The following is a 72089-nucleotide window of genomic DNA, read 5'->3' on the forward strand; positions in this document are numbered from 1 at the left end:
AATCGAGAGGTGATAGGCTCCGAGCTGTACACCAGCCGGAGAAAACCGACCACTTCGAGGCATAAAGCCGCCGAGTTGACGGCGCCCTGGCCTGAGTGATGGTATTTATCACTCCCTCTGCGAGGTCAACGGATAACCGTTGAGCGCCCACACGTGAAGGGACCACAGCTCCGGGTGTGGGTGCCAAATCGAGCCCCTGGCCTGCGAGAGGAGATCTCTCCTCAATGGCACTGGCCATGGAGCTATGTCTGCTAGCTGCATCAGGACTGGGAACCATGCTTGGTTCTTCCAGAACGGTGCTACAAGCAGCACTGAGCATTTCGTTTCCTTGACCCGCTCTAACACCTGTGGCAGGAGGGAGACGGGGGGAAAGGCATAAAGCGGGCAGCGCGGCCACATGTGGGACAGCGCGCTGTCGTTCTTGGAAAAGAACACGGGGCAATGAGCGTTTTCGCGGGACGCGAATAGGTCCACCTCCGCTCTGCCGAATCTTTCCCACAACAGCCGGACTGTTTGCGGGTGTAGAGACCATTCGCCCAGGGGAATGTTGTTCCTGGACAGCCTGTCTGGGCCCACATTCTGGAGCCCAGGCACATGCACTGCTCTCAGCGAGCGCAAATTGTGCTGAGCCCATATTAGGAGGCGTTTCGCCAGCCTGTACAGGGATGTGGATCTCAGACCGCCCTGGCGATTTATATAGGACACCATGGCCGTGTTGTCCGAACGGACTACGACGTGTTGGTCCTTGATTCGGGGACAAAAACGCGTCAGCGCATTGTGCACTGCCAGCATCTCCAGGCAGTTGATGTGTTGGAGCTTTTCTCGTTTCGACCACAGGCCGAAGAAGCAGCGCTCCCCATCCCGAGGTGGATGCGTCTGTCGACACCATCCTCACTCCCGAGGAAGTCCCCAGGCTTACACCTGATCGGTACCAGTCGCCCGCCAACCAAGGTATTAGGGCTGTCACACAGCTCTGATTGACCTTGAGACGTAACCGGCCGGACACCCACGCTCCGCACGGTACTCGCGCTTTCAACCAGAACTGCAGAGGGCGCATGCGGAGCAAGCCCAGCTGAAGAACCGGTGATGCTGAGGCCATGAGACCTAGCATCCTTTGAAACGTCCTGAGCGGGGTAGTCGCGCCGCAGCGTAAAGATCTCGCTGCGCGCTGAATGTGCAGCACGCGCTGTGGCGACAGCCGCGCTGTCATAGACTGTGAGTCCAGAATGGTACCCAGAAACGAAATCGTTTGACTGGGGTTCAGTGAACTCTTCGTCCAATTGACTGTGATACCAAGATTCTCGAGGTGATCGAGTAAAATGGTTCTGTGCTCCACGAGCTGTGATCGTGATTGAGCTAGGATCAGCCAGTCGTCCAAATAGTTCAGCACTCGCATGCCTCTGAGTCTGAGAGGAGCGAGCGCTGCGTCCATGCATTTCGTAAATGTACGAGGTGCCAGGGACAAGCCGAACGGCAGGACTGTATACTGGTATGTCTGACCCTCGAAGGCGAATCTCAAGTATCGCCTGTGATGTGACGCTATTTGTATTTGAAAATACGTGTCCTTCAGATCTATCGACATGAACCAGTCTCCTCGGTGAACATGCGCGAGGATTTTCCTGGTCGTGAGCATTTTGAAACTGCGTTTCACTAATGCTTTGTTCAGCCGTCTTAGATCCAGTATGGGTCTGATACCACCGTCCTTTTTGGGAACTAGAAAGTATCTGCTGTATAGCCCCCCTTCGCTTTGAGCTAGGGGTACATGCTCTATCGCCCCTTTGCTTATCAGTTTTGATATTTCGGCGCGAAGTAGGTGTGCTACTTCTAAATTCACCGAAGTTTCGACGCGCGCTGTGAAGCGGGGAGGGCGTCGACAAAACTGTAGCGAGAAGCCTCTCTTTATAATGCCTAGCACCCAGTCCGAAACCCCTGGAAGCGCTGCCCATGCTTCTGCATGGCTGGCTAAGGGCTGGATGCGAAGCGCGCTCTGTTCTTCGGGGTGCGATAACATAGGCGTTATGCCTGTGGCATTCGAGGCGGGGGGCGCGCTTATTACAGCGGGCAGAACGCTCGTCCTCGACCTTACTACAGTGCTTAACTGAGTGAGGGAGGGCTGAGCGAGTCTCGCGGGACTCATGTCTGCGAGTAAATGTGGGCGGGAAGCGGGCACATTCACTGCTTTGGACGCGCTGTCTGCCTGAGCAGAGCGAGCGTGCACAGGTCTCGTTTTTACAGAGAGCCTGTGGTCTGTGAGACATAGTGTATGTGGGCACTGGGAAGTGGGCACTTTCACTATATTTGAAGCGCAATCGATCTGAGTCGATTTTATGTGCGCGAGCCCTAAGTGTAGGGCTGTGCTTATGTGTAGGGATGGGCACTGAGGAGTGGGCATCGACACTACATTTATAGCACCATCGGCCGTGGCCGGGACACCAGAAAATACACTCTTTTCGGGATATATCTGGGTAGCCGTGAAAACGGCTTTTGTGTGCAGGCAAGCGGGCAACTGTGCGGGCTTGCGTCTTGCAGAAAACGCTGGAACAGTCGCAAGTCTTGGGACTGAAACAGCGGCGCGCTTGGGTGAGAGACCGGCCGCAACGGGACTCACACACCTGCACTTTCCTAGGAGTGCTAGGACTTCTTCGGGGCTTCCGGCTTTACCACAATCCTAGAGCGAGAGCGGGACCTAGAGCTGTGCTGCTGTCGCTGCTGTCGCTGCTGTGAAGATGTGGCAGAAGGCGGGGGCTGAGGCTGAGAACTCCGCGGAGTCTGTTTTTCACGACTCGCTGCAGAAACGGAGCGCTTCGGGAGGAAGTGCTTGAAGGCTTGAGACGCTTTCTGGGCTTCGGTAAATCTCTCCACGAACTCGGAGAGAGAAGAACCGAAAAGGCCAGCGGAAGACAGCGGGGCGTCGAGAAACGCGTTGCGCTCGGAATCAGCCATCTCCGTGAGCGTAAGCCATAGGTGTCTCTCAGCAACAGTGGCGGAAGCCATACATCTTCCCATGGCTTGTGCAGCAGACTTGGTAGCGCGGAGTGTTAGATCCGAAGCGCTCCTCAAATCCGCGATGCAGATAGCTTCAGGTCCCATCTCATCCAACTTACGGAGGAGATCACCCTGGAATATCTGCAGCGTAGCCATGTAGTGCTGACGCAGCCTGCCCAGCGGCGGAGAAAATTCGCGCGAGCAGCGTCGACGTCATGCGGCAGGCTTTAGAAGGCAACACCGGTTTAGTCCGCCGTCCAGCAGAGGGCGGGCAAAGGTGGGTCGCTATCGCCTGTTCCACCGGCGGAAGTGAAAGGTAGCCTCGTTCTTTTGCATTATCCAAGGAGGAAAATGCTGGCGACACAGACGAGCGCGTTCGCGCAGAGTAGGGCGCATTCCAAACCTTCGCCACTTCTTCATGAAGCTCAGGAAGAAAGGGGGCGGGCTTAGATTCCGGAGAAGTGCGCTCACCAGGGAGGAAGCTACCATCCAGCCGGGTACGAGAGGGGAGTTCCGGTGCAGACCACTCGAGGCCGAGGCTCGCCGCGGCCAGCGCGAGTACTCACATGAGCTCCTTCTCGATGTTGGCTCTCGTAGTGGGCTTGCGGGCAGGAGGCGCGAGGTCCTCAGAGCTCGCCCAGTCCTCGCTGCCTGAAGCTAGCAGAGAGCAGGAATCCTTCTCCCCCGACGCGGCCTCGGAAACGACTTCCTCTGATGAAGCGGCGGCAGACTGCGGGCGCTGAGCATCAGGAAGTGAAACAGGAGAAGCCGGTGAAGCAGGCGGGCGAACCGGCGAGCTTGGTCGGGCTGGAGCGGGTTCCGGGACCCGCTGCGAGCGGCGCTTCTTGCGGCGCGGCAGCGCGGCGGGGAATGCAGACTCTGAGAAGGATGCCAGGCGAGTCCGCAGAGTCACCATCGGCAAAAGCTCGCAGTGAGGGCAGCCGCCGTCAGCGAGCGCGAGCGCTGCATGGTCCTCTCCCAAACAGGAAACACAGATGACGTGGCGGTCTCCCTGGGAGAGTGGGGCTCGGCACGAGCCACACGAAGGCATCTTTAAAAAGACGCAGCTCTTTTAGGGGGTGAGTGTCGCGGGGCGAACACACACACACAAGAACAGAGTAATGAGAGGATATAGCGTCGGAAAGCGCAGCAGGTACGGCTGTAGAAGGCGGCGTTGCCAGCAGCTTCGAGTGGCTCGTCCCGCTGAAGTGCTTGCCTCAAACGACGCTTGCTTCCTCGTGATCCAGCGATGTGAGAGCTTCGCTGAAGAGATGAAAAATCAAGTGAATCAGCCTTCTCGAGCTCCTTATATAGAGGTTAGCCACACCCGTCTCGGCGGGAAATGGCTAGGAGGGCGCGAAGCGTCCTCATTGGCCTGACGTCACCTCAGGCCTCGCTCGATAGGCTTATGCAGTTGCTGCAGAGCAGCCAATGAGCGAGCAAGCCGTCTCGCCATAGCTAAGCACTGCCGCAACGCGCTTTACATGTATGAAAATTAAGGATAATTTTTTGCTTCAGTATTTCGTGAAAAGAGACTTTTCCCGTAGCGTTTTTACAAAAACGCAGTACGAGAGGACTCTCGTAAGAGAACTCCAGACTCTTAAACTGAACTGGTGTATTTGATATAGATTTAATAACCCACCTAAGAAACGAAGGGTTAAATTAGTGCTTGATGGTTCGTTCAGGTTATGTCTTATAAGTGCATATAGAAACTTGGGATTTCATCATCTCACTCTTAAAACTCATTCTTTCCTCACTCTCTTTCTTTCTGCAACTTGAATGAATGTGTGTGCGTGTTTGTGTTAGATATTAGTTGTATGTGTTAGAATAATCAATAAAGTCTTGTTTGTATTTTAAAGATAAGAATTACTTGTGTGCTTACGAATTTAATGTCTTAAACTTCTGATCTAAGTTACCTTGCTAACTATAGTGTTTCTCTATAGTTCGGATATTTATATCCGTTGCAGTGTTGATAGTTACAGCCAGTTCAAATGAACCGCGAATGAGTCATTTGCTCGGTTGTAATAAGTGACTATTTCGAATTCCCTATAAATTAATTAATAATTCCTTTGAGCTAAATTGACGAATCACTACAAATACAAAAATCTTACAGTGGAAACCACGCCCCTGAGGTGGGGAGGCCTGCAAGCGAATTGCAGCGAGTAACCTCATTTGATTATGTTCAAAACCCAACTTGACACCCCAGAGATGGATTCCCAAGCCCCGTCACAGGTGTCTAAGGAATGAAGTGGTTCAAGCGACAGGCCGCTGTGCAGAAAACTGGCACTCGAGATAACTGGAAGGGGTAATTTGCTCTCTTATTGAGTATGTTTGTTTTTTATTTTGTCCGCTATAACAGCGGTCAGTTGCATGGGAGCGTGAACTTGAAAGGGCCCCAATGCTTGCAAAAAACACATTGCTTCAGACACCCCGAACTGAACGAGGTTTGGAAGGCAAACTCGAGGCTGTCTGGGGAGTGGTCTGGCCACGACGAGACTTAGTTTACTCCTCTTCTTTCCTGAAGGATCAGGAAGGCTTCTGAGGCGAAGGATCCAGCTTTATCTTAGACTGGGGACCTTGGCACTTAAGAAAGGGGTAGCGCTTGTCTGCATCCTTGATCTCCATTAGGTTGAGCCATAAGTGACGTTCCAACACCACAAAGCTGGCCATAGCTCTGCCAAGAGCCTGGGCTGTAGTTTTAGTGGCTCGCAGGGCCAAGTCAGTCTAGCTATGCAGTTCCTTAAACACGGCAGGGTCGTTCCGGACTCGTCCTGCATATGGGCTCCGCGGGGGTAAACCACTCCAGTCCGAGCTCCTCGACTTCTTTTGAGAGGAGGCGGATTAACTCGGCGCCCATTCCAGCTCTAGCGTCACTCGATTCTCTAGACGGCAGGGGGGTGGGGTTATCCAGTGAACCCGACCAGTTGCCACTTTCCTCTCTGCTCTAAGATGTGTGTTTAAGTGTGTGAGAACATGGTGTGGTGTGAGAGTGTCGTCGCTTGTCGGACACAGCAACAATAACTAAAGGGAACGGAAGGGAATGGTTTGGGACTGTTCGCAAACCGGTCTTTGTGAACAGTTAATTTGATGGGAATATACGTTGCACTTGACCCATCACTACAAGACGACTCGACAGATTCGGCGGCATTCATTCGCAGAAAAATCATTACATAGCCTACATGAAGATTCCTTTAAATGTTAAGGGGAAGATTAAAAAAGAGAAACTGGGTCTGTGAATTCTCACAGAATCACAATTGAATTCATATCTTGCTACTCAGTCAGAATCTCATTAACCTGGAGTCCCAGTCTCTGTCACAATAATCATATAGGCTATGTGATGTTGACATCCATTTAAAATGTAGGCAATGGCATATAAAGAACCTTTTTCCATATCCACTTAGGTTTCTCAGCTTGCACTCCAGTAACATTAGTGTGGTCCAGGTAGCTTTGCATAAAAAAAAAAAAAAAGGTTATCATTCACAAGGCTACTTTTACTTTTATACTTTAAGTAAATTTCCAAGCCTGTACTTTGTTACTTTTACTTGAGTAAATAAGTTAAATCAGTACTTCTACTTTTACCAGAGTATTTTATAACACATGTATCTGTACTTGAGTACGGGAAGTGAGTACTTTTGCCATCTTTGCATTTTAATAACAACAAAACATAATTTACATACAGGAGTAATAGACAGTATATAAACTGGACACTGCAACCCCATAGGTTTCAAAGGAGAAGTAAAAGTGAAGTCAATTAGAAGCACTCACTTCCTGATGGCTGAGCGTACTGCGCAGACTCAAACTGAGCTTGACGACGTAGATGTGACGTGAGCAACCCGTCTGTCTTCTAGTAGCTGTGCCAAGAGAAATCTGAATCATTCCCTTCTGAAACTTGCAGAGGCGGAGAGTGTGAGTAGGAGGTGTCCATGAGCTTGGAGCAGGAGAAACTTTTGCTAAGTATTCTGATTAATTACTTTGTCATTTTGCCTCCACGTCCCCCTGATTACCCACGAGCTTCTCCTCCTGTCCATACGGTAATCTCTCTACTGTGCGACAGAGTCGCGTGGCTATGACGCAATCGTTAGCCTATTTTTACAAAAACTGCTTCTACGGGGCCATAACGTAAGATACAAGGTAATGGAGCCTTTTATACATTTTCGTGTTTCTTTAGAAATAAATAATGGACAAATGGAGTCTTTAAACGCCTCAGATGTAAAGTTATTTGCTGTCACAGCTTTTCTTTGTAAGTAAATAATGAGTTCTCTCCAAAATATTTGGGTCTCATCAGTGAACAACATATCAATGCTTCATTTCCTCCAACGATAAAGTCTTTAAATCTCTAGTGTGATTGGTCTCTGTGGTCTCGTCTGAGGAGCAACACCTCCATCTAGTGGCTCACCCTGAACTCACATGTTATCAGGAGTTATTTACTCACCATTCTTCCCCGTTCTGACGCTCAGTTTGAACTTCAGCAGATCGTCTTGATCATGGCTGTGTCCGAAATCACCCCGTATACCCTTAAATATGGCACTATTTGAGGGAACAGTGCGGTGTACATTTTAGGAAATCCTCAGCAACTTTTACAGATGTTCAGTTGAAAGTGTGATTGACAGTTCGATCACGGTGTGGTTTGGAAGCTGCACTGATCAGGATAGGAAAGCTCTCCAGCGTGTGATAAAAGCAACTAGTTAATTTCACTAGGCACAGTTCATTTGTGGAGTAGCCTTCCCATCACTTCAGGATATTTACAGCTCCAGCATCATCAGGACGGCCCACAACATCATCAGGGTCAATAAACATCCACAACACAACCTCTTCACACTCCTGCCGTCTGAGAGACGATACAGAAGTGTGAAATCAAGGACAAAAAGACTTAGTTTTTATCCACAAGCCATTAGATTCCTGAACAATACATGGGACACTAACAACTTCACTCCCCGTTACCCTCATTGACTGTTAGTAGGCTTATTGCTCTATTTTGCAACGAAAGCCACAGCAGAACTGCAGCACACAGCGGTGATTCGTGAACGAATCTGTGGCTTTGAACGAATCGTGAGATTCAATGACCCGTTCATAAAAATAGCAGCTTGCTTCCTTTCTGAATGAATGAATGAATGAATGAATGACTCCATGACTCACTCATAAAGACAGTGACTTACTACTGGCTTTAATTTAATATTTTAAAAGTACCGGTATCACTTCGTTTTTCCCATCATTGCATATTTATTGAACATTGTTTAAGTAAAAAAAAATATTTAAAAAATATTGTCCCTTAATGGAAAGAGTGTGACTGCAGTCTAAGTGGAAGAGAGGGGGTACCAGAGGGTAGGGCACTCTAAAAACCACTGAACTAATGAAAATGGGTATGTAGAATTGCACAAGTGCTACTGCTAAAGAGTGCAATGTCAATACAGCCTGTTACCTTAATTTACATTTCTCATAAGCTTAACTGAATTGGCCTAGAGATAAACAAATTTAGGACATTTTTTGTCTAAAGACTACATATAAATAGCTACCAAAATGAATGTCGGTAACTGCAGTTTGACTAAAAGTTGACAAAAAATGCAATGACTTTTCGTCAACTAAAACTATGAAAGACAAAATGACTAAAATGTGACTAAGACCAATAAGTATTTTCGTCTCAAGATGAAAACTAAGACTAAATCAAAAATGGCTGCCAAAATTAACACTGTAAGATACACACTATGAATTCACTCACTGGACACTTAGTAGCAGGTTTGACCCTCTTTTGCCTTCATAACTGCCTTAATTCTTCCTGGCACATCGTACTGGGACGTTATCTATAAGCTCCTGCTGTTGATGAGAAGAACCAGGGGCTTGTTATCCGTCACCAGCTTAAACTCATCCAAGCCACACAGTATTTTTCAAACTTCTCACATGCCCACACGCTGGCCACACACTCCTCGATCTGCGCATATCGACTTTCTGCATCAGTGAGCCGTATGCTAGTATGCTAGCAGTGGTCCTAGCGACATCGTAATATACGAGGACTAGTGCCTTCATGAGCAGCTCTCTGATGTTTTCAAAAGCTGTCTGCTGTAAGTGTGTGTGTGTGTGTGTGTGTGTGTGTGTGTCCACATCCACATACTGTTCTGCCTGAGGAGTTCATACAGTGGCTGGTTTACTGTCGAGAGGTTGGGGATGAACCTGGGGTGGTGGTGGCGCAATGGATAAGACACATGCCTTTGGTGTGAGAGACCCGGGTTCGAATCCACTGTGAGACACCAATGTGTCCCTGAGCAAGACACTTAACCCCTAGTTGCTCCAGAGGCGTGCGACCTCTGACATATATAGCAATTGTAAGTCGCTTTGGATAAAAGCGTCAGCTAAATGAATAAATGTAAATGTAACCTCCTCAAATAATTCACCATGCCAAGCACCCTGTTCAGTTCCTGCAGATGTTGTGGTGTTGGCAGCTGTCGGATGGCATCCACCTTATCTGGATCTATCTGCACTCCTGTCTCATTAATAAGGGGACACAGAACCGAATTATGTCTGTACGTGCATGTCTCCGTGTTCAGTTTTAACCCTGTAGACTCCACTCTCTACAGCACTTGTTCCGGACGAGGGTCATGTTGTTCCCGGGAAGACCCATAGACAAGTATGTCATTCATAAAGACCTTCAGTCCTCCAGCACTTGAAGCGTCTCCTGCATTTTCCTCTGGAAGATCTCTAGAGCGCTCGAGATCCTGAAGGGAAGCCTCCTGAAATCTCCCTAATGGTGGTGAGTCTGCAGCGCTCTGGGTGGAGAGGGATCTGAGGAGGAGAACACCTTTGCTCCACTAAGCTTAGCAATAATCTCATCAGCAGTGGGTAGCACAACATGTTCTCGTTTTACTGCCTCGTTCAGTCTTTTAAGATCCATGCACACGTGTCCTTTGCCGATCCTCTTCAGAACGGGTGCCATTGGCACACACCATTCGGTTGGTTGTGTCACACGCTCTCTACACTCTAAAAACTCCTGGGTTATTTCTTCAACCCATTTTCTGGGTTATTTGTGTTGGGTTAAAATTATGGGTTATTTTTTCAGAGAGTAACCATTTTCTGGGTTATATAGCTAATATTTTGACCCAATTCATGGGTTGTTTGGGTTTCTGGGTTATTTTTCAAAGAGTAACCCATGTTCTGGGTTATAGGGTTGGCTTTCTCTCTCTCTCTCTCTCGCCCGCAGTCGTTCTGGAATTTTCTCACAACAGTCGTTTGAAATACCCGTCGCTTTCGCGCTCGATCCGTTTTGGCCTGTGCTTCATCGGTGCAACTTCATCTATATTCAAGGTAAGAGAGTATTTTCAGTGTTTATGTAATGTAAACTTTCCTGTGTCCATGTCCCTGTTGCTAGTTTATCACCATTTGCTAAAAAAATACGTTGAGAGTAACGTTAGCCGTGGTAATTCTGTGGTTGGCATGTGGCCGTGGCTATCACGACAACGTCTAGGACAACTCGAGGTAACGTTATCACATTTTGAACACGGTCCTGAGCCGTTGCTGGGTGTCGCGCATAGATATAACTGTTATACACTATATATGTATCTATGGGTGTCGCGGACAGACGCCGGATGGCGCCGCCGGTGTGTGTACACTCATAGAGAATGTGTTCGAATTTTAAAGTCCGGTGTGTGAGCCCTTTGAGAGACTGCACGTCCGGTGAGCGATACCTCGAGTTGTCCTAGAGACGCGACGCGGCGCTTCTCGTCCGGTGTGCAAACCCCATAGCCGCGGCTACAGAGCGACGAGGCAACACAATAGTTGAGTTATGTTTTCCAGCTGCGCCGTGCTTATCATATTAGCTATATAGTGCTCTACTGGCTGAAGTAGTGAGAGTTAAAGAAGCGGGTCAAGTCTTCAAATTGTTGCTAACCTCTATATTGCTATGTTTTCTCCAGGTCATCTTGAATGGACAGTTTTGTCGCTGATAAGCTAACTGAGTGGCAGCTGTCTGAGCTGACAGAGAATTTTAGAGGTGAGCATTTTACTCTTGTTGCCCTTATATCATCTCTCTATATCTAATTTTTTTTTTAATAAGACTTACATGTGTCAGTGCAAGATTTTGTTGTGCCTTGTCTTTAAGCTGTTATGCATAAGAATGGGCAAGATATTCACCTTTGCATTAATGTCATTACACTTTTTAATGAAAGAAAAGATGTCATTCACACAAAATGGGTAACGTTAATGCTGCAAAAGAACCACGTTAGTTAACTAGCAATTTGGGCCACAAAAAAAAAAAGCCACTGCATTCCCTTAAAAGTGATTATTTGTTAGCTTGATAATGAAAGAGTGTCTGGTGAGTGGTTCACAATTGTCTCAACTTATTAACAATACTCATGTTGTCTTGTTTTCTGTCTTTCAGATGAAGACATAGATGAGGAGGCATTTCTTCTCTTTGATGAGGACACTATCAAAAATCTTGTCCCAAAGTTGGCCCCAGGCTTAAATTCCTGAGGCTCTTCTGAGAATTGTTGTTTATTTTTCTATTTTTTATTTCTAATATTGTTAGTACAGTGTGACCTAAAATAAATAGGAACATAAACATGTCCAAGTGTGTGTTTTTTCATATAGATTTTAATTTAATGCAATAAAAATGTAAAAGTGCTTGAAGTGTGTAATATAATGTAAAACAAAGTTTTATTTTCTGAAATAAGGCATACTGGGATAGTGAGGTTAAGTTAGGTTATTTTTGACCCAACTCCTGGGTTAAAAAAGGATCAACTAATTTTTGGGTTATTTCTACCCAGATGTTGGGTTTTTTAAACCCAACATTTGGGTCAGGTATTTAACCCAGAATTTGGGTCAAAAAGCATAACCCAATTTTCTGAGTTGAAATAACCCATAAATTAGTTGGTCCCTTTTTAACCCAGGAGTTTTTAGAGTGTACGACACCATTGTTCTCGATCCTCTGCAACTCTTCTTTCACCCTTTAAAGCATTGGTATGGCAACACACAGCATATGGCTGCGGCAAGTCTTTTAACCCTTCTGTGCTGTTCGTTTGTGGTTTACACTCGGGCTATTTTACAAAGATGGGCAAAAATCTTACACTAAACCATGTAAAATTATCCATGTAATCCCCATGAATGAAATTTAGAAATGTGGGCCTTTTATAAAGTGAATTTTACATAAAAAGTTTCTATTTTTATTTTATAAAAACCTATTTAAAAATATATATATTTTAATTTATGTATATAAATTTCCTCCCAAAACTGCTCAAATGTGAAGTAAAAACATGAATAAAATTACATGTGTTAAATTTTTTTTATATACATTTTCATCCGTCTCTTGAGACCCCAAACAGCACAATATATCCAATGTGACATTAGCTGTCTCTAGTGTCTTTACTGGGACCAGTGTGCTGAAAGTCTCTTCTGCCACAATGTTTACGTCAGTCCCAGTCTCTATTTTGAATCTTACAGGGGTCGCCCCAATCAGGAGCGGCACCATCCACTGCTCTTCTAGTTCATTTACATTACAAACTGGGCCCAAAAAGTAAGAAGGTTGGTCAAAACATTCTGTGACTTCTCTTACTGACCTGTTTTAGCAACATACTCTGGTCCAGTTTCCAGATTTTTTGGCATTTGCCTATTACTCTCTCCAGGGACTTACCATCTCTCCCATCATTCCACCAACCAACCGGATCGAACTGCGGGAACACCAGGGCTCGCTCTATCGGCGGATCCAGAAGATCCACCTTATCGTTCCCAAGGCCCCGGTCCAGCAGACGGTCCAGCACTTCCATCAGAGGACAGCACAGAGACATCATGGGCGGCTGAAGACCCTTCTGCTTCTCATTTCTTATTTGTGCATCCTTGTTTCCTTCCCTCGCTTTTTTCCTTGTGTCTTGTGTATCCTCGCTCATTACTCCTCAGGAAGCTTTCTCACTCCTCGTTCCTTGCCTCCTCATGGTGTAATTAAAGAATTCAGATGTCCTTCAAGATGGCTGAGTACGATCAGTTTCCGGGTCACAAGCTGGAGGACGGAGGAGCGAGGGAACGAGGAAGCATCAATTACAGTATTGAGAAGCACCCTGGGGGTCGTTGCTCACACTATGACCGTATGGTGATCTCCAGCACACTGGACGGTGGGGTTTCCTTTGTGGACTTACCTTTCCAGCACAGTTTGGATTATCACCTCCGTGGGATTTGCATATACACCAGTGGACACGTCTCACATTATCAACACGCTAGGATTCTTATGGACTGTTTTATGGTATAGTGCAAACGGACTCCACGCTTTTAACAGTCTAATTCATTCTAGTTTTATTGTGTTGTTTTAAGTTCCAAGTGGAAATTGTAAATACACTTTTTATCACACATTTATTAGCTATATAACTGTTGTACGTCTTTTTAAACACTCCAAACTCTCACACAGTTTAATCTGATCTCATTTTAATTCAGATAACATCTACCAATAAGGCCTATCGTTAAAGCATTGCCATAATCTAGCCTTGAGGTCATGAATGCATGAATTAACTTTTCAGCATTTGACAGTGATATCATATGTTATAATTGAGAATTTAAGATTAAAAAAGCAGTATTACAAATGCCAGAAATGTGGCTTTCAAAAGAAAGGCTGCTATCAAATATCACTTCTACTCTATGGTAGAAAATCTAAACATTTCAGTTTTTTTCAGAAGAAATGACCAAGAAAAACTCACATGTGTTTAATTTTGCTCAGATTCGCCAAAATATCAAAGTCTGCAATCAAAAGCAAAACATCTGATTAATGAACTCTGCATTTCTCATCAAATTTTCCCATGACCAACACTTTCTGGTAACCAAATGATATTTCTCTAAATGAACGATTACATTTACAGGTTACTGTATGTTTGCATTAATGTTTACTCATGAATTTTGTTGTAACAACACAGACAAACATTATACATGTGATTAACTGGCTTTTGAGTCTAAATTAACCCTGCAGTGGTTTTTCTCTTTATTTTATCAGTACAAACATCTGTGTGTGTGGTTTGATCTGTCGGTGGATAAGCAGCTTCTGCTGGATGTTTGTCGTCTCTGTGTGTGTCAGTAGTTTGTGGCTGAAGCGTTTCTTCATTTTCTCTCCTGCTAATAAGAAGCTCACAATCTTCCACTCCACACAAAACATCTTTACACTGAAATTAAAGTGAATCCATCAACAGTCAAATAAGAGTCACAGGTCAGAGGTCAAATATGATTGACAGCTCACAGCACTAAATAACACACCAGTAGATACAGATATCTAATCCAATATTTCACTCTTCTGCTATTAGTTTTCATTCAGGGCCAGAATTCATTTGAAAATGTAAGATCAGCAAAAGCTTGTTGATTTCCGTGATGTTAAAGGAGACGGATGTGTGAGCGGAAACTGACTGAGGTTGGGGGAGGATTCACGCACAACCAGATACATTTCTCAGTTAAGTTATCTTTCAGATCAATCTGAGTGTTTCAGACATTAAGAGTTACTATCGTGGGCTTTTCAGTGAACCGGTGAAGGAAATGTTTCTCAAATTAGTTTTGCTCTGTTTGTGTTTGTGGCGTCTGGATGGTGAGTTTTAAATGTGTTTTTCTGCTTTCAGTTGTTTCTGTTCTGGTAAATAAATTTGATAAATGTGATAAATTACTTGTTAAATTAGTCAGAAAGTAGATTAAAGTTACTATTTTTTAATGCATTTATTGATTATATTGTAAGCCCACGCTCGATCTGCCCAAAGTCCGGTGTCTGACCAGAGTGGAAGGTCTCTGTTACTGTCTTTTCTCGAGGCAAAGTATTTTTGATTAAATGCAATACATTTGAATATGTATTTTCTCGTTATTTCATCTGACTCCATAAATGAAAAGGTTTTAATGATATCTGCGGATCATTAAATGTGAGCGAATGTTCTCTATTCTTTTTAACTCTTTAATGAAAATAATGTCAAAGTCAGTTAGAATAATCAAATGTAACAATTTATTATGTCAGGTAAATGTATCATGCCAATTTCATAATCAATTCAAAGATAATCGATTCAAAACATCAAAAGCTCTGGATTAAAGAGAAAAGATGCGAACCCGACATTAAAATACATGATGCTGAATTCTTTGAGGTCCTTCAACATCATTGGCTCATCTGAGTAACAGAAGGCCCCGATCTTCTCGTTGCATTCCATTATATAGACAGAACCTCTTTCACATGGAAACATGGACATTTGCATTCCATGCTGGGGGGGCGTAGGAGACCATTTGTCTAGGGACCACCTTCCTTTGTGTGCCAGTTATCCCTAAACTCTTAAAAACCTTATTATCTTTTGTTTTACTTATTTGGAAATGAGACATTTGTACCAGTCGCACTGTGACATTTCAAATGATACCAAACATGAAAAATACTTGGTGATAATCATTCACATTAAACTATGTATTTTCTTGGGTGAATTCAGGTGCTCTGAGCATGAGAGGGGGGGGGGGGGGGGGGGAGGGAAGAGGGAATGAAATGTAGATTAGGATTTTTCGGGGGTGAGACTTTCATCTCAATAGTGCACAAGGGGGAGTTCAAATGTTAATTTCCAGAGAGGTCCTTTGTCCGGCATCCGGCTATCCGGCATTTTCTAATTTCTCAATTCTTACAGTTTTATCTATTTCTCATTTTCATTCATCATCTTTTGAGTTTGAACTGCTGCAGAATATTAATCACTTCACATTTACATGATTAAAAGTATTTTAGTGAAGCTTCATCAAACGAATATCAAGTGATTTTAAAGCTTTAATCTCTGAAAAACTCTGTTCTTCAGGAGAGATTGATGAGTCAGTGATTGAGGGAGATTCAGTCACTCTAAACTCTGATCTTACTGAAATGAAGGATGATGATGTGATTCTGTGGAGGTTTGGAGATGAAAACACTGTAATAGCTGAAATCAATGTAACGGCCGACAGAATCACTGTATATGATGATGTTCTTGATGGGAGATTCAGAGACAGACTGAAGCTGGACAAACAAACTGGATCTCTGACCATCACAGACACCACAACTGAACATGATGGAGATTATAAACTACTGATCAACAGTGAGATCAGAGAGAGATTCAGTCTCACTGTCTTTGGTGAGTTAAATATCAGTTTCACTTGTTTTATATTTTAATCAGCACAAAGATACAATTATTAATCCCAACTCCATTTTGCTTATATTGTTTAATGATGATATTCATTTCAAATTTTAATTTCAAACTTTTTACTTTTATAATCCATCAAGTGACCGTCTTTATCTGTGATGAACCCTGTTTCTGTCTGTGTGTGTGTGTTTGTGTTTGTGTTTGTGTGTGTGTGTGTGTGTGTGTGTGTGTGGTGATTCAGGCCTGAAGTCAGTGTCAGTGAAGGAGGGAGATTCAGTCTCTCTAAACTCTGGTCTTACTGAAATGAAGGATGATGCTGTGATTCAGTGGATGTTTGGAGATGAAATCACTTTAATAGCTGAAATCAATAAACGGGCCGACAGAATCACTGTATATGATGATGTTCTTGATGGGAGATTCAGAGACAGACTGAAGCTGGACAATCAAACTGGATCTCTGACCATCACAAACACCACAACTGAACATGATGGAGATTATCAACTACTGATGATTACAGGAGGAAGATTCTCATCAAAATCATTCAGAGTTTCTGTCTATGGTGATATCAGTGTCTACAGTGAGTAAACCTTCTGAGTCCCACAAATGGGATTTATAACATTTAGACCTGAACAAAATAATTGTTATTTTGTTTCAAATAACTTGTTGTATTATTTTAATTTAATACTGTGAAGCTGCTTTGATACAATCTGTATTGTGAAAAGCGCTATACAAATATACTTGACTTGACTTGACTTATTGTTCAGTGATGTCACATAACTGTCAGATTCAAACTCTTCAGACAATTTGAACTGCGGCACAAACAAACATGGCGGCGCCATCTCACATTTTAAATCAAGATCATGACGGTTCGCCATGGAAACAATAATGGGGAAACGTTGATAAACTCACCCAGTCAGAATCACACGTGAAAGGGTTAAATAGACTATTGGTTTCACCTGTTTTTAATGACAAAATTAAATTAAACTCCATTTTTTCTTTTCGTTGCTTTATGATATTGTTTATTTCAGTCACTCTAAACTCTGATCTTAGTAATAGTAGTTTATAGTAATCATCAGGATTTTTAAATGTATGCAATGTTTGATAGAGAGCAAACGCAGTGTTGACAGAGCCGGGCTAATATGATCACACTTCCTGGTTCTAGTAAGAGCTCGAGCTGCTGGAGTTTGCTTGGTAACGCTTTAGATTACAGCCCGCAAAGAACTGCGTATTTAAAACTAATTTACAGTGTAACTTTCTGTAATTATAGTGTACCTACAACATGTAAAGTTTTAGGAATAAAGGGGTAATAACCAGAAGAATTAACAAATTATTTATACTGTCGGTATTTTAGAACTAAAACTATTGCAACTTTTGCTTAAATACTGGAGAAATATACTCTTGTTCATGTAGTTACAGGGTAAGTGTGACTTCTGGACATTTAAGTGGTGCTTGTTACTCTTTTCCTCCATTAAGTTAATACTAACACTTTCTTTTCTTTTTTCTCTTCTATCAGATCAAGTTTGAATTCAAAACTCAGTTATTATAGATTGATTGATTAAATAAAATAATATAAATATGATGCTCAGATACTCAACAGCATTAGTTTTAGTGTGACATTAAACATTAAAGTAAAAGTGTCTATTTTTAGTTATCGTTCCATATATGAATCTATTTCTCTTTTTATTCTTCATCATTTGTCTTTGAACTGCTGCAGAATATTAATCACTTCGAATTTACATGATTAAAAGTATTTTAGTGAAGCTTCATCAAACCATTATCAAGTGATTTTAAAACTTTAATCTGTGAAAAACTCTGTTCTTCAGGAGTGATTGGTAAGCCAGTGTTTGTGTTTGAGGGAGATTCAGTCTCTCTAAACTCTGGTCTTACTGAAATGAAGGATGATGATGTGATTCAGTGGAGGTTTGGATATGAAAACACTTTAATAGCTGAAATCAATGTAACGGCCGACAGAATCACTGTATATGATGATGTTCTTGATGGGAGATTCAGAGACAGACTGAAGCTGGACAATCAAACTGGATCTCTGAACATCACAGACACCACAACTGAACATGATGGAGATTATATTCTACAGATCAACAATGTGATCAGAGAGAGATTCAGTCTCACTGTCTTTGGTGAGTTAAATATCAGTTTCACTTGTTTTATATTTTAATCAGCACAAAGATACAATTATTAATCCCAACTCCATTTTGCTTATATTGTTTAATGATGATATTCATTTCAAATTTTAATTTCAAACTATTTACTTTTATAATCAAGTGACCGTCTTTATCTGTGATGATCCCTGTTCCTGTCTGTGTGTGTGTTTGTGTTTGTGTTTGTGTGTGTGTGTGTGGTGATTCAGGCCTGAAGTCAGTGTCAGTGAAGGAGGGAGATTCAGTCTCTCTAAACTCTGATCTTACTGAAATGAAGGATTATGATGTGATTCAGTGGAGGTTTAAAAACACTGTAATAGCTGAAATCAATGTAACGGCCGACAGAATCACTGTATATGATGATGTTCTTGATGGGAGATTCAGAGACAGACTGAAGCTGGACAATCAAACTGGATCTCTGACCATCACAAACACCACAACTGAACATAAAGGAGATTATGAACTACAGATCAACAGTGAGATCAAGAGTTTCTTTCTCGCTGTCACTGGTGAGTTCAAATGTATTCATACATGATTTTTCTTTTTAATTTTGTATTTTTTTATTATTTTTTTTTTAATGTAAATGTTAAACCATTCAATTTAGTAAACCATTTTAAAGTGATTTAACTATTAATCTTTGCAAACCCTGTTTCTGTTTGTTCTCTGTGTGTTTGACAGCTAAAGTGAAGTCAGTGTCAGTGATGAAGGGAGATTCAGTCTCTCTAAACTCTGATCTTACTGAAATGAAGGATGATGATGTGATTCTGTGGAGGTTTGGAGATGAAAACACTTTAATAGCAGTAATCAATAAACGGGCCGACAGAATCACTGTATATGATGATGTTCTTGATGGGAGATTCAGAAACAGACTGAAGCTGGACAATCAAACTGGATCTCTGACCATCACAAACACCAGAACTGAACATGCTGGAGATTATGAACTACTGATGTTTACAGGAAGATTCTCATCAAAAGCATTCAGAGTTTCTGTCTATGGTGAGTAGAGATAATTTTTCTTCTCCTTCAAATATTCTTATTTACTATTTACATGTTGAATTGTTGAATCTTTTACAGTTTGAGATGACAGACTGTATAAAAACTGGAACCGAATATAAGATTGTTGATTAGATTTGATCATATTTCTGTGTATTCAGAAATATTAGTTGATGTCAGCGCTGATATTAGTGTTTATTGACTGATCTGATCTCAGTTTGATGTGTTTATTCCTCAGACTCTGTCCACTGGTGTGGTCCTACTGAAGCTGTGATCCGATTGGTCCTCTCTGCTCTGGTGGGCGTGGCTACTGTCATTATTGTGGTTTATGAGATCAGATCCAGAAGAGCTGAACAAGATCAAGCACATATTCACACATCAGGTACATGATTGATGATGGCATTTCTCACAAACTGATACTGCATGTATAATTATCTGTGAGATTTATTCATTTATGGCGTTTTATGTTCATCTTTTTCAGGAAGTATCGAAATCTAAAGCAGAACGCTGAACTTTAAAGGTTCTTCAAGTGTGTTTTTGTTCTTCTAGTGTTTTTTTCATAATAAATACTGATGATTATTTGAGTTTGTGCTCTCTTTCAGTGTCAGATTTTAACAGTGTCACTTTATTGTTTATATTTAACTTGATGGTTTAAAATATTATTAAATCTTAAATCTTATTAGCCTTTATTGTTTATATTTCTCTCAGGTACAAAAATAATAATGAATAGAGACACAGTTCTCTCTTTACTACTGCTGTATATTTGTCATATGTATTTTCTTGCCTTTATCAATAAAGTTTCTCACTCTGAGGTTCAAGAGTCTCTCATGATTTATTCAGAGGAATACAAACTTTTTTTGTATATTTTAAATATTTCAGCAGTGTACCATATACAGCTTTATTTCTACTTTTTTCACAGGTGCTTCTTATAGCCTATCTGTAAAAACATTTTTTTTTATATATTATATTATCAATTAGTTTTTTTTTTGCAATTTATTCTGGTATAAACCACATATACAGCTAAAATATAATTTTTTTAAACTGTTCTTAAATTGTATTAACTCTGTTACATGTTCTAGTTGCAGACATACTGCAAAAATATACAATACATGTAAAGTTCGTGTTACAGATCACATGCAGCATCACATATATTTTACTTGTTTATTATTACGTCAATAGGTATCCCACGATTTGGCATTTTTTCTTTCCATTTGACATTATGAATATAGTAACGGGCAATCATAGTAATTAAATCTAATTTTTATCTCCATCAAATGAAAAACATTTTAGTATAACATCAACTTCTTCAAAGTTAACAGGAATCATTGCTTTTCTTTGTAAGTAATTACCAAATTCTCTCCAAAATATTTGGGTCTTGGGACACTCCTAAAATAGATGATTAATAGTCTCAGGGGAAATTTGACAAAAAACACAAATATCTTCCATGTTCACTTTAAAACGCTGTACCACACGTGACTTTATTATGACTACATAAGAGTCCATGAAAGTAATGCTTGTACTTCCTCCGTGGTCCAATCACGTGCTTTGCAAAAGCCCCGCCCACAGCGCTGACTCTTCACTCGTGGTCTCCTCTGATTGGCTGCGCGTCCGGCCAATGAGTCTCAGCCATCTGTGCAGGAACACAACCGAGCCATATTTCACTGAGCATTAGCTCGAGCAGCATTCATTATTATATCAGGATCTTAATCTTAATATAGATCCTTTAACAGCGCAGAGATGCGGGTCGCTGCAGCAGTGTGCTTTATATCTGCACTGACTTTCACTGTACATATAGATGTGTATTTTAAAGAACAATTTCTGGATGGAGGTAAATCTCTCTTCCTTGATCGTGCATGACATCAGACACAGTCACTATTTCACAGAGATATGTGTTTCTTAAATATCAGTTCCCTTTCGATTCGGTTCACTTCGGCATTGTGTTTGCTAACGCTTAGCAGATTGCGAGTATCCGCCATGTTGAATGGATTCTTCTGATAACGACGTTGCAACTTTGTGACATGGATGAAGTTACTTTATGTCGCTCAGTAAACCTAAAATGATCATATAAATAGTACTGTTTACTCAAAAATGTTGAGCCACACAAAAATATAAATAAATTCCTTGTTCATAATGTTATTGTTTTAAGTTGCATTAACTATGTAACCAGTGGTGTATGTGGTAAAAAAAAGAGGTGGGTAAACTATAAATTCTGGTGGACCACAACTTGGTCACCCGGTAAGGTGGGCCACTGCCTACCGGTATGTGTATCCTGATGACATCGCTGTAGGCTATCATTTGATGGTACTTCCAAGGGTATCACTGGTTGTTCCCTCATCATAGGTCACACAATCACTATTCAATTCATACATTAATCTAAGTTCTTGTTAAAGAGACTCAAAAAGGAATAATATGGTTGAAATCTATAAAGTTTACTAAATGACAAAACAGAGAGAACAAAAATATTTAAGAGAGATCGAGAGGGAGGCTTATATCCAGGGCTTCCAATGCTATGCACTTGTGCATAATGATTAGGGATTTGGGATTATTTTCATAGTTGATTCATCTGTTGAATATTTCCTCGATTAATTGATTAGTTGTTTGGTCTATCAGAAAAATGTGGATCAGTGTTTCCCTGTAGAGGGAAAAGTCTTTAACCTGGTGCAGGCTTGATTCCCTCTGAATCTCTTGTAGGCCTACAGTTGGGTTTTGACATGCTCCCTACATTAAGCTGCCTGTAATGAATTTTTAAATGATCACTTTTTTTGCATCATTTTAATGATTTCCTGTTGTGGCTGTGATCAAGTTTCATTCTCGTGCAGCTTGTTTAGTAACTTCACGAGCGTGTGTTTTCGCCAGCAGCCATATCACCCTGTAGCCCAAGACTGGTTGCCCACTGAAGCTAAGCAGGGCTGAGCCTGGTTAGTACCTGGATGGGTGACCTCCTGGGAAAAACCAGGGGTGCATTTCCCGAAAGCATCGTTAGCCAACTATGGTCGCAAGTTCCGTCGTTATCAGCATAGTTCAACGATTTGGTGTTTCCCGAAACCATCGTTCCAACGAACGTTCGCAAACAGCATCGCAAACTTGTGTGGTTGGAACGACAGCTCTCGAGCTGTGGTTAGAAGCATAGTTTCTAGTTTACATGAGATGTAGACTGAATAAATCCTTATCTTTAGCAAAATAAGCAAGCTGACATTCAGTACAACCCGTGTTATTTATTTAGAATACATACAAATGTAATTTACGTCTTTTAGTTTGTCAAGAGATTTAAAGCACCGTTTTTGAAGACTGCGCATGTGCGAACGTGCTCTACTATGTAAGAACGAGCCAAATATTGAGTCTGGTAATAAAGCAAAATAACTGAGAAAAATTAGAAATGGTCTTCAGATGCCATGTCTGTAGTTTATATGACAAAATCTAGCGTTAATTCGATCTCAAACAGATTAATTAAAATAAGTTATTAGTCCACCACGTGCGAGACGTCATAAACCAACGTGGTTGAACGATACTTTGCGACATACTGTTTCGGGAAACAGTCGTGACTAGCTCGTTCTGCTCTGTCATTAATTGCCCAAATGCTCGAATCATGTACCGATCGGCGATCACGCACTGGAAAAGCAAAGTCCGCTCAAATAACGTGAAATTTAGAGGTGGATAAACGCAATGTAGAGGTGGATAAACGCACTTAATTTTGGGAGGTGTGTAAACGGCGTTTACGTGCGTTTAGCCTCCACTACATCCCTGTATGTAACATACTTTAATAGCATTGTTCTCAATCTTTATAAGTTAGTAGTACTGTTCGGGTTTACAGTGTATTTAATCTTGGCAGTAAAACACAGCCAACATTGTCAAGTTGGTATAAAGTCAACATTCGAATTGAAGGTACCTTTTTAATGTAATTTCCATATAATTTATTCGGTTTATTCACAGATCACGCAGATACGGGAAGTAGAGGGAAGAAACTTACGAACGCTACCCAAAATGATTCTGCAGTAATTGAAAGTATGTGCTGGTTTCCTGCTCCTTTTTTGAAAAGTAAATATGCTGTGAAATCAAACCTTTTACCAATATTCTCCGAATTATATCATGTCAACTTTCCGTAAGGTATCTTGGAGGTGCAAAAGTTGACAGTTGATGTCAGTCGTGGTGAGGGTGGTGGAGGTTGAAGTGCGGAAGTGCACCGAGTAGGGGGCGCCATGACTTGGTGAGTTTGTCATGAACTTCTGAGAAGAATGGCGCTGCTCTCGGTCTGCTAGCTCCCCGGTAGGAACCATTGTAGTGGCAAACAATTTTACATCACTGAATAAGAGACAAACAGGTATCAATTGTCTTGATTCAGGATGGATGGCGTGCTCAATTCCTTTTGAGTTTGATTTGGGTGCTCTTCGGTCCAAGGTAGAACATCTAAGGTGCAGTGTGGAGAAAAAATCTCTGGTAGCCGAGGCACTCCTTAGTTAAAATGTCTTTATTAAAGAAATGACATGTCCTAAACGGACAACTTTAAAATGCCCACGCGTAGCGAAATGGGGCCTTCTTCAGGGCATAATGAAGCAGATAGAAAACAGGTCTTATAATGACAGAGACACACAAATAGAAGCTAACACACAGGTGCTAACAATCAATGTTGAAGATCTGCAGGTAATTGCTAGGACACGCCTCTCACATGGCTCTCAGCACCAAAGCTACAAGTCACAATAATTAACAAAAACACAGGCACCAAATAGCATGCATATATATTCATGCATATATTGCTAAGGCACACCTCTCACATGGTTCTCAGCACTAAAGCTGTTGGTCACAATAATAAACAAAAAACAAGCAACAGATAGCATGCATAGTATACACTCATGCACATATTGCTAGAACACGCCCCTCACATGATTCTCAGCATTAAAACTGTTAGTCACAATGTAAGCAGGAAACACAAGCAACAGATAGCATACATATATTCATGTATACACATTCATGCATACATATACAATACACAAAAAAAAAAAAAAAAAAAAAAAGGTAAGTAGGCACAGAAAAGAACAATGTTACAAAATCACAAAAAAGGTCTAATCTATCTCCTCATTTAATCCTGGATAGTCCATCGCTTTAAAGCTCCATATCCAAAAGGTTTCACGTTGCAATAACTGTTTTAAAATGTCACCTCCACGTATTGATTTTTTAATAATTTCAATGCCCTGAATTCTCAAAGATGATGGGTCACTATGGTGTATTTCTTTATAGTGTTTGGCCATAGGGTAATCATCGTTGTTGACTCGGATTGCGTATTTGTGTTCATAAAACCGCTCTTTTAGTTTTCTTTTAGTTCTGCCCACATAGAAACACCCACATGGGCATTGTAGCCGGTAGACCACATATTCAGAGTTACAGTTAATAAAACCATTAGTCTTAAATTCTCTCTGTGTTCTCAAATCACAAAAAGTTTTACTTTGGATGACACCCTCACAATGACTGCAAGATCCACATCTATAGGTCCCCCACAACCCTTTTTCTAGCCATGTTTTTTGTTTAGGACCTGGAAGATAACTTCTTACAAGTTTGTCCCTTATGGATGGTGCCTTCTTGAACACTGTCATAGGCGGCTCTGGAAAAACGTCTTTCAGAATAGGATCACTTTGAATTAACCCCCAGTTGGACTTAATTATTTGTTTCATTTCAGAGGCACTGCTACTATATTGGGTAACAAAGACAGGTCTAGAATTGTTTTTGACCATGTCTTTTCTCCTCTTTTTCTTCTTTAGTAGGTCAGAGCGTGTTGTGGAACGTGCTTTTATTATTGCTTTTTCTATTATCATTGGTGAGTAGCCCCTAGCCCTGAACCTTAATGACATATCTTGAGCCTGCATTTCGAAATCAGAATCATTGTTACAAATGCGTCTGAGACGCTGAAATTGTCCAAAAGGAATGTTATCTTTCAGGCTCCTTGGATGGAAGCTGTCAGCCCTCAATAAAGTGTTTCTATCTGTGCTTTTCCTATATATTGTTGTGTATAAGAGATTATTGTCATCTATGGAGATAGTCAAGTCCAAAAAATTTATAGATGTTTTTGAATGTTCAATTGAAAGTTTTATATTTGGGTTAGTTGTATTGATGTACTCATGAAACTGCAAAAGTTCTTCCTCATTTCCAGACCAAACAAAAAGGATATCATCAATAAAGCGTCCCCAAAATACCATCTTGTCACAGAATTTGTTATTGGATCGATTATATATGTATTGCTCTTCCCAGTGACCTAAAAATAAATTAGCATAATTAGGAGCAAAACATGCACCCATCGCTGTGCCCTTGAGCTGTCTAAAGAAATTGTCTTGGAAGAGGAACACATTATTGTTTAAAATCCATTCTGTGAGAGAAAGTAAAAAATGGTTAGGTGGTGACGTCTCCGACCTATGTATCAAATAGTATTGTAAGGCTAATAGGCCTTCCTGATGATTAATATTGGTATATAGGGAGGCTACATCTAGAGTCACCAAATAACAATCTTTAACATTTGTGATATTCATAAGTTTACATAGCACATCAGTAGTGTCTTCAATGAAAGAAGGGAGATTCCGCACTAGAGGTTTTATAAAAAAGTCCACAAATTGGGAGCAGGGCTCAGTCAAAGATCCATTGCCTGAGATAATGGGTCTACCCTCAGGTTGTTCTAAATTCTTATGGATCTTAGGCAACATGTAGAAACATGGCATTTGGGGATTCTCATTCATTAGAAAAACAAATTCATTGTCTGAGATCCATTTTTGGTCTCTACCATAGGATAAAATGTCCCTCAATTCGTTTTTCATTTTTACAATTGGATTTCTTTGCAATTGCTCATAATAAATATTATTTCCTAATTGTCTTTGAGCTTCAACAATATATGAACATTTATCCATTACTACAACTGCACCTCCTTTGTCAGCAGGCTTTATTATTATCTGCTCATTCTTTGTTAGGGAATTCAGTGCATCTCTTTCGCGTTTTGAAAGGTTGTGTTTTGTTCTGTTCTGTCTTCTGTCAAACATATTGTCTATGTCATGAGAAACCTTTTTAGTAAAAGCAATCAAGGTGGGATTAGAGCTCATAGGCATAAAATTTGACTTAGGCTTAAAATGTCTCTTGGCATCATGAGTGGTATCAAAGTTCAATTCAGGTGTGCTATTCAAGAGTTTATTCGACTGATGGTACCATACCTTCAAATGAAGGTTTCTATAGAACCTAAAACTTCTTCAAAAACCACGTTGGAATCTTCGGAACCAAAAGAAGAATGCACGGTAATTAACATCTCAAAAAATATATTAACACAAGACTCTGTGAATGTGCTATCAAAAGGATTGACTTTTTCCCCTACAAGTGAAGCTAATGCATTTAAAACTAAGGTGGACCTTTTTAGGTTCTATAGAAACCTTCATTTGAAGGTATGGTACCATCAGTCGAATAAACTCTTGAATAGCACACAATGAAATTATTAAAAAATCAATACGTGGAGGTGACATTTTAAAACAGATATTGCAACGTGAAACCTTTTGGATATGGAGCTTTAAAGCGATGGACTATCCAGGATTAAATGAGGAGATAGATTATAGACCTTTTTTGTGATTTTGTAACATTGTTCTTTTCTGTGCCTACTTACCTTTTTTTTTTTTTTTTTTTTTTTTTTTTGTGTATTGTATATGTATGCATGAATGTGTATACATGAATATATACGTATGCTATCTGTTGCTTGTGTTTCCTGCTTACATTGTGACTAACAGTTTTAATGCTGAGAATCATGTGAGGGGCGTGTTCTAGCAATATGTGCATGAGTGTATACTATGCATGCTATCTGTTGCTTGTTTTTTGTTTATTATTGTGACCAACAGCTTTAGTGCTGAGAACCATGTGAGAGGTGTGCCTTAGCAATATATGCATGAATATATATGCATGCTATTTGGTGCCTGTGTTTTTGTTAATTATTGTGACTTGTAGCTTTGGTGCTGAGAGCCATGTGAGAGGCGTGTCCTAGCAATTACCTGCAGATCTTCAACATTGATTGTTAGCACCTGTGTGTTAGCTTCTATTTGTGTGTCTCTGTCATTATAAGACCTGTTTTCTATCTGCTTCATTATGCCCTGAAGAAGGCCCCATGCCGCTACGCGTGGGCATTTTAAAGTTGTCCGTTTAGGACATGTCATTTCTTTAATAAAGACATTTTAACTAAGGAGTGCCTCGGCTACCAGAGATTTTTTCTCCACACTGCACCTTAGGTATCAATTGTCTTTAACAATTATTTATTCCCTTGCAAGGAAAGGTCAACAGTCATACAGTCATTACAAAGTGCCTGCAGAGTGTGACAACGAGTGGGGGGTATCCTTCATTCTTTAGAGTTGTTCCTCCCCCAAGGTTGTTTTCCCGAGGCTACATCAAGATACATCTTAGCCATAACTAACATATTGTTTAGATTTGTCTATTATACTTAATCATATTACACCCTTGAATGGAGACTCTCTGTCTCGTCATACATTCAGTCACATTAACTTTTGTCCGGTCATATACAAGGACATACACATACATATATTAATAAGAATATGTATCAACACTACATTCATCTGATTATCATCATATTTCTAAGATTCTATGAAAATAAGAAAATGCAAACATATAGAACATATTAAATTTCTTCCACACCATTCATCCAGGCGGCTGCGTGCGGGCTTAGCGGGGGTAGACCACTCCAGTCCGAGCTCCTCGACTGCTTTTGAGAGGACCCGGATTAACTCAGCACCCATTCCAGCTCTAGCGACGCTCGAATCTTTAGGGGGTGGGGTTATCCAGCAAGTCCGACCAGTCCTCTGCGTCTGAAGCTGCCGATGACATGCTGTCATCAAGGAGATCCTCTTCAGATTCCTTGAACGAGACCAGGCCGCTTGTGCCAGAAGAAGGGTGCTTGGCTGCGCTGTAGAAGAGCACTGAGAATCCTATTTTTGTGGGGACTGTCGGTACACGATCCGTTTCACGTAGAGGTCGACCGATATGGTTTTTTTCAGGCCGATGCCGATGCCGATCTTTTGAAATCCGGGTCGGCCGATGGCCGATAAATGCTGCCGATTTATTTTGGCCGATATTTGGCCGATTTATGTGCTTGTTTTTAACCTCTATTTGAAAGATAAAATGTAACACAAATAATTACTTAAGATATACAAGATTTCTCAACAAAAACATTTATTGAACACTTTACCAATCTGCAATTGTACAAAAGACAAAAAGAACTTGAGATATGTTTGGTAATTGTACCTGAATGGATTGAAAATTAATTTGCTACATTTCAGATTAATATATTTGTTTTCCTTAACATTTTAATTAACAGTAACTTGTCTTTGCAGTTTGAATGATGTCCTGATAAACAAAATGACGGAGTATGTTTTTATGTTTCCACTGTTCGATCGCGCCCGCGCCTCACACACACACACACACGCGCGCGCGCGTTTGCACACAAATATAAGTAAACACTTTGCGACTTTAAACACACGCGACTTTTCGATCTCGATCGCGCCTCTCTCTCTCTCTCTCTCTCTCTCTCTCACACACACACACACACACACACACACACACACACACACACACACACACACAACGCATTGCAATCTTTACATCGCAGCCGGAGCTAAAGCGGAGCTACAGATTAGGCGTCCCTAAAGAACCCGCGTATCTAACAGTAGTTCCACATTACTTTGCACGCGAGTTTTATTTATTTTTATAGCGTGTATTCTCCGTGGAAATTTATACACCGAACCGTGACGCCTGTTCCGTTTCGGTTCAATACGAAAACATGTACCGTTCCACCCCTAGTCTACAGTGAAATACAGTCACACATTACACTACTGTTTGGCCAGCATTTTAACCGTGTTTAATCCAGCTACTAGCTAACAGAATGTTAAAGTTAACTGCTGACTAGTGTCAAGTGCAGCGAAGCGATGTTTCTGTTATTCTAACGTCCGTTTTCAGAGCATCCAAGAGAAGCACAGGCATAACAGTAGCACTGATATGAAGCACAGAAATGCGCGTTGATATTCGGTCCGGTAAATAACGGTCGTTAAGGCACCAGTGCCGTATTAGCACTGGGTTTGTCTGTAGCTACCCAACCCTAGCAAAGCAAAGCCAGTCCTTCACTAGCATATAGTTGGTCTCTTTTTTTATTACTTATTTCTCTGCATTGAGTGACAACCCTCTCAAATATAAGACACACAAACAGAACAAATAAAAGTCTCAGATTCACTGTCTGTAAATTCTTGCTTACTTATTGTGACATGATCGCAACCCTTCTGCTGTGCTAATGCAACCTCAACTACGCTATCAATTTCAAAGTAGCCGAACGTCATGTCGCCTATTCATGTTTTTTCTCTAAGTTGGCAGTAACATATCAAAAGTTTTTAATTAAATATAAATGAGTTTTCTCCAAGGAACTTAGCTCCTTCCTTAAGCACTGGATGAGGTCTGCTCACTCTGCTGGAGAATGACTCTAGGCGCAGCGTGCGTCGAACGCGTGTTCCACAACAACAACACTAGGCTGCCCACAGATGCGCCTGCCTAATAATCGGCTTGATACACTTGGATATTGGCCGATGCCGATTATGTTAAAAATGCAAAAAATCGGCCGATCAATCGGCCGACCGATGAATCGGTCGACCTCTAGTTTCACGCATGCGCATAATTACGTACGTTAAATAACAAACGGGTTCTTATGGACGTATTTTGTTATTCTGTGCCGTGATGAAGACAGAAATATTATGTTGTCGGTGCCTGTAACAGTTTTATACACTGCTGTCATGTTATCTGAGCTGTTTCTGGATGAAGGCAGACTGCTGACAGTGAGTCGTGTTGACAGAGTTCAGTGAAAACTTCCTAATGTCAAGTTTAAAATTAATACATGTGACAAAAACACACGCACACTTCAGTGCGATTCAAGTGTTTATATGGCCGCATACTGCAATTAAAAACGGCGTACGCCACCTGTTTTAATACGATTATAGTTGATGCGATTATGAGCTTAATCACATTATTAAGTATTGTGTTTACATGAGGTAAAGTATAATCGCAATATTGCTAAAATCCCATTATACGCATACGTAGAACGGATCGTGCAGGTGGAACGGATCGTGTACCGACAGGGACAATGAGGCACACGGGAACTGTGCCGGCGTGACCTCACTCGTGCCCGATCGCTCAGTCCTCTGGCTCTGCTGCTTCTTCCTCTGAGGATCCTGGGAGGAAGAGAACAGGAGAGTGTGAGGGGTGGAGAGAGGCTCATACTCTCGCAGTGAGAACAGCTCGTCTCAGTGAGCGCGGCTTCTGTGTGGGATTTCCCCAGACAGGCGATGCACTCACTGTGCTCATCAAATGGGTGCAAGTGTGCCCACACTCATGGCGCAGCATTTGCAACAACACCGCATGAAATTTGCTCAGAATTTGCTCTTTCAGAAACACCGGATATCCACAGGGGAGATTGCTGAATCAGCTCGAGTGCAGAGTGTCGATCAGTCAGCTTGATAGCAGGTCGTCGGCACGCTGAGTCAGCTTGATCCACTGTGAGGCTTTTTGATGGCGAAGATGCTTCTTCTGTCTCAGAGTCCAGCGAAAAGATGATGTTCATCACTGAAGGAGAATTAATCTGAGATCCTGTGGCAGAATGCCCACATTATATAGAGGCGTAGCCCCGCCCATGTTGGCGGGCTCTAGCGGGCTTTATGCTGTGCTGCTCAGCCATTGGTTGCTCCAACTCCGTGGCACGACCATTGCCACATGCAGTTGCACTGTGTGATTCTATAATGCAGTGTGAATTCCCCCAAACATCAGGATATGAGGATAAAATCTGGATGACTTTTCATATCTTTTTACACTTATGTCGTAAGACCATGTTAAGCAATACCACACGAGAAAGAGTGCTGTTTTTCCTGAACATTAGCATGATTGTAAATGTGATACTGATTTTATGTAACAGTTTAACAAACTAAGAGTTAACATTGAGTTACATTTTAGACACAATATTGTCTGTTTTTGCTGTTTCACAAAGAATATAGTTATATCATATAGGCTACAAACAAATCCACAGAAGAGCAGTCACACGTCTCTGAGAAACACACACACAGCAGTGTTTTGTTTGAATCTGCATTTTATAACGAATTGGGTGAGTCAAGGATGATTCAAAGACCCATTATTTGAAAATGTATTTATTATTTGATGATTCAAAGACCCTCAGAATTTGAAAAGCTTCAGGAGTCAGCTGTCCATGACATATTTGATACATTGAGCAAAATTGTTAACAAAACATGTAAACATGATCAAATATGATTGACAGCTCACAACACTAAATAACACACCAATAGATACAGATATCTAATCCAATAGTTTACTCTTAAGGCTGTTGTATACTTCTGTGTTGGACCTACGCCGGAGCCTCTACGCTGTAGGCAACGCGTTGGTTTTCATTTATACTTCTGCGTCGTTGTCCGCGTTGACGCGCAATTACACTTGCAGAGGGAGCATGTGAAACCCGAGGGAGGGGCTCTAACAAACCAATCACAGCGCTTGCGTCCGCGTAGAGTTGGCGCGTTGTTACATTTTTGGAGAGGTGCACGTCAGGGTACGCCGAAGTAGGGCTGGGCGATTTAAATCGTGAGATTGTTATGCGCATCTCGTCAGTAAAGCCGGTTCCTTGATTTAGTAGTAAATCGCCATCACCTGCTTTCAGATGGAGCGGCATTTACTACACAGCAAAAACTCCAGTGTTAAATGAACTCTCCTGGGAGTGTATATGAGTCCACACTCAAGAGTGTTGAAGTTAATGAGATAATTAAGTGATTAATTTAGTGATGATTGATCATTATTGAAGACACCTGATGTTAACAAGCAGAATCACTGAAGGGGAAAATCTCAAATTGTAAGCCACCGTTATGGTGATGGGTGTTTGCTTTAGTTGGGCTCTTGACCCTTACTGTATATTATTAACTTTAGACTTTGTTTGTCTGCTGTTATTGATTTATAACAGTCAAATGAACAAAGAAAAAGTGTGATCTGATAGTGTTGGTTGTGGTGACCCAGGAGTGTTAATTTAACACTGGAGTTTTTGCTGTGTACAAAGAGCCGTAGTTAACTGACAAGCTGAGCCATATCGCATTAATTATTGCTGGCGATACGTCCGCGATTTTAATGCGATATGGCTCAGCTTGTCAGTGAACTACAGCTCTCTGTAGTAAATGCCGCTCCATCTGAAAGCAGGTGATGGCGATTTACTACTAATCAAGGAACCGGCTTTACTGACGAGATGCGCATAACAATATCACAGTTTAAATCGCCCAGCCCTACGCTGAAGGGTACGCGCGCTACACACAGCCTACGACGTAGCTACGGCGTGAGTTCGACGCAGAAGTATAAATAGGGCTTTAGTTTTCATACAGCCTCATAAATGTAAGATCAGCAAAAGCTTGTTGATAGTGATGGCCAAATGAAGCGTTTCGAAGCATTATTGCTTTCTGATACAATTGTGTCGAAAATGGTTCATTACTCGAAGCTTCATTCAGATAGAAATTGCAGCACCATCTCCTGGTGAAGTAAATGTAATGCAACAAAGCTGACAAGCATAAAATGCACTAGGCTTATATGTAGGGCTGTAGTACTCGAGTCCGGTCTTGGACTCGAGTCCGGACTCGAGACCGTTTTTCTATGGTCTCGGACTTGTCTCGGACTCGCTGTAATTCGGACTCGGACTTGTCTCGGTCTCGGCCACTGGTCTTGCCAAATATGGCTTTAGGTCTCGACCGAGTCCAGGTGTCTTTATAATGTTCCCAGTAAGCACACATACGTCGCCGCGATATTAAAACAAAATATTATTGGAGGGAAAGTGAAACACTGGCCAGCGGCCACCTAATAACTAGCGATGGGCATTTCGGCTCTTTTTCGTGAGCCGGCTCGTTTGACTCAGCTCACTGAAAAGAGCCGGCTGTTTTGACTCGCAAACGGCTCTTTAAAAAATAAATGTTTAAATAAACTCGCCTAAAGTCCACCGCTAGTGCAACGTGAATATTCACATTTTTAATTGTCCATAACAAACCGAAAACTTGCCTGCTTGCCTTGCACATCTAGATGATCTAATTAATGGGCAAAGTTTTCCGACTTTTTTCTTACCTTCTTTTTCTTACCAACCGCCACCCACCCGAATTTAATTAAAATATAATTTTTCGTCTCGTCGTTCGTCCGATCCGCGGTTTATCCGCATCTCTAGTGTGTGTGTGTGTGTGTGTGTGTGTGTGTGTTGGCTCGACCCTCCCTCATGCAGTTTAACTGGTTGACATTGCGTGTATTGACAGGCTGATCATACAGTCGAAACGAATGTGTGTGCTCCTTTAGGCTTATAGGCTATAATCTTTTTTTTTTTTTTTTTTTTTTTGTTCTTTGAATTAGTCAATTATTTTAAATACAATTAAAATCATTCATTTTTTAATTATTACATAATGATTTAATTTCTATAGGCTTTAATTTTTAGCAGACTTTTTTTTTCCTGTCCTGGACTCGGTCTTGACTCGGACTCGAACCTTTTTGGACTCGGTCTTGACTCGGACTCGAACCTTTTTGGACTCGGTCTTGACTTGGACTCGACTAGTCCCGGTCTTGGACTTGTCTTGGACTCGACAAAGGTGGTCTTGACTACAGCCCTACTTATATGTTAACGCCCCGTTTATTACGTGTTTACCGAGGCGATCAAAGCTGAAACAGTGTTAGTGCTGTGAAACTCATTTATGTGGGTGAATTTTACAGATACTGATGAATTTCATGTGTTCACCTTGATAATAAAACATTAAGCATGATGTGTGTGTGTAATTATTTCTTTAGACAAGGACAGAAAATCAGAACAGCTTAAAAAAAGTTGGAAACCATCAAATAAATTCTAATGGTTTCTATTAAAATACCAATAGGAAGCATTGGCTTTTACCATTTAAACCACTACAGAATTCTTTTTTGTAGTGTGTTTGGGACATATTCCATTAGGATTTAATGCCCCCACCAATAGAACCCAACACATATCAGTAGAGACCCACAGAGACCTCTATAATTCCCATTACAACCAATAAAAATTCCCATGAAACCCATTAAATCCAATAGAATTTCGGAAATGGTTTCTAGCTTTTTTTTAGCAGGGCAGTATCATGTGAAAGCTTTATCTTGTTTAGCTGTGGGAAGCAGAACTCTATAACTTGTTAACTGGTGGGATGTTGAAAAGGATATGCTTGTGTAACTGGTTGTACTTGTATAGTTTTTGAAGTTTCTGTCTTTGATGCATGTTTTTATGTAACAATGTTCATTTTTTCTCTAATTAATAATACAAAATAAATAAATAAATAAAAATGTGGCAGAGGGTGTGCTTTGGGTACATGCAGAAGGCTTAGACAAAGTGTTAATTTAATGGTATGGTTTTTATTAAGAAATATTATTTACCGACTACTACAACCCACGGTGTTGCCATGGTTTGGCTTCACTTTTATAAGAAATACAGCCGCCAGGTTTCAAACCTGTCAACACTGGATTGGGCTGTCAAAGCAGTCAGGTGATGAAGAACATTTTTCTCAAATTAATTTAGCTGTTTGTGGCATCTGTTTGGTGAATTTTAAATGTATTGTTATGGCTTCAGTTGTTTCCATTTTTCTACAGAATTATACCAGTTTGGATGAACGCATGTTAAACCTTCAAATGTAGGAGAAGTATTTCCACACTAGAAATACAGCCCTCATCTCCAGGCAATCCTCAAGTTTTACACCGAACCAACACATGATTGCCTCAGATCTGAGAGATGAAGACCTTCATGATCTAGACGGCTATTTAAAACCGCAGCCCAACCCGTGACAGTGGTGTCTGTCGAGGTAGTCTTGCAACGGCAATACAAGCGTGGGACTCGAGGTGATACCAGAGTCTTCCCCAGAGAAAGGGTACGAAGCATCTGTGCGTAACCCTTATATCTCACAGATAGTTGCTCAGAGGGAAGTCTCTGCTCCTGAGTATCCAGAAATTACTGAAATATGTCCAATATGTCCTGGCCTAAACTGGGTCAGACTGAGGGCGACTCCATACCAGGAATGTTTTCCCCCAAAGCAAACTTGAAAGTGTGTGTCTACGGACTCATCCCCCATATTACTGTAGACTTGTAGGAGGGGAACTTACGTAAAGGCCCCTGCTCCCAAAAAAGACTCTTGCCAGATGAACACTTCATAAAATGAGGTGGACTGATGCCGAACTAAGTCCTGTAACCTCATTCAATTCTGTTGTACAGCAGCTCTAAAAAGACAATAGTGCTGTTGTTCAGCTGAAGTCAGTTCAGTGTTGATTCAGTTCAGTTAATTTCATCATTTGTGAAATGAGTTAATTTCAGCTATGAAGCAAAACAGTGATGTCATCATCCAGCTCAGTTCAGTTCTCATCCGATAGTGTCAATGCATTCAAGTCAATAATATTGCTGAATATTAAGTGTCCTAAACTAAGTATTCAGAGGTGACAGTGGAGAGGAACCCAAACTCCATCATGTGACAGAAACAGAGAAGAAACCCTTGGGAGAAACCAGACTCAGTCGAGGACCAGTTCTCCTCTGAACATGATATTTCATCCAGCTCCTTCTGCTTGAAGATCGGGATACATCATGCCGGCATAAGGAGGGAGGAGATGAAGCTGTTATAGGAGTCTGTGCAGAGATCTGGTCTAGATCTGGTGTTTGCTGAGGATCTGTGCCGATGACGGTCTAGTCGAAGAGGTCTTCACAGGCGTTCTGTCTCTAGGCCTCGTCTAGTTGTCATGATCTCTGCTGACATTCAGGGCTGTTGTGTTCATCTCTATGTGCAGATCCTCCATCTGATCTGGATACGGACCAGATCCGGATGACTACAGTAACCTCGGGATAAGAATGAGATCAACAGACTAATATTAGCGTAGATGCCGTTCCTCTTACGATGTTACAAGTACATTGGATGTTATGGAAAGTCTTCCTGCTCCGGTTGAGCTGATTTATGCAGCCTAACAATCCTTTAATGGACTTGAATTATAGGAATGTGATAATGTGTATGCCAGGTTAAAGAGATGTGTTTTACTCTAGATTTAAACTGACAGAGTGTGTCTGCTTCACAAAGCTAGGAAGACTATTCCAGAGTTTGGGTACTAAATAGGAAAAGGATCTGGCGCCTCCAGCATATTTTGATATTCCAGTTATTATCAACTGGCCAGAACTGTGAGACTGCAGTGGATGTGAATGACTATAAAGTGACAAAAAAGCTCAAGTACTGAGGAGCGAAACCATTCAGGGCCTTTACAGTAACAACACAAGCAAACATTATACATGTGATTTAGTGGCTTTTTGAGTCAAATTAACTCTGCAATAGTATTTCCTTCCACTCCACACAAAACATCTTTACACTGAAATAAAGTGAATCCATCAACAGTAAGACTCAATAAGAGTCACGGGTCTGAGGTCCAATATGATTGACAGCTCACAGCACTAAATAACACACCAGTAGATACAGATATCTAATCCAATATTTCACTCTTCTGCTATAAGTTTTCATTCAGGGCCAGAATTCATTTGAAAATGTAAGATCAGCAAAAGCTTGTTTTTTTTTTCGTGATGTTAAAGGAGACGGATGTGTGAGCGGAAACTGACTGAGTTTGGGGGAGGATTCACGCACAACCAGATACATTTCTCAGTTAAGTTATCTTTCAGATCAATCTGAGTGTTTCAGACATTAAGAGTTACTATTGTGGGCTTTTCAGTGAACCGGTGAAGGAAATGTTTCTCAAATTACTTTTGCTCTGTTTGTGGCGTGTTTTTATGGTTTCAGTTGTTTCTGTTCTGGTAAATAAATTTGATAAATGTCATAAATTACTTGTTAAATTAGTCAGAAAGTAGATTAAAGTTACTCTTTTTAATGCATTTATTAATTATATTGTAAGCTTACGCTCGATCTGCCCAAAGTCCGGCATCCGACCAGCACGGAAGGTCTCTATGTGTTACTGTCTTTTCTCGAGGCAAAGTATTTTTTTGATTAAATGCAATACATTTCAATATGTATTCTCTCGTTATTTCATCTGACTCCATAAATGAAAAGCTTTTAATGATATCTGTGCATCATTAAATGTGAGCGAATGTTTGACTATTCTTTTTAACTCTTTAATGAAAATTATGCCAAAGTCAGTTAGAATAATCAAATGTAACAATTTATTATGACAGGTAAATGTACAGTATCATGCCAATTTCATAATCAATTCAAAGATAATCAATACAAAACATCAAAAGCTCTGGATTAAAGAGAAAAGATGCGAACCCGACATTAAAATACATGATGCTGAATACAAGGTCCTTCAACATCATGGGCTCATCTGAGTAACAGAAGGCCCCGATCTTCTCGTTGCATTCCATTATATAGACAGAACCTCTTTCACATGGAAACATGGACATTTGCATTCAGAGGTTACACCTTCTGGGGGGTAGGAGACCATTTGTTTAGAGACCACCTTCGTTTGTGTGCCAGGTATCCCTAAACTCTTAAAAACCTTATTATCTTTTGTTTTTTACTTATTTAGAAATGAGACATTTGTACCAGTCGCACTGTGACATTTCAAATGATACCAAACATGAAAAATACTCGGTGATAATCATTCACATTAAACTATACATTTTCTTGGGTGAATTCAGGTGATCATCTGAGCATGAGAGAGGGGGGGTGAGGGAAGAGGGAATGAAATGTAGATTAGGATTTTTCGGGGGTGAGACTTTCGTCTCAATAGTGCACAAGGGGGAGTTCAAATGTTAATTTCCAGAGAGGTCCTTTGTCCTCTCAGGGTCTGGTCACTCTAAGACTGTTCGGCATTTTCTAATTTCTCAATTCTTACAGTTTTCCCTCCTTGACTCCGTGGGTCAAATTCAAATGAGTCCCTATGAAGTCACTGATAAACGTTTGTTGTAATCCTTGAGATGTAACCCAAAAATTGTCTTTGCAATGTTAGCATCTGTAGAAGCTTGCAGAGGACTGTGTTCACCTGCAGAACACCTGGTCTCACCAGATGTATGTTGCTTGAGTCCAGCAGGTGGATGAAAGCGTTCAGGTTTTCTTCCTGTGATCTTGTGATGTGAGCAAAGTTCGTAGAGTCAATCTGGACCTTTGTGACTTGTTCAGTTGACGTGTCATTCCTTCATGGAGAAACTTCTGCTTCTCTGGCACCTTCCCCATGATGATAATCTGACCCTTCTTGACCAGTCCTGTCACCTCCAGCGGTGCGGTTGTCTGGGCAGACCTCAGTGGATGAAGGGGTTCTCCTTTGTTCACACTGCTTTGTGTGAGACACCTGAAAAGCATCTTAAATGTCCACTTCACGATTGAGCACTTATAAACTTAAAGGGGGGGTGAAACACTCAGTTTCAGTCAATCGCATGTTAAAGGGGTCATATAATGTCATTTTTGTACAAGATAATATGATTCTTTAGGGTCTAAATTAAATGTTTGTAATATACTTTAATAAAAAATTCTCATTAGTATTGTAAGAAAACACTCATTTTACCTGGTCAAAAACAGCTCTGTTTTCAGCACGCTGTTTCAGTGCATGTGTCTTTAAATGATAATGAGCTTTGCTCACCCCGCCCCTCTGTTCTGTGCGCACACCGTTTAAAATAATAATACAAAAACCATAACGCGTTGTTCATTATAAACGTGGGATTATGAATTATATTGAGAACGTCGTACATAGAAAACATGCCATAATGTACCCTGAGTGTAAAAATAGCCACATTCATCGTGAAGCGTGCAAGCTATTTGCAAAGATTAATATAAAGATTAATATAAAGGTCAATAAAATGTTACACTCACTTGTTCTTCTGGAGGTTCAGCAGGAACACGAATAGTTGGTACTGATCCTTTTTTCTGGAGCAGCTTCTTAGCAAAAACAGCTTTATACTGACCCTCGTTTGTAAAGCAGTCTCGAGTCTGGTGAAATGATTCGCGCAAACATGACAGCATTGACGTTGATCGTGGGGAATATTCCCTTCGAAAACAAACTCAGCCACTGCGTCTTCAGCTGTACGGATTTAGAAACATCATCAATATGACTGCTGTGTTCGTTATTACACCCAAGAACAGAACACCACAATCGTTAGACGCCATTCTGCTCAGCACTCCAGCTATCAACAATGAACGCGCCGGTCGGCTATGATTGACAGCTCGTTCACGAGGGCGGGTCTGTGTTTGAAACGCTGCTGTCAATCAGCCATCGTGGGAGGGGCGTCGATATTGTGACGTCACAATATCGAACAGCTTGATTTGAGACAGGAGGAAACATATAAGAAGATTAAAAAAAAAACACTGAATGGATTTTTATCATTTTATGATGGTTGTGTACAGGCACTGCCAACACACATTTCAGTACAATCAACTTGTAAAAGTGCATGTACCATTATATGACCCCTTTAATCTTGAGTACCTATAGAGTAGTATTGCATCCTTCATATCCCCAAAAAGTCTTTAGTTTTATTATATTTATAAAAGAAAGATAGGCTGTATCGAGTCTTTCCAGAAAAAACCGAGCGGCTGGAGGCGTGCCGTGTTGGCGGTGCTTACGCGCCGATAGCTAACAACACACAGACATTTGAAGCAGTTTTACTCACCGCCTGCGGTTCCAACGCACGACCGTGAACCTTTATCGTTGGGACTGCTCCATCCTTAAGCATTAGACGATCTGCAAATCCGGCGTCGAACTGGGCCTTGTTTATAAAAGCTATGCAATGCAGCGCTGCCGATGATTTCCTGTTAAAGCGCGTTGATGTGCGCGGTCTCACTCTCCTCTGGTCGACGTGTGCGCAGGCGCGCTTTTCAGAGAGAAATGCTCATATAAGGAGTTCCACTCTTGTCTACGTCATTAGATCCACGATCAGAAAAAAACAGCCGAAACTTGTACCAACCCGGAAGTAAGATTTTCGGCACAGAAATTCTCCGTTATTCGTCCAAAATATTTTTTTTTTACTTTGGCCATGTTTAGCATGAGTATCCATCTCTTTAACACTGTAAACAACTCTGAATACATGAAACACCATCATGGTGTAACTTTGTTTGTTCAGCAATCTTCCAATGCAAGCCACCTAAGCAGATCTAAGAAGTGACTTGGAACATGTTTAGGCAACAAGAATGGAGATTGTTCATTTCTTGCAACAGTTTTGTGTGTGTGTGTGTGTGTGTGTGTGTGCGTGTGTGTGTGTGTGTGTGTGTGTGTGTGTGTGTGTGTGTGTGTGTGTGTGTGTGTGTGTGTGTGTGTGTGTGTGAGAGTGAGAGTGTGTGTTTTGTGCTGGCTAAGTCACAGTTGATGACAGGGTTAAATTGTAAATTTTGTAATTGATTGAAGCGCTCACACTTCAGATCTATCCATTTTTATGATGTTTCTGTTATTAGTGGTAAGTGGTATTATTATTATTATTATTAGTGGTATGTTGAGAAATCAGGGGCCCTCTGTTTTTCCAACCACCCTAATAACAATCAGAAAGTTTAAACATTTTGAAATTTAATAGCAGGTCTGTCTCTGCTTTATCATTTTCATCATTGACTTGTGACTTTAGCCATTCATATGTACAGTATTACAGTGTTTTCCCATGAGTTGGCAGTGTGTTGTGAATAGTGTATGCTATGTCTGTCTCTTTTAGACTGTCATCATGGGATCAGCTTTACCATTCTATGTGTGTGAAGCTATCTGGATCTGTTAGTGTGACGATGGACAATAGATCTTTAGTGAAGTGACACTTTTGGATTCTACATCATCTTTATCTTATGATGTGTAGTGTTCAGCCTGGATAGACTTGATCTATTCCAGGTGATGATGCTGTGAGGGTGTAGTGATGGAGGTGTGTGTTTAGTGTTCATATCTAGGAGATGGGTGGAATATAATCTATAACAATTGTGTTGCAAATTTAGTTCCAGTTCTATACTCGGAGGCCATATTTTTGCAGTGATGTGCTATTGTGAGATGTGAACGGCCTTTTGAAGTGTCTTTTCACCCATCTCCTGAGTCTCAGGTTATGTTCTAACAATTCCGCTGTCCTGGCTTTGATCCAGGTGGGGTCCAGCCTGTCCTGGCATCCGTCCTCCGAGGAATTTGCAGAAGTAAACCTGAGACAGAAGCAAATGCAGAGAGAACCACAGTTAATTCTCATATTTTCAACAACTTCAAATTCAGGCATGTGGAATTCTTTTACTTGCTCCATTATCATGTCCATTGCAATCTTAATTCCAGTTGTCACATGAAACCGAGTTTCAATGAACAAGTCAGAATTATTGCTGTTGTTTCAGTGCAGTGTGTGACACCTGAAGCTGCTCTTGCATTTCAGCCTTCACAGTCTGCTGTGTCTTATGAGCATTAGAGATTAATCAGTTTTTTTCACTTGTAGTGTCATGAGTTCCAATGGGTCAATGCTCTTGGCTTTACTTCGAGTTGCTCTCATTACAGCCAGATCTGTGGGCAGAAATTAGTTCACCTGTTTCGGTGTTGCCTGCTTAGCATTTGCTGTTTTATGGTGTCGTTCACAAATTTAGTTAGTGCAGATCTTTTGTGACCTGCAAAAGGCTCAAGGATGATATGGTTTGCTATTACCTGTGCAGGGCTCGCAAAATCGCTCGCCCGACGTCCCGGGGCTATTGTGTTTTCAAGTCGGGGCTATTGTGTTACCCAGATTTAGGTTTGTCAAGCAGCATTTTGCTCTTCTAAACGGAAAGTTACCCGTCTTTGCAAACCAAGTACACTTGAATCCGTGTCGAATATTAGTTGTCACTAATCTGACGCAAAAATTGCGGTAACATACTGTATGAATCTGTTTCTACTTGGGAAAAATAATTGCAGAGTAATTCAGAATGAATTCAAACGTAACAATTTATCATTTTTGTTCAAAGTTCAGAGTTATTGTGTTCTCTGACGCGTCTCTGGAACGTTGAATATGAAAAGGTTTTTGTTTCAGGATTGATGAGATGCACGTTCGCAGTTTCTCTTTTTAGATTTCAAATGTCTTGTACAGTAAATCACATTGTAGCCACATGGCAATCCTATGCTCCTGTTATGGTTTTACTGCAGCTATTTTAAAAATAGTAGTGTTTTCCACCAAGGAGACAAACAAATTAAACATAAACACACAAGATATGTAATCCAGTTTACACAAGATACATGGCCTAGAATGCATGGCATCTACAACCTTTTACCTAAGTGTTTCATACAACACTTACAGTAAAGCAATCATGCATTTTAAAGAATAAACTTAACTAGCCTATGTGGATTGTAGTAGCACAAACAACTATAAAGTGTGTTCTATGAGCACAATGTGTTAAGCACAACTACAAATTTGAAAATCCAAACAGAATCATTGCAAGATGCTTTTTAGTCCGATCGCTGTTAAGCGTTTTGGGAGACGCATGGACATAGCATTTAGCTTAGCCTTGAGATCTGATTTTTAACTTGCACATCATATCATCCTGTTTTTCTCAACCTTGATTTTCATAAACAAATGCATCGACTTGCCTTTTTGTTTATCCAATTACATGTTTTCCGATCGTTTACAAACTTAGAATTTTCATTCTGTCCTTTGTTCATTCTCATCACGTGTTGCTAGTTTGTTGCAACAAAGCCAATACAACAATGGCTGATTTTGTCTCAGCACTTCTAAAAAGGCAAAAATAATTGACTTGCCACAACGCCGGAAGAAAGAGAAGATTTTCAAACCTCTTGTTGATTTTAAAATTCCAATACTTTACTGGAAAGGACGTTGCTCGCTTGTGTTGCGAGATCACGTCGGGGTCACCACCTGTAAGGTTGCGCTTTGATCGGCCCAAAGACCGGCATCCGACCAGCGCGGAAGGTCTCTATGTGTAACTGTCTTTTCTCGAGGCAAAGTATTTTTTGATTAAATGCAATACATTTGAAAATGTATTTTCTTGTTATTCATGGGCGTAACATCATGGGCTCATCTGAGTAACAGAAGGCCCCGAACCCTTTGCTGCATTCCATTATGTAGACAGAACCTCTTTCACATGGAAACATCTGCTAATAATGGGAATTTACATTCAGAGTTGACACCTTTTGGGGGGTAGGAGACCATTTGTCTAGAAACCACCTTCCTTTGTGTGCCAGTTATCTATAAACTCCTAAAAACCGTATTACCTTTTATTTGGAAATGAGCACTGAGACATTTCAAATGATACTAAATATGTATAATACTCAATGATAATCATTCACATTAAACCATTTAGATTCTTGGGTGAGTTTTTGGTGATCTTCACATGGGGGAGAAGGAGTGGGGGATGAGGGAAAGAGATGTATTCTGAGGTTCAAATGGTTCAAATGGTAATTTTCAGCAAGATCCTTTCTTCTCAGGGTCTGGTCGCTCCTTAACCAGACTGTCCGGCATTTTCTAATTTCTCAATTCTTACAAATATATATATGCGCAGGCCTGTCGTCTTTCTTTAAAAACCAACCCTCAACAAACTACTTGTCTGGCTTTAAACATTTAAAATACAGAATTATTTATCGCTTCCACGTAGCCACGCAAACCACAATTATCCTGACAACGCTTTATCTGTACTGAGGTAAAGCAAGGGAAGGAAGCCTTCACAGAATATAAATATGAACTGAATTAAAGTTAAACATATATATAAACTTTTTATTTCAGCTAGTTGACAAGGGAACATTTCTCAATTTAGAATAGATGAAAAATATAAAAATAATTGAGAGTTTTTAAAATTTATATCAATTTAGAGTAGATGAAGAAAATCAAGAAAATGTTTTTGAAATTAGTTTTGTTCTGTTTGTGGTGTCTGGGTGGTGAGTTTGAAATGTGTTTTTGAGACTTCAGTTGCTTCTGTTTTACTACTATGTAATACATTATTGGTGAAATTAGTCAGAGATGATTAACATTGACTGTTATTCTCAAGTATAGCATAAGCTATTGATTTTTAAAGTTTTGATGCAGGTCTAAACAATTTTTTTAAGGATATGTTAAATACATATGAAGCTAAAATACCCAACAGCATTAGTTTAAGTGTGACATTACTTTTATCTAAGTAAAAGTGTCTCTTTTTTTTTAGTTTCTGGTCCATGTAAAATTATGTTTTAATTAAGTATTACACAAACATTCAGCATGTTTTCTGTTTATACTGCTGCAGAATGTTATTCACTTCAGATTCAAAGAATTAAAGTATTTAGTGAAACTTCATCAAACCGAAATCAAGTTATTTAAGCTTTAATCTGTGATCTCTCTCTGTTCTTCAGGTTTTAAATGTGTTTTCATGACTTCAGTTGTTTCTGTTCTGGTTAAATTAGTCAGAGAAGATTAACATTCACTGTTATTCTCATATTTATAGATATAATTAAACTGTGATTTTACTGTCAGATCAAGTTTGAATTCAGCTCTAAACTCAGTTATTATGGACTGATTAAATGAAATAATATAAATACGAAGCTCAGATACTCAACAGCATTAGTTTCAGTGTGACATTAAACATTAATTATAGTAAAAATGTATTTTTTTGTTATTTTTCCATTCATCAAAATTGGTCGTTGTAATGCTGCAGAATATTATTAATTTCACATTTAAATTATTAAAAGTATTTTAGTGAAGCTTCATTAAAACAACATCAAGTGATTTTAAAGCTTTAATCTGTGAAAAAACTCTGTTCTTCAGGTGTGTTTGGTGAGTTAGTGTCAGTGATTGAGGGAGATTCAGTCACATAAACTCTGATTTTACTGAAATGAAGGATTATAATCTGATTCAGTGGAGGTTTGAATATGAAAGCACTTTAATAGCTGAAATCAATGCATCGGCCGACAGAATCACTGTATATGATGATGTTCTTGATGGGAGATTCAGAGACAGACTGAAGCTGGACAAACAAACTGGATCTCTGACCATCACAAACACCACAACTGAACATGAAGGATATTATAAACTACTGATCAACAGTGAGATCAGAGAGAGATTTGTTCTCTTTGTCTTTGGTGAGTTAAATATCAGTTTCACATGTTTTATATTTTAATCAGCACAAAGATACAATTAATAATTCAAATCCCATTTTTATTTTGGTGTTTAATGATGATATTCATTTTAAATTTAAATTTCAAACAATTTACTTTTTAAACCACCAAGTGACCGTCTAAATCTGTGACGAACCCTGTTCCTGTTTGTTCTCTCTCTCTCTGTGTGTGTGTGTGTGTGTGTGTGTGTGTGTGTGTATGTGTGTGTGTGTGTGTGTGTGTGTGTGTGTGTGTGTGTGTGTGTGTGTGTGTGTGTGTGTGTGTGTGTGTGTGTTGTGTGCATGTGTGTTTGTTTTATGATTCAGTCCTGGTGTCAGTGATGGAGGGAGATTCAGTCACTCTAAACTCTCCTCTTACTGAAATGAAGGATGATGATCTGATTCAGTGGAGGTTTGGAGATGAAAACACTTTAATAGCTGAAATCAATAAACGGATCGACAGAATCACTGTATATGATGATGTTCTTGATGGGAGATTCAGAGACAGACTGAAGCTAGACAATCAAACTGGATCTCTGACCATCACAAACACCACAACTGAACATTATGGAGATTACAGACTGATGTATTCAGAAGGAAGATTCTCATCAAAATCATTCAGAGTTTCTGTCTATGGTGAGTAGAGATAATTTTTCTTCTCCTTCAAATATTCTTATTTACTATTTACATATTGAATTCTTGAATCGTTTACAATTTGAGATGACAGAACGTATAAAAACTCACTTGGAACCGAATATAAGATTGTTGATTAGATTTGATCATATTTCTGTGTATTCAGAAATATTAGTTGATGTCAGCGCTGATATTAGTGTTTATTGACTGATCTGATCTCAGTTTGATGTGTTTATTCCTCAGACTCTGTCCACTGTTGTGGTCCTACTGAAGCTGTGATCCGATTGGTCCTCTCTGCTCTGGTGGGCGTGGCTACTGTCATTATTGTGGTTTATGAGATCAGATCCAGAAGAGCTGAAGGAGATCAAGCACATATTCACACATCAGGTACATGATTGATGATGTCATTTCTCACAAACTGATTTTGCATGTATAAATATCTGTGAGATTTATTAATTTACGGCTTTTTATGTTCTTCTTTTTCAGGAAGTATCGAAATCTAAAGCAGAACGCTGAACTTTAAAGGTTCTTCAAGTGTGTTTTTGTTCTTCCAGTGTTTTTTTCATAATAAATACGGATGATTATTTGAGTTTGTGCTCTCTTGCAGTGTCAGATTTTAACAGTGTCACTTTATTGTTTATATTTCACTTTATTTTTTATATTTCTCTCAGATACAACAAAAATGAATAAAGAGACAGACATATCTCACTTTACTACTGCTGTATATTTACTGTATGTATTTTCTTACCTTTATCAATAAAGTTTCTCACTCTGAGGTTCAAGAGTCTCTCCATGTTTTATTACAATTATTTTGTCGAGCGACTCCTGGAGGAATACAGACTTTATATATAGTTTAAAGATTTCAGAAGTGTGGAACATATAAAGCTTTACATTATTAAAATATTATTTAACTATACTGATACTGTTTTTATATCCACAATAATAAACAAACAACTTCCCCAGTTTCTCATTTAACCTGAGAAAATACTGATTTTGGACACATTATAATATGCTTTGAGATCACAGTGAAATACATAAACACAACATATCGATGCTCCATTTCCTCCAACAGGTAACGATAAAGTCTTTAAATCTCTAGTGTGATTTGTCTCTGTGGTTTCGTCTGAGGAGCAACTCCTCCATCTAGTGGCTCACCCTGAACTCACATGTTATCAGGAGTTATTTACTCAGTCTCTGTAATGAGATCCAGTTTCTGAAATACTCAGAACAGTCCGTCTGGCACCAACAATCATGACACGTTTAAAGTCACTTAAATCACCATTCTTCCCCGTTCTGACGCTCAGTTTGAACTTCAGCAGATCGTCTTGATCACGGCCGTGTCCGAAATCCGAAACCTAAGGAAACCTTTTCCTTAAATATGGCACTATTTGAGGGAACAGTACGATGTACATTTTAGGACATCCTCAGATCTCAGTCATATGGCGAAATGGCATCGGGCGAAACGTCCTCAGATGAAAGCTTCGAAGTTAGCTAAATAACACATTGCAACTATAGCTAGCTTGTATGTTGGCAAAGTGAAGTACAGCGAAGTTAAAGAAATCTTTTGAGCTGGACTGTGTTTTTATAAGCACAGCGCTGCATTGTGTTCAGAGGTTACCAGTGAAACAGCTTTATTTCTGCTGATCCATAAGCGCCATCTACTGTCAGAGAGTCCATTACATTTCCATTCGGCCCGTCGCTGTTTTTCTGCAGACCAATGTGGAAAATGTCATGTTCTCTTCTGTATAGAACTGAACCAGTGTAACATTTAGTTAAAACTGTAAGAATAAAATATTTCCGGTACAGCTTTTTTTTTTTTCTAAAAGTTGTACAAAAGACAACCTTAACAACCATATAGTAGAAAATGAAGTTAGAATTCCAATCAAAGCAGTTAACATTACCACTGTTTTGGGAATGATCATAAATGTGCATGGCTTCTCTTACCTGTCACACACCTCAACGGCACTACACGTCCCAGCATCCCTCTTGTTTCTCACCTGCGCACTATCAGCCATCACCAGATCACCTAATTACATCAGCACCTGCACATCATCATCTACACACTATAAAGAGGCACTTCTCCTTCACTTCGTGGTCTGGTCTTGTCCCTACGTGATCTCACAGACGCGAACCAAAAACTTACCAGTTTGCTACTTACCTCGAAGAGCCATCATCTGTCATCAGTCTTCTGTATCCACAGTCATCATCTACATACAAGAGATCAAGATCACCATCCAGTTCATTATCTAGTTCAAGTTCTTCAATATCCACTCACCAGTCATCTCTGCTGCTCCACTCTGTGCCTCTGTTCAAATAAAACCTGTTATTGAACTACTTACCTGTCTGCTTCTCACAATACCGTGACACTACCACTGCTATGCAGAAGACCTGAAGCTCTATCTGTAATCTCCACCTGATGATCCCGTCAGTTTGTATTCAGACATTTCTGCCTGGATGAAGGAGCATCATCTACAGGTCAGCTGTGCAAAGATGGAGATCCTTGTATCTCCTACTGACCCATCAGTTGACCACAACCTCACTGTGTAACTGAGGTCCACAACACTAACACTAACACCAACCAGGACAGCAAGGATCCACTCCATAAAACGAGGCATTGGAAAGTTTGTAAGTACATCAGGAGTTTATTTAAATAACATTTGTCTGATGGCTTATGCTACCGCTAACCTGGATGTCGAGGTCACCTCTGTGATTTGGGAAAAGCCCGTAAAAGTTCTTTGCAAAAGAGTTTGGCTCGAGGTCATGGTGCAAAGGACCTTAGGTTGAAATTACTCTGAACCATCACTTTAATACATAAATCTATATACAGTAGAAGTAATGCATTGAATAGGCCTAATACGTTTTTTAAGTGTATTGACTTTAAACGTGAAAGAGTGTAGACCTATAACTACTGTGTACAAATAGAATCGCAATGCTGAAACTTTTTTTATATTATTTTATAAATAATATATTTATATATTAGCACTCATGACGTTAGCACTCATGACGAAAGAGAAATGTTGTGTTTGTGGTACAGCCGTAGATCAGTTGCGCACTGCAAACGCAGCACATGTGAAAGCACAACAGCGTGTGACTTAGGTAAAGTTGGTTTTATATTCGCATATTCGCACATTCGCGGACTTCCGCGTTCAATAACTCGTGAACTAAACGTCGTTGCTACACAAAACACCTATCACATATAACTACAGATTAAACATCAGAAGCTACAACATAATTTTCCTCAAAACGATCTTTCCTTCTCACTGGACAAAATACATTGATCTCTATGCGCAGGCTGCTAAGAAGGGACCATCTGCAAAGTGCAAACCCGAAGGAAAACTCATTTTAAGAAGAACATTTAAATAAAATAAAAAAAGTGTTATTTGTGAAGTAACAATATTCAGCTCACAAGATATTGAACGCAGAAAACCGCACATATACGAAGCAAATATAAAAAGCAATAACCAAGTTGCAGACTTGATCATGTAAGACCTTCACTATGAACATAGTCAAGTTTAAAAAAAAATAAAAATACTTTCAGGTTTGATATTTGCTGTGTACTCACCTAGACTGCTTTAGTGTACTTTTGTGTAGGCTATTGTACATACAGTACGCAAAAATGTTTTATGTAAAAGTTACAATTATTCACCAAAGAGATTTTTTCATGTTCCAAAGGTTGTAGTATGTTCCTACTGACCAGATTGACTTACTACAGGTGGAATTTTCACAGTATCTCCCTTACTGTACGTTCAGTTTACAAATATTAATTTAAAAAAAATTACAGTAATTCCCCTAAAGTATTTTTCCTGTTCCAAAGCCTGTAGTGCTTTCTTATTGGCTTACACTATCCCACACTGACTTACTACAGGTGAAATTTTGACAATACCTCCCTTACTGAAAGGTTGGGGTCAGAATCCCCTGTTTCTTCAATTAAATTATATATATCCTTTTGAATGATTACTTTATTCTTATTAAAAATTCAACAGTCAAGTAGTATCCTAATCATTTCTGTATTCATTTTCTTTTAGGTGCATTCCAGTGTGTGCCCTTGGGTTGTGTTCACATGCAAGGGGCCTTTTGATGATAATTGTCTTGGGATTGTCTTGGGACTCCTGGAAACTCCATCTGCATACATTTAGTGTTTTACAGCCAATTGGTCAAACACAAAATCTTGAACTGTCATTATTTCTGGAAGACCCCTTAGGACTTTCACATATAAAACTCTTCGTCTCTTTGTCCTCTTTTTCTGGACCTTTCCATCATGGCTGTATCTTCTGTATCTCGTCCTCAACACATAGATGGCAATGATGGCATTTTTCTCCTTTCTTTTGCAAAGCTCTTTCTAATACATTTTCAATTCCTCTCTCTGCCACCATCATCTGCTTAATAAATGCTTACAACCTTCAGTGTGGTATGCTTTTCTTTAAAAATATTTTCATAATAAAAATATTTATAAAACAAGTTACAGTGTTTTCCTTAATAAACCAGCTTCATAATAAAAATCTTTATAAAACAAGTTCAGGTGTTTTTCTTAATAAACTATTTTCTCAATATATGGTTACAATGATTATTAATACACACTGTAAAAGAAAAGTTGACTAAACTTAAAATTCTAAGGCAACTTGCTGCACCGATTTTTTGAGTTGACTCAACTAATAGAGTTTACTCAACTGGAGATGTTATAGTCGAGTCAACTCAACTATAGAGATGTTTTAGTTGAGTCAACTCAAAAAAATCTGCAGCAAGTTGCCTTATAATTTTAAGTTAAGTCAACTTTTCTTTTTTTTACAGTGAACACTTTCTAAATAAATTGTTTAACAACTACTTATGGTACTTTTCATTATAAAACCACTTTTTTAATAGTTACAATTGTGGTTTACTATGACCCATAAATACTTCATATACAACAAGCCATGATTACAATAGAATAATTGCATATTTCAAAACAATATCCACATATCTTCATCTATATATCTGTCTTAGTTGACTTGTATAAGTTTGAGGGTCAATTTATACATAATTTCACCTTATTTTCATCAAGTGAACATCTCATGTGTATTTCTTTAGGGAGTGGAGTAAAGGGGCATATTATCGTTCCTGCTTTCCTGGAGTGAAATGTTTTATCAGCCTGTTTAGGTGGACTGCTCTTCTGATAATGAGCTCAGGCCGTCTTCAGCCTCAAATAGAACTGTTGTTTGTCAGGCAGTGTTGTGTGTGTGTGTGTGTGTGTGTGTGTGTGTGTGTGTGTGTGTGTGTGTGTGTGTGTGTGTGTGTGTGTGCGTTTTTTATTCTTTGCAGGTTCAGAACTTTGTGATATACAACATTCTTGGACCCTAGAAGAAGGTCACCACGGACTTAAATCTCGGAAATGGATGACAAATATTCTGATTAACGGCGATATACCCACGTATCTATTAAAAATGTATTATTGTTTAGACTTTATGTTCTCTTAGCCAATCAGAAGTAAACAATTATGTAATGCTTGTCCTTGAAAAAGGTATAATTGTGTGAGATTTGTTTGTAAGGTAGAGTTGGCTTGCGACCTTCTCGTGACTTTGACGCTGGCTCTACCAATTTAACTGCAAACTATTCTTCAGTAAAATTTTACTTATTTGATTGAATTTCACGACTCCTGGTCTTCTTTCATCATATCTGGTCCTGGGTCTTACAACTGTCCCCCCCCCCCCCCCCCCCCCCCCAAAACAGTACAATAATCAAATCATTTTTTCCTGTTCCAAAGGCTGTAGTGCTTTCCTTGTGACCACACTGACTTACTCCAGGTGGAATTTGGACAATAACTCCCTTACTGTACGTACAATAAACGAATACGTTTCCAAAAAAATTACTGTAATTCCCCTAAACAATTTTTTCCTGTTTCAAAGGCTGTAGTGCTTTCCTTGTGACCACACTGACTTACTCCAGGTGGAATTTGGACAATAACTCCCTTGCTGTACAATTATCAAATATATCTATGTAATAAACATTATTACATGTGTTTATTACATATGTTTATGTAATAAACTGTAATTCACCTATAGTGTGTTTTTATATTTATATTCAATGGTTGTAGTACTTTCCTAGTGATCAGACTGACTTACTACAGGTGGAATGTTGACAATAACTCCCTTACTGTACGTACAATAAACAAATACGTTTCCAAAAAAATGACTGTAATTCCCCTAAACTATTTTTTCCTGTTTTAAAGGCTGTAGTGCTTTCCTAGTGACCACACTGACTTACTCCAGGTGAAATTTGGACAATAACTCCCTTACTGTACGTACAATAAACAAATAAGTTCAAGAAAAAATGACTGTAATTCCCCTAAACTATTTTTTCCTGTTTCAAAGGCTGTAGTGCTTTCCTAGTGACCACACTGACTTACTCCAGGTGAAATTTGGACAATAACTCCCTTACTGTACGTACAATAAACTGATATGTTTCCAAAAAAAATACTGTAATTCCCCTAAACTATTTTTTCCTGTTTCAAAGGCTGTAGTGCTTTCCTAGTGACCTGACTGACTTACTCCAGGTGAAATTTGGACAATAACTCCCTTACTGTACGTACAATAAACTAATACGTTTCCAAAAAAATTACTGTAATTCCCCTAAACTATTTTTTTCTGTTTCAAAGGCTGTAGTGCTTTCTTAGTGACCAGACTGACTTACTCCAGGTGGAATTTTGACAAAACCTCCTTTACTGTACGTACAATAAACAAATAAGTTTGAGAAAAAAATACAGTAATTCCCCTAAAGTATTTTGTACTGTTCCAAAGGCTGTAGTGCTTTCCTAGTGATCAGACTGACATACTACAGGTGGAATTTTGACAATACCTCTTTTACTGTACGTACAATAAACAAATACATTTAAGAAAAAATTACTGTAATTCCCCTAAACTATTTTTTCCTGTTTCAAAGGCTGTAGTGCTTTCTTAGTGACCAGACTGACTTACTCCAGGTGGAATTTTGACAAAACCTCCTTTACTGTACGTACAATAAACAAATATGTTTAAGAAAAAATTACAGTAATTCCCCTAAAGTATTTTTTCCTGTTCCAAAGGCTGTAGTGCTATCCTAGTGACCACACTGACTTACTACAGGTGGAATTTTGACAATACCTCATTTACTGTACGTACAATAAACAAATAAGTTTAAGAAAAAAATACAGTAATTCCCCTAAAGTATTTTTTCCTGTTCCAAAGGCTGTAGTGCTATCCTAGTGACCACACTGACTTACTACAGGTGGAATTTTGACAATACCTCCTTTACTGTACGTACAATAAACAAATACATTTAAGAAAAAATTACAGTAATTCCCCTAAAGTATTTTTTCCTGTTCCAAAGGCTGTAGTGTTTTCCTACAGAACAGGCTGACTTACTACAGGTGAAATTTGGACAATAACTCCCTTACTGTACGTACAATAAACTGATACGTTTAAAAAAAAATTACTGTAATTCCCCTAAACTATTTTTTCCTGTTTCAAAGGCTGTAGTGCTTTCTTAGTGACCAGACTGACTTACTCCATGTGGAATTTTGACAAAACCTCCTTTACTGTACGTACAATAAACAAATAAGTTTAAGAAAAAAATACAGTAATTCCCCTAAAGTATTTTTTCCTGTTCCAAAGGCTGTAGTGCTTTCCTAGTGATCAGTCTGACATACTACAGGTGGAATTTTGACAATACCTCCTTTACTGTACGTACAATAAACAAATACATTTAAGAAAAAATTACAGTAATTCCCCTAAAGTATTTTTTCCTGTTTCAAAGGCTGTAGTGTTTTCCTACAGAACAGGCTGACTTACTACAGGTGAAATTTGGACAATAACTCCCTTACTGTACGTACAATAAACTGATACGTTTAAATTTTTTTTACTGTAATTCCCCTAAACTATTTTTTCCTGTTTCAAAGGCTGTAGTGCTTTCCTAGTGACCTGACTGACTTACTCCAGGTGAAATTTGGACAATAACTCCCTTACTGTACGTACAATAAACAAATTAGTCCAAGAAAAAATTACTGTAATTCCCCTAAACTATTTTTTCCTGTTTCAAAGGCTGTAGTGCTTTCTTAGTGACCAGACTGACTTACTCCAGGTGGAATTTTGACAAAACCTCCTTTACTGTACGTACAATAAACAAATAAGTTTAAGAAAAAATTACAGTAATTCCCCTAAAGTATTTTTTCCTGTTCCAAAGGCTGTAGTGCTTTCCTAGTGATCAGACTGACATACTACAGGTGGAATTTTGACAATACCTCTTTTACTGTACGTACAATAAACAAATACATTTAAGAAAAAATTACAGTAATTCCCCTAAAGTATTTTTTCCTGTTCCAAAGGCTGTAGTGTTTTCCTACAGAACAGGCTGACTTACTACAGGTGAAATTTGGACAATAACTCCCTTACTGTACGTACAATAAACTGATACGTTTAAAAAAAAATTACTGTAATTCCCCTAAACTATTTTTTCCTGTTTCAAAGGCTGTAGTGCTTTCTTAGTGACCAGACTGACTTACTCCATGTGGAATTTTGACAAAACCTCCTTTACTGTACGTACAATAAACAAATAAGTTTAAGAAAAAAATACAGTAATTCCCCTAAAGTATTTTTTCCTGTTCCAAAGGCTGTAGTGCTTTCCTAGTGATCAGACTGACATACTACAGGTGGAATTTTGACAATACCTCCTTTACTGTACGTACAATAAACAAATACATTTAAGAAAAAATTACAGTAATTCCCCTAAAGTATTTTTTCCTGTTTCAAAGGCTGTAGTGTTTTCCTACAGAACAGGCTGACTTACTACAGGTGAAATTTGGACAATAACTCCCTTACTGTACGTACAATAAACTGATACGTTTAAAAAAAAATACTGTAATTCCCCTAAACTATTTTTTCCTGTTTCAAAGGCTGTAGTGCTTTCCTAGTGACCTGACTGACTTACTCCAGGTGAAATTTGGACAATAACTCCCTTACTGTACGTACAATAAACTAATACGTTTCCAAAAAAATTACTGTAATTCCCCTAAACTATTTTTTCCTGTTTCAAAGGCTGTAGTGCTTTCTTAGTGACCAGACTGACTTACTCCAGGTGGAATTTTGACAAAACCTCCTTTACTGTACGTACAATAAACAAATAAGTTTAAGAAAAAAATACAGTAATTCCCCTAAAGTATTTTTTCCTGTTCCAAAGGCTGTAGTGCTTTCCTAGTGATCAGACTGACATACTACAGGTGGAATTTTGACAATACCTCTTTTACTGTACGTACAATAAACAAATACATTTAAGAAAAAAATACTGTAATTCCCCTAAAGTATTTTTTCATGTTCCAAAGGCTGTAGTGCTTCCTTAGTGACCAGACTGACTTACTCCAGGTGGAATTTTGACAAAACCTCCTTTACTGTACGTACAATAAACAAATAAGTTTAAGAAAAAAATACAGTAATTCCCCTAAAGTATTTTTTCCTGTTCCAAAGGCTGTAGTGCTTTCCTAGTGACCACACTGACTTACTACAGGTGGAATTTTGACAATACCTCTTTTAAATACTAAATACCTCCTTTACTGTACAATTATCAAATATTTTTATGTAATAAACATTATTACATGTGTTTATTACACATGCTTATGTAATAAACTGTAATTCACCTATAGTGTTTTTTATATATATATATTCCAAGGATTGTAGTGCTTTCCTAGTGACCACACCGACTTACTCCAGGTGAAATTTTGACAATACCTAATAATACTGTTTTACATAATATATATAATAACTGTAATTCACTAAAGGGGTTTTTGTTTGTTTAAGGTTGTAGTACATTAATAGGGGCTACATTATTATTAACAGTAGTGACTGAACCTGTACGCATTGGTGCAGCAAATCTGACAGATAATGAACAGCAAGATCATGGAGGCATTCAAGATACTGTACAGTGCACTGTTTTATTTCTATTATCTTTCTAATTGTTCCACTGAGATTATACATAAAAGTTGTAATTAATTCCTTGTGGTTAGAGTAAAATTTCAATATCACCTCTTTAAAATTTTGCTGTTGTTGATCCTCTCTTGGTTTAAGTTGTTCTTATATTATCATAAACCCTTTAACTGATTGTTTTGTCAAGTACTTTTTACTTTACTATATTATTTTCTTTTAGTGAAGTGACGTAAAAGTTTAAGTAAAACAAATGTGTGTGTTTGAATACAATTTTTTCAAATGTTTCCAGTCAGGACTACTTTGGGTAAACAAAAATATTTAAGCAATTGAACATTTTATTCAATATTTATTCATTGCATTATGTAATTGGTTAACATACATAACTATTACTGTTAGTGGTTTGTTACATAATTAATCCTTGTCATGTTTACTAACTTGAACAGTGCCAAAGATGGTACACTGTAAAAAAAAATCCTAATTTTACAGAAAATAACTGTGATTTTTTTACGATCATTTTCTTTCATTTTAAATTGTACTCAAAACACTGTAAAATTAAAAAAAAAATCTGTAAAATAAAAATTCAGCTGTTATTTTAGGTATTGTGACATTAATGACAAATTACAGTAATTCACATTTTTTATACAGAACATTTGTTGTATTTTTCATACAGTATTTTTTCTGTTTTCTTAAATTACATAAAAATGTATGTAAAATTACAAATATAATCTGTAATTTAACAGAAAGAAAACAGTTAAATGATAAAATGGTCAAATGACTGTCAGCTCCCCAAAAAACCGTAAAACATCCTAAATTAAATAAACTGAAAAACACTGTTATTTTACAGGTATTTCCTGAATAATCACGATCAAAAACCTTCATTGTAAAAAAAATCGTAAAAAAAGGGTCAAATGACTGGCAGCTGCGGCTGCCAAACAAAAACCTAAAAATTAAAGTCAAATATGGTAATTTAAATAAACCGAAAAAGCACTGTTATTTCACAGGTATTTCCTGCATTATTATAATCAAATACCTTCATTGTAAAAAAATAAAAAAAAGGGTCAAATGACTGGCAGCTGCGGCTGCCAAACAAAAACCCTAAAATTAAAGTAAAATATGCTAATTTAAATAAATTGTAAAAAACTTTAAAATAAATTTGATGTCACCATGATTGAGATTAGTGTCTGCTTTAGTTGGGCTCATGACTTCAACTTTTAACTTACGTTTTTTTTGGCTGCTTTAACTGTGTATTTCATGCACATTTGTTATAGCAATAAATGCTGGAGAAAATTTGAGATGATTTTGGTCATTCTTTGATGATGTCATCATATGATGGCTTGATTCTCTGATATGACAGTCAAAAATATGAATATATTAGCTTAGATTACATGTAGATGGAATTTAGCTTTATACAAAGTCTATAATGTCATAATTTCTCACATGCATATAATTTTTTAAAATCGTAATAATTCAGGAAATAGCTGTAAAATAAGTGTTTTTCTGTAAAACATTTAAGGAAAATTTCTGTAAAAGTTTTTTGCACTTCTAAAATAGGATATTTTACTTTATTTTTACGTTTTTTTTTTGACAGCCGCAGCTGACAGCTTTAAAATAAATTTGATATCACCATGATTGAGATCAGTGTCTGCTTTAGTTGGGCTCATGACCCGTGAGTTTTTAACATTAGTTTTCTCATGCTGCTTTAACTGTGTATTTAATACACCTTTGTTATAGCAATAAATGCAGGAGAAATATCAGATGATCTTGATCATTCATAAGTGATGTTACAATCATCGTGATGATCTGATTCACTGATATGACAGCCAAATCTCTGAATATATTAGTTTAGATTACATAATATGTAGATTGAATTTAGCTGTATACAAAGTCTATAATGATTTTTATTATATTTTACATTATTATCTATAATGATAATTTCTCACATGATCCTTGGCAACAATATTGTAATAATCTGAAATTTAAAAAGATATGTATTATATGGAAAAAGTTTTGAGCTGGTTAATTATTTTATTTTTTTTGTAGTATAGACATCAAGAATCAACATATGAATCTCAACAATGGTGACAACCAACAAAGCCTTTTTGTGACTTTATAGTAGTTCAGATTTTTTTTTTTGTCACCATTGTTGAGATTCATACGCTGATTATTGATGTCTGAGTGAGTCTATATAATCCTGTCAAAACATTTTCTGTATAATGACATTATAAAATCTGAGTATCACAGCACTGCAGGATCTTCTATAGCAGTTTTATCATGCAAAAATTAACAACAAATATTTAATTACTTAATCACATATCACACTTCAGGTGGTATCAATGAAGCAGGACACTACATGATGACTATTGCCACTAAAAAGAGACCAACATCATCTGATCTGAGTTTCTCTTGGATTCCTACCATAACATGCATCAAAGACACACAGTTAAAGCAGCCAGAGAAAATTTTAAGTTAAACACTAAAAGGTCAAGAGCCCAACTAAAACAAACACTAATCTCCATCATGGTGACATCAAACTTTATTCTTTTCAATAAAACTTCAACTTCTAAACCTCTGTTAATGCTCAATAAGAATGTTAGTATGAAAGAAATAAAGTCTGGATTGTAATAAGTGAAGATGCTGAGATCCTGAGAGATCTGGTAGTGTTTAATGTTCTGTTGGGGTTTAAAGTGTTTCTGTATGGTGTGTTTCGTGTGTCACCATTGTGTTGAAGAGTAGAGCCTGAGCTTCAGTCCAGGATGAGCACAGAAACACTGATGAAATGCTGCATGTTGCTTTATTTAACAGACAGTAACTGTGTAGTTGCTGATGTAGTGACGTATAGTCACAGCAAATCATGCATATAATTAACTGCATGTTTTTCAGTAAAAAAATCAGAAAAAATGTGAATTAACTGTGTTTTAACTGTGTATTTCTGTTAAAAAAGATTAATGAAGATTTCTGTAAAAGTATTTTCCACTTATTTAAATTAGGATATTTTACATTAATTTTACGGTTTTTGTATGGCAGCCATTGCTGACAGTCATTTGACTGTTTTTTATGGGATTTTTTTACAATGAAGGTGTTTGATCGTAATAATTCAGGAAATAGCTGTAAAAATAACACTGTTTTTCCGTAAAACATTTAAGGAAAATTTCTGTAAAAGTTTTTTGCACTTAATTTAAATTAGGATATTTTACTTTATTTTTACGGTTTTTGTTTGGCAGCCGTAGCTGACAGTCAATGACTGTTTTTTTACGATTTTATTTTTTACAGTGTACCCAATGTATGCTGCATTGGACTATCACCAGACAAGCTACCTGAAAAAAGATGCCCAATGGTTGTGCTCACTGTGTACCTTAAACAGTGGAACATCAAAAGAATATCTGCTGAAACTTCTGCTTTATTGTCCTTGTTTCAATATGGATTACCACTGTATATCTGTATTTTGGGATTTACAGTTAAAGGACCAGATATGATTTATTAAGACCAGGAGTTAGAAGTGCACTCAATTTAAGACACGAGTCAGAATTATAATAAATTAAAGGAAATTTTACTGAAGAATGTTTGCAGTTTCATCAGGCAGAAGTCAAGAATCAGAACCAGTGATCAAAAGTAGGCCGCTTCCCCTTACATTTACAAAAATCACAGCAATTATACCCTTCACCAAGGTCTAAGCTTTGTCATTGCTTCAGGTTGAATGATTCTGATTGGCTAATAAATAATCACACATTTTCTACACATAGATAGACTGAAGCATATCTCCATCAATTATGCGGCTGACATTCAGACCCTGAATTTAGGCACGTCGTGACCTTCCACACTTGTATTGATTGTAATGAATAATTGGAACCATTTTTGAGTCTCCAGTCTAGGACCAATTCTATAGCGCCACCACCAGTTAAAAAAATCAACATTAAAAGGATTATAGCTTTTGAACCCTTTGATCTAGATGTGAATGTAAATAGATGTAAAATGAAACTTAGTACACCTGATTCCACTCATTATGGTGATCACAATCAATATCTTACATTAAGACTCTGCCCATTACAGTAGTGGCCATTTTGAAAAGTACAGTGTTAATTTTTTTGTGCTACTCCTAATTCAAATTGTGTTCAATTTTTACAAAAATTGGCTCAGATGATCTTTGGACCAAGCCACACAGAAGTGACTGAACAGATTTTTTATTTTTGCTATCGTTCCTGATATACATTTCTCCAAATTTGACCTGTATTTTTTGCCTTATGGTAGTTAGCTTAGCATGCTAATTGGTTAGCATGCTACCTGATGCCATTCTTTCTAATGTGGCTCTTCAGCTATCAGTATAACCATAAACTACATTAGCATTAAGCTAACTTAACTAATCTGGTTAACATGCCTTTGTGTGCTCATTCTTACACTTAAGCCTCTCCTCGGCAGCTTGGTAAGACAGCGTCATCTGAGTGGTGCAAGCTACTAAACCACATGCCACGAGCCCTGAACCATTCCGGTTGTAGGTTTGAATCCTGTGTGGCTCATTCCCAGACCGCAAGAGGTATTGTGGCCTTAAGTGGTGTAAAAGTTGCTTCTGTTCCAGACATGGTGTCTATATGTGAGCGAACTCAATAAATACAACATGCAGTGAATTTATACAAAAATTATTAATTTTGAATTGCTTCTCACTTGAACTACTGGACCTTCTTCATCTTGCCAAAAACGCAATTTAATCATTATTAATCGGCCTAGCTGAACGAATATCATCGACAATAAAGTGTGGTCCATGCAGAATATTTGATCTAATGAGTGACAGGTATCTGACCCAGATAATGGGTTCGAGCCCTGTGTGGGATGATTTAAAAAAAAATTGTGTGTCATGTTGATTCCTTTATTATTCAAAAAAAATATATACTTTACTTGAATTACTGTAATTTTTTCTTGAACTTATTTGTTTATTGTACGTACAGTAAAAGAGGTATTGTCAAAATTCCATCTGTAGTAAGTCAGTGTGGTCACTAGGAAAGCACTACAGCCTTTGGAACATGAAAAAATACTTTAGGGGAATTACTGTATTTTTTTCTTGAAATTATTTGTTTATTGTACGTACAGTAAAGGAGGTATTGTCAAAATTTCACCTGTAGTAAGTCAGTGTGGTCACTAGGATAGCACTACAGCCTTTGGAACAGGAAAAAATACTTTAGGGGAATTACTGTATTTTTTTCTTGAAATTATTTGTTTATTGTACGTACAGTAAAGGAGGTATTGTCAAAATTCCACCTGTAGTAAGTCAGTGTGGTCACTAGGATAGCACTACAGCCTTTGGAACATGAAAAAATACTTTAGGGGAATTACTGTAATTTTTTCTTGGACTTATTTGTTTATTGTACGTACAGTAAGGGAGTTATTGTCCGAATTTCACCTGGAGTAAGTCAGTCTGATCACTAAGAAAGCACTACAGCCTTTGAAACAGGAAAAAATAGTTTAGGGGAATTACAGTAATTTTTTTGGAAACGTATCAGTTTATTGTACGTACAGTAAGGGAGTTATTGTCCAAATTTAACCTGAAGTAAGTCAGTCAGGTCACTAGGAAAGCACTACAGCCTTTGAAACAGGAAAAAATAGTTTAGGGGAATTACAGTAATTTTTTTGGAAACGTATTAGTTTATTGTACGTACAGTAAGGGAGTTATTGTCCAAATTTCACCTGGAGTAAGTCAGTCAGGTCACTAGGAAAGCACTACAGCCTTTGAAACAGGAAAAAATAGTTTAGGGGAATTACAGTAATTTTTTTGGAAACGTATCAGTTTATTGTACGTACAGTAAGGGAGTTATTGTCCAAATTTCACCTGGAGTAAGTCAGTCAGGTCACTAGGAAAGCACTACAGCCTTTGAAACAGGAAAAAATAGTTTAGGGGAATTACAGTAATTTTTTCTTGGACTTATTTGTTTATTGTACGTACAGTAAGGGAGTTATTGTCCGAATTTCACCTGGAGTAAGTCAGTCTGATCACTAAGAAAGCACTACAGCCTTTGAAACAGGAAAAAATAGTTTAGGGGAATTACAGTAATTTTTTTGGAAACGTATCAGTTTATTGTACGTACAGTAAGGGAGTTATTGTCCAAATTTAACCTGAAGTAAGTCAGTCAGGTCACTAGGAAAGCACTACAGCCTTTGAAACAGGAAAAAATAGTTTAGGGGAATTACAGTAATTTTTTTGGAAACGTATTAGTTTATTGTACGTACAGTAAGGGAGTTATTGTCCAAATTTCACCTGGAGTAAGTCAGTCAGGTCACTAGGAAAGCACTACAGCCTTTGAAACAGGAAAAAATAGTTTAGGGGAATTACAGTAATTTTTTTGGAAACGTATCAGTTTATTGTACGTACAGTAAGGGAGTTATTGTCCAAATTTCACCTGTAGTAAGTCAGTCAGGTCACTAGGAAAGCACTACAGCCTTTGAAACAGGAAAAAATAGTTTAGGGGAATTACAGTAATTTTTTCTTGGACTTATTTGTTTATTGTACATACAGTAAAGGAGGTATTGTCAAAATTCCACCTGTAGTAAGTCAGTGTGATCACTAGGAAAGCACTACAGCCTTTGGAACATGAAAAAATACTTTAGGGGAATTACAGTAATTTTTTTCTTAAATGTATTTGTTTATTGTACGTACAGTAAAAGAGGTATTGTCAAAATTCCACCTGTTGTATGTCAGTCTGATCACTAGGAAAGCACTACAGCCTTTGGAACAGTACAAAATACTTGAGGGGAATTACTGTAATTTTTTCTTAAATGTATTTGTTTATTTGTTAATTTTCAATCTGGTTTCCGACCGCACCACAGCACAGAGACAGCGCTCATAAAGATAATAAACGATATTCGCTTAAATACTGATTCAGGCAAATTATCAGTGCTGGTACTACTCGACCTCAGTGCTGCATTTGACACTGTCGATCACAACATACTTCTGGACAGGCTGGAAAACTGGGTGGGGCTTTCTGGGATAGTCCTAAAATGGTTCAGGTCATACTTAGATGGGAGAGGTTATTATGTGAGTATAGGAGACCATAAGTCTGAGTGGACATCCATGACATGCGGAGTCCCTCAAGGCTCAATTCTTGCGCCACTCCTGTTCAACCTGTATATGCTCCCAATGAGCCAAATAATGAGAAAGAACCAAATTGCTTACCACAGCTATGCAGACGACACACAGCTCTACTTAGCCCTATCGCCTAACGACTACAGCCCCATTGACTCCCTGTGCCAATGCATTGATGAAGTTAACAGTTGGATGTCTCAAAACTTTCTTCAGTTAAACAAAGACAAAACTGAAGTCATTGCGTTTGGAAACAAAGATGAAGTTCTCAAGGTGAACGCATACCTTCACTCTAGGGGTCAAACAACTAAACATCAAGTCAGGAATCTTGGTGTGACACTAGAGTCAGACCTTAGTTTCAGTAGTCATGTCAAAGCAATAACTAAATCAGCATACTATCATCTGAAAAATATAGCAAGAATAAGATGCTTTGTTTCCAGACAAGACTTAGAGAAACTTGTTCATGCTTTCATCACCAGCAGGGTGGATTATTGTAATGGACTCCTCACTGGCCTTCCCAAAAAGACCGTAAGACAGTTGCAGCTCATACAGAACGCTGCCGCCAGGATTTTGAGCAGAACCAGAAAATATGAACATATCACACCAGTCCTCAGGTCTTTACACTGGCTCCCAGTTAAATTTAGGATTGATTTTAAAGTATTATTACTGGTATATAAATCATTCAATGGCCTAGGACCTCAATACATTGCAGATATGCTCACTGAATATAAACCCAACAGATCACTCAGATCATTAGGATCATATCAGCTTGAAATACCAAGGGTTCACTCAAAGCATGGCGAGTCAGCTTTTAGCTATTATGCCAGCCGCAGCTGGAACCAGCTTCCAGAGGAGATCAGATGTGCTCCTACAGTAATCACATTCAAATCCAGACTCAAAACACATCTGTTTAACTATGCATTTACTGAATGAGCACTGTGCCAATGTTCGTCCGACTGTTTGTACTGTATTTTATTTTTTATTTTTCTAAACTGTTTTAATTATTCTTATTTCATTTTATTATTTTAATTTCTTCTATGTAAAGCACTTTGAATTGCCATTGTGTATGAAATGTGCTATATAAATAAACTTGCCTTGCCTTGCCTATTGTACGTACAGTAAAAGAGGTATTGTCAAAATTCCATCTGTAGTAAGTCAGTCTGATCACTAGGAAAGCACTACAGCCTTTGGAACATGAAAAAATACTTTAGGGGAATTACTGTAATTTTTTCTTAAATGTATTTGTTTATTGTACGTACAGTAAAGGAGGTATTGTCCAAATTCCACCTGTAGTAAGTCAGTCTGATCACTAGGAAAGCACTACAGCCTTTGGAACATGAAAAAATACTTTAGGGGAATTACTGTATTTTTTTCTTGAAATTATTTGTTTATTGTACGTACAGTAAAGGAGGTATTGTCAAAATTCCACCTGTAGTAAGTCAGTGTGGTCACTAGGATAGCACTACAGCCTTTGGAACACGAAAAAATACTTTAGGGGAATTACTGTAATTTTTTCTTGGACTTATTTGTTTATTGTACATACAGTAAGGGAGTTATTGTCCGAATTTCACCTGGAGTAAGTCAGTCTGATCACTAAGAAAGCACTACAGCCTTTGAAACAGGAAAAAATAGTTTAGGGGAATTACATTATTTTTTTTGGAAACGTATCAGTTTATTGTACGTACAGTAAGGGAGTTATTGTCCAAATTTCACCTGTAGTAAGTCAGTCAGGTCACTAGGAAAGCACTACAGCCTTTGAAACAGGAAAAAATAGTTTAGGGGAATTAAAGTAATTTTTTCTTGGACTTATTTGTTTATTGTACATACAGTAAAGGAGGTATTGTCAAAATTCCACCTGTAGTAAGTCAGTGTGGTCACTAGGAAAGCACTACAGCCTTTGGAACATGAAAAAATACTTTAGGGGAATTACAGTAATTTTTTTCTTAAATGTATTTGTTTATTGTACGTACAGTAAAAGAGGTATTGTCAAAATTCCACCTGTTGTATGTCAGTCTGATCACTAGGAAAGCACTACAGCCTTTGGAACAGTACAAAATACTTGAGGGGAATTACTGTAATTTTTTCTTAAATGTATTTGTTTATTGTACGTACAGTAAAAGAGGTATTGTCAAAATTCCATCTGTAGTAAGTCAGTCTGATCACTAGGAAAGCACTATAGTCTTTGGAACAGGAAAAAATACTTTAGGGGAATTACTGTAATTTTTTCTTAAATGTATTTGTTTATTGTACGTACAGTAAAGGAGGTATTGTCAAAATTCCACCTGTAGTAAGTCAGTCTGATCACTAGGAAAGCACTACAGCCTTTGGAACATGAAAAAATACTTTAGGGGAATTACTGTATTTTTTTCTTGAAATTATTTGTTTATTGTACGTACAGTAAAGGAGGTATTGTCAAAATTCCACCTGTAGTAAGTCAGTGTGGTCACTAGGATAGCACTACAGCCTTTGGAACACGAAGAAATACTTTAGGGGAATTACTGTAATTTTTTCTTGGACTTATTTGTTTATTGTACGTACAGTAAGGGAGTTATTGTCCGAATTTCACCTGGAGTAAGTCAGTCTGATCACTAAGAAAGCACTACAGCCTTTGAAACAGGAAAAAATTGTTTAGGGGAATTACAGTAATTTTTTGGAAACGTATCAGTTTATTGTACGTACAGTAAGGGAGTTATTGTCCAAATTTAACCTGGAGTAAGTCAGTCAGGTCACTAGGAAAGCACTACAGCCTTTGAAACAGGAAAAAATAGTTTAGGGGAATTACAGTAATTTTTTTGGAAACGTATTAGTTTATTGTACGTACAGTAAGGGAGTTATTGTCCAAATTTCACCTGGAGTAAGTCAGTCAGGTCACTAGGAAAGCACTACAGCCTTTGAAACAGGAAAAAATAGTTTAGGGGAATTACAGTAATTTTTTTGGAAACGTATCAGTTTATTGTACGTACAGTAAGGGAGTTATTGTGCAAATTTCACCTGGAGTAAGTCAGTCAGGTCACTAGGAAAGCACTACAGCCTTTGAAACAGGAAAAAATAGTTTAGGGGAATTACAGTATTTTTTTCTTGGACTTATTTGTTTATTGTACGTACAGTAAGGGAGTTATTATCCAAATTTCACCTGGAGTAAGTCAGTGTGGTCACTAGGAAAGCACTACAGCCTTTGAAACAGAAAAAAATAGTTTAGGGGAATTACAATCATTTTTTCTTGGACTTATTTGTTTATTGTACGTACAGTAAGGGAGTTATTGTCCAAATTTCACCTGGAGTAAGTCAGTCTGATCACTAGGAAAGCACTACAGCCTTTGAAACAGGAAAAAATTGTTTAGGGGAATTACAGTAATTTTTTTGGAAACGTATTCATTTATTGTACGTACAGTAAGGGAGTTATTGTCCAAATTTCACCTGGAGTAAGTCAGTCTGATCACTAGGAAAGCACTACAGCCTTTAAAACAGGAAAAAATAGTTTAGGGGAATTACAGTCATTTTTTTGGAAACGTATTCGTTTATTGTACGTACAGTAAGGGAGTTATTGTCCGTCCAAATTCCACCTGGAGTAAGTCAGTCAGGTCACAAGGAAAGCACTACAGCCTTTGGAACAGGAAAAAATGATTTGATTATTGCACTGTTTGGGGGGGGGGGGGGGGGGGGGGTACAGTTGTAAGACCCAGGACCAGATATGATGAAAGAAGACCAGGAGTCGTGAAATTCAATCAAATAAGTAAAATTTTACTGAAGAATAGTTTGCAGTTAAATTGGTAGAGCCAGTGTCAAAGTCACGAGAAGGTCGCAAGCCAACTCTACCTTACAAACAAATCTCACACAATTATACCTTTTTCAAGGACATGCATTACATAATCGTTTACTTCTGATTGGCTAAGAGAACATAAAGTCTAAACAATAATACATTTTTGATAGATACGTGGGTATATCGCCGTTAATCAGAATATTTGTCATCCATTTCCGAGATTTAAGTCCGTGGTGACCTTCTTCCAGGGTCCAAGAATGTTGTATATCACAAAGTTCTGAACCTGCAAAGAATAAAAAACGCACACACACACACACACACACACACACACACACACACACACACACACACACACACACACACACACACACACACACAACACTGCCTGACAAACAACAGTTCTATTTGAGGCTGAAGACGGCCTGAGCTCATTATCAGAAGAGCAGTCCACCTAAACAGGCTGATAAAACATTTCACTCCAGGAAAGCAGGAACGATAATATGCCCCTTTACTCCACTCCCTAAAGAAATACACATGAGATGTTCACTTGATGAAAATAAGGTGAAATTATGTATAAATTGACCCTCAAACTTATACAAGTCAACTAAGACAGATATATAGATGAAGATATGTGGATATTGTTTTGAAATATGCAATTATTCTATTGTAATCATGGCTTGTTGTATATGAAGTATTTATGGGTCATAGTAAACCACAATTGTAACTATTAAAAAAGTGGTTTTATAATGAAACGTACCATAAGTAGTTGTTAAACAATTTATTTAGAAAGTGTTCACTGTAAAAAAAAGAAAAGTTGACTTAACTTAAAATTATAAGGCAACTTGCTGCAGATTTTTTTGAGTTGACTCAACTAAAACATCTCTATAGTTGAGTTGACTCGACTATAACATCTCCAGTTGAGTAAACTCTATTAGTTGAGTCAACTCAAAAAATCGGTGCAGCAAGTTGCCTTAGAATTTTAAGTTTAGTCAACTTTTCTTTTACAGTGTGTATTAATAATCATTGTAACCATATATTGAGAAAATAGTTTATTAAGAAAAACACCTGAACTTGTTTTATAAAGATTTTTATTATGAAGCTGGTTTATTAAGGAAAACTACGGAGCCCCCCTAGTCCCACTTTGGCAAAAAAAAATTATTATAACTATCTTGTGGCCTCAAGATAGTAACTCGTGGCCTCAAGATAGTAACTCGTGGCCTCAAGATACTAACTCGTGGCCTCAAGATAGTAACTCGTGGCCTCAAGATACTAACTCGTGGCCTCAAGATAGTAACTCGTGGCCTCAAGATAGTATATCTCGTGGCCTCAAGATAGTAACTCGTGGCCTCAAGATAGTAACTCGTGGCCTCAAGATACTAACTCGTGGCCACGAGAAAGTGAGTTTTTTCAAGGCGAACGTTTCCATGTTAATGTTTCCATGGCGACGCGTCACGCGATACACTGCAGCCACAATAATACTGTATGACAGATGTGTCGCTTTTATTTCGCTTTTCCTTTTTTATTCAAAATATTCACAAACTTGCTTACCATGTCATCAACTAGCCTATCTGATATTCCGATTCTCACATACGTGTAAGTGAGTGTGTTGTTTAAAAACCTTTATAAATAATCTTGATCTATAATAACGTTATGGGCGCTGCAATGTTGTCCGTCGGATTTACAGCACGTGAATTCATCAGTTTCTCCCGAAATAAATGCAAGAAAGTGGCCGGTGAACTGAGAAGAATAGAGTAAACTTTATAGTTCCTTGTCTTGACTCTTGCACTATGTTTGTCTAATATGAATAACACATGTCGGGAAATTATATTTGAATAGATTGTTATTGCTGCTTCCACAGACATCAGTGTGTTTTACAAACTCCAAATGTATTGTTTTACTCGTGCTTATGTATTTAAATATCTGAAACCAAAAATAAACATTATGAAGTTGAAAAACTGCTTAGTTGTGATGACAGCGCTGAACGCGTCCGACTCTGGGCTCGTTTAAAAACCTTTATAAATAATCTTGATCTATAATAACATGAGATGGGCGCTGCAATGTTGTCCTGTCAGTCGGATTTACAGCACGTAAATTCATCAGTTTCTCCCGAAATAAATGCAAGAAAGTGGCCCGTGAACTGAGAAGAATAGAGTAAACTTTATAGTTCCTTGTCTTGCACTATGTTTGTCTAATATGAATAACACATGTCGGCAAATTATATTTGAATAGATTGTTATTGCTGCTTCACAGACATCAGTGTGTTTTACAAACTCCAAATGTATTGTTTTACTCGTGCTTATGTGTATTTAAATATCTGAAACCAAAAATAAACATTATGAAGTTGAAAAAACTGCTTAGTTGTGATGACAGCGCTGAACGCGTCTGACTCTGGCTCAGCGCCAGCCAATGCGCGAAAGCACAGTTTGAATCTGGCAGCACTGAACATTCTAAATGTGGCGCCGTACTCTCAGGGGCTAGTTGATGACATGGTAAGCAAGTTTGTGAATATTTTGAATAAAAAAGGAAAAGCGAAATAAAAGCGACACATCTAATACAGTATTATTGTGGCTGCAGTGTATCGCGTGACGCGTCGCCATGGAAACATTAAAGGGAACGTTCGCCTTGAAAAAACTTACTTTCTCGTGGCCACGAGTTAGTATCTTGAGGCCACGAGTTACTATCTTGAGGCCACGAGTTAGTATCTTGAGGCCACGAGATATACTATCTTGAGGCCACGAGTTACTATCTTGAGGCCACGAGTTACTATCTTGAGGCCACGAGTTAGTATCTTGAGGCCACGAGTTACTATCTTGAGGCCACGAGTTAGTATCTTGAGGCCACGAGTTACTATCTTGAGGCCACGAGTTACTATCTTGAGGCCACAAGATAGTTATAATAATTTTTTTTTGCCAAAGTGGGACTAGGGGGGCTCCGTAGAAAACACTGTAACTTGTTTTATAAATATTTTTATTATGAAAATATTTTTAAAGAAAAGCATACCACACTTAAGGTTGTAAGCATTTATTAAGCAGATGATGGTGGCAGAGAGAGGAATTGAAAATGTATTAGAAAGAGCTTTGCAAAAGAAAGGAGAAAAATGCCATCATTGCCATCTATGTGTTGAGGACGAGATACAGAAGATACAGCCATGATGGAAAGGTCCAGAAAAAGAGGACAAAGAGACGAAGAGTTTTATATGTGAAAGTCCTAAGGGGTCTTCCAGAAATAATGACAGTTCAAGATTTTGTGTTTGACCAATTGGCTGTAAAACACTAAATGTATGCAGATGGAGTTTCCAGGAGTCCCAAGACAATCCCAAGACAATTATCATCAAAAGGCCCCTTGCATGTGAACACAACCCAAGGGCACACACTGGAATGCACCTAAAAGAAAATGAATACAGAAATGATTAGGATACTATTTGACTGTTGAATTTTTAATAAGAATAAAGTAATCATTCAAAAGGATATATATAATTTAATTGAAGAAACAGGGGATTCTGACCCCAACCTTTCAGTAAGGGAGGTATTGTCAAAATTTCACCTGTAGTAAGTCAGTGTGGGATAGTGTAAGTCAATAAGAAAGCACTACAGGCTTTGGAACAGGAAAAATACTTTAGGGGAATTACTGTAATTTTTTTAAATTAATATTTGTATACTGAACGTACAGTAAGGGAGATACTGTGAAAATTCCACCTGTAGTAAGTCAGTCTGGTCAGTAGGAACATACTACACCCTTTGGAACATGAAAAAATACTTAGGGTGAATTACAGTAATTTAAAAAAAAAAACATAATTTGTCAACTGTATGTACAGTAAGGGACTTTTTGTCAAAATTTCACCAGGTAGTAAGTCAGTGTGGTCACTAGGAACATGCTACAACCTTCGGATAGTAAAAAATCCCTTTGGTGAATTAATGTAATTTTATTCTAAAAATATTTATGTACATTATGTAAAGTGAGGCAGGTTTCCTAAATACAATCATTATAATGCATTTTTTATTGTTGCTAAAGTACAATCAATAGCATTAGAACACATAATGTGAGAGAGATTTGCTGGTACATCTGTACTTTGCAAAAATGTAATTGTCTGTTTGCACACAATGGAAAAAATAGACCTTTTTAGACGGTCCCTAATCTTCTTTACCACACACATTGAATGTTCAGTGAACAGTCGCAACTTTGTATGCCATTAAAACAACATTTGCCCGTTTTGATTGATTGTGGAGAGTGTTGTAGTTCACCATCTTTGTCCTAAAGATCATGTAGCTGCTTTTATTTAGCAAAAATGTGCTTTATTGCGCTTGTTATTGAGACGTGAAAGTGCGAATATGCGAATATAAAACCAACTTTACCTAAGTCAGCGTGTGCTGCTCCTGCACTGCATACACACTGCACACGGAGTGTGTGTGAAACTGGCGTTACAGTTAATCTGTCAGCCGGGTCTCTGCAAAATTATTAGTTAATTAATCATTAATTGTACATTATGTTTCTGATAGATCGACAGTTCATCCAGCAGGAGGCGCTCAGTGGTTCAGAGGCTTTTTTTGGAGACTTGTGGTTCACTAAAATCTTGGAATATTTTGGCTCAATCTTTTGAAAATGTTTTTTTTTTTTTTTTTGAGCCTTGTTACCGTTAGTATACAGGATAGTGTACGCTTGTCATACTTGTATTTCAGGAAAACATTGATCCAGGCCTCTACACTTCTCAGTTTCTTCAGAAGAGAAGACCAAGGTAAACTCACATGTGTTTCAAAAGTGTTATTTTGCTCAGATTTGCCAAAATGCCAAAGTCTGCATTCATAAAACCTAGAGATCTTGTTGTAAACCCAGATTTTGCAAACCCCAAATCTCTGATAACAACTGCAAATTTGTCTAAATGAACAATAACATTTACAGGTTACAGTGCTTTTTCTCATTAACATTCACTCATGAATTTGATTGTAACAATGCAGGCAAACACTATAAATGTTATTCACTGGTTTTAGAGTGTAAATGGACCCTTCAATATGTTCCCTGTTTGTTTTAGCGGTACAGAACTTGGGTTTGATCTGTTGAGTGAGTAAACCGCTTCTGCTGGATGTTGTGTGTGCTAATAGTTTGTGGCTGATAATTTTTTTTTTTTTTTTTTTGTCCATAATAAACATTGAGAGTACACGCTTTCACTGCATGATATAGCCTATTATAATATAGTTAGAATGACTGCTAAAGTCAAGATATGAGGATAAAATATTTTTGACACTTCATATATTTTTATGCTTGTGTCACAAGCCCAAGTTAAGCAATACCACATGAGCAAGAGTGTTGTTTTCCTGAACATTAGCACGATTGCAAATGTGATATTGAATTCATCAATAGTTTTCTCATTCTGAGGTTCAAGAGTCTCTCCATGTTTAGAGGCTCACCCTGAACTGACATGTTGTTTGAGTCGAGTTGTTTGCTCAGTATCTTCTGTCACTGACTCGACTAGTTCTGCCTGATT

The 72089-nt window shown here is 38.7% G+C and overlaps 1 protein-coding gene and 1 long non-coding RNA gene across 2 annotated transcripts; both read left to right on the forward strand.

The window, feature by feature from the left end:
- Window positions 1-10218: 10218 nt before the first annotated feature.
- On the forward strand, window positions 10219-11409 carry LOC311295062. The gene is made up of 3 exons (XR_014628168.1): window positions 10219-10278; window positions 10887-10963; window positions 11351-11409. It is a non-coding gene; the product is annotated as an uncharacterized lncRNA (long non-coding RNA).
- A 1519-nt stretch (window positions 11410-12928) lies between these two features.
- Window positions 12929-27186, forward strand: LOC311294824 (uncharacterized protein; the record flags this gene model as incomplete). The annotated part of the gene is made up of 8 exons (XM_084415857.1): window positions 12929-13073; window positions 15738-15865; window positions 17466-17472; window positions 17879-18193; window positions 18424-18723; window positions 18893-19210; window positions 19446-19589; window positions 27164-27186. The coding sequence occupies 8 exons, from the start codon at window positions 12929-12931 to the stop codon at window positions 27184-27186; spliced, it is 1380 nt and encodes a 459-aa protein (XP_084271983.1).
- Between the last annotated feature and the right edge of the window lie 44903 nt (window positions 27187-72089).

The sequence above is a fragment of the Rutilus rutilus genome (genome assembly GCF_951802725.1).
Source record: "Rutilus rutilus genome assembly, chromosome: 8".
Taxonomy (NCBI): Eukaryota; Metazoa; Chordata; class Actinopteri; order Cypriniformes; family Leuciscidae; genus Rutilus; species Rutilus rutilus.